The sequence below is a fragment of the Agelaius phoeniceus genome, chromosome 32 (genome assembly GCF_051311805.1).
Source record: "Agelaius phoeniceus isolate bAgePho1 chromosome 32, bAgePho1.hap1, whole genome shotgun sequence".
NCBI lineage: Eukaryota > Metazoa > Chordata > Aves > Passeriformes > Icteridae > Agelaius > Agelaius phoeniceus.
In genome coordinates, this window is record NC_135296.1 from 2,709,673 (window position 1) to 2,781,229 (window position 71,557).

A 71,557-nucleotide genomic window follows, 5' to 3' on the forward strand; every position below is an offset into this window, starting at 1 on the left:
TAGATTTGGAGAAATCCAGCAAAGATTGCAAATTTCTTGCTGGGAACCACCCTCTTGGTCAGGGCAAGAGGCCAGAAATGGAGGCCATTTTCCATGGGGAAAATGAAGTCATTGGCCCAGGGTCTGCGTACCACATGAATGGTGGCCTTTGGGGCCCTAAGGAGTTGCAGGGTCCTCGTTGCCAGCAGCTTTAGTTTTGGAGAAAATCAGCCACGGTTGCAAATTTCACACCGGGAACGATGCAGATGACCAGGGCAAGTGGCCTCAAACTGACCCCATTTTCCCTGGGGAAAATGAAGCCATGTCCCCAGGGTCTGGGTGTCAGATGAAAGGTGGCCTTTGGGGCTCTAAGGACTTGCAAGCTCCTAGTTGCCAGCAGCGTTAGTTGTGGAGGAATCCAGCAAAGTGTAAAAATTTCTCACTGGGCACTGCCCTGTTGGCCAGGGCAAATGGCTGCAAATGGAGGCCATTTTCCATGGGGAAAATTAAGTCCTTTCCCCAGGGTCTGGGTGTCAGATGAAAGGTGGCATCTGGGGCCCTAAGGAGTGTCAGGGTTTTCGTTGCCAGCAGCTTTAGTTTTGGAGAAAATCCGCCACGGTTGCAAATTTCTCACCGGGAACGATGCAGATGGCCAGGGCAAGTGGCCTCAAACTGACCCCATTTTCCATGGGGAAAAGAAGTCATGTCCCCAGGGTCTGGGTGTCAGATGAAAGGTGGCCTTTGGGGCTCTAAGGACTTGCAGGGTCCTCGCTGCCAGCAGCTTTAGTTTTGGAGAAAATCAGCCACGGTTGCAAATTTCACACCGGGAACGATACAGATGGCAAGAGCGAGTGGCCTCAAACTGACCCCAATTTCCATGGGGAAAAGAAGTCCTTTCACCAGGGTCTGGGTGTCAGATGAAAGCTGGCCTTTGGGGCTCTAAGGACATGCAAGCTCCTAGTTGCCGGCAGCTTTAGTTGTGGAGGAATCCAGCAAAGTGTAAAAATTTCTCAATGGGCACTGCCCTGTTGGCCAGGGCAAATGGCTGCAAACGGAGGCCATTTCCCATGGGAAAAAGAAGTCCTTTCACCAGGGTCTGGGTGTCAGATGAAAGGTGGCCTTTGGGGCTCTAAGGACTTGCAGGGTACTACTTATTGGCACCTTTAGATTTGGAGAAATCCAGCAAAGATTGCAAATTTCTTCCTGGGCACCACCCTATTGGTCACGGCGAGAGGCCAGAAATGGAGGCCATTTTCCATGGGGAAAATGAAGTCATTGGCCCAAGGTCTGCGTATCAGATGAAAGGTGGCATCTGGGGCCCTAAGGAGTTGCAGGTTCCTCCTTGCCAGCAGCTTTACTTTTGGAGAAAATCAGCCATGATTGCAAATCTCCCACCGGGAACGATGCAGATGGCCAGGGCGAGTGGCCTCAAACTGACCCCATTTTCCATGGGGAAAATGAAGTCCTTTCCCCAGCGTCTGGGTGTCAGATGAAAGGTGGCCTTGGGGCTGTAAAGACTTGTAGGCTCCAACTTGCTGCCAGCTTTAGTTGGAGGAATCCAGCAATGTTAAATATGTCTTGCTGGGCACTGCCCTCTTGGCAAGGGCAAATGGCTGCAAAGAGAGGCCATTTTGCATGGGAAAATGAAGTCCTTTCCCCATAGTCTGGGTGTAAGATGAAAGGTTGCCTTTGGGGCTCTAAGGACTTCCAGGGTCCTCGTTCCCAGCAGCTTTACGTTTGGAGAAAATCAGCCATGATTGCAATTTTCCTACCGGGAACGATGCAGATGGCCAGAGCGAGTGGCCTCAAACTGACCCCAATTTCCATGGGGAAAATGAAGTCATGTCCCCTGGGTCGGGGTGTCAGATGAAAAGTGGCCTTTGGGGCTCTCAGGACATGCAAGCTCCTAGTTGCCGGCAGCTTTAGTTGTGGAGGAATCCAGCAAAGTGTAAAAATTTCTCACTGGGCACTGCCCTGTTGGCCAGGGCAAATGGCTGCAAATGGAGGCCATTTTCCATGGGGAAAATTAAGTCCTTTCCCCAGGGTCTGGGTGTCAGATGAAAGGTGGCATCTGGGGGCCTAAGGAGTGTCAGGGTTTTCGTTGCCAGCAGCTTTAGTTTTGGAGAAAATCCGCCACGGTTCAAATGTCACACCGGGAACGATGCAGATGGCCAGGGCGAATGGCCTCAAACTGACCCCATTTTCCATGGGGAAAAGAAGTCATGTCCCCAGGGTCTGGGTGTCAGATGAAAGGTGGCCTTTGGGGCTCTAAGGACTTGCAAGCTCCTACTTGTTGGCAGCTTTAGTTGTGGAGGAATCTAGCAAAGTTTGCAAATTTCTCAATGGGCACTGCCCTGTTGGCCAGGGCAAATGGCTGCAAAGAGAGGCCATTTTGCATGGGAATATGAAATCCCTTCCCCAGGTTCTGGGTGTCAGATGAAAGGTGGCCTTTGGGGCTCCAAGGACTTCCAGGGTCCTCGATCCCAGCAGCTTTACTTTTGGAGAAAATCAGCCATGATTGCAAATTTCACACCGGGAACGATGCAGATTTTTCCATGGGAAAAATGTCCTTTCCTCAGTGTCTCAGTACTATGTTCAAGGTGGCCTTTGAGGCTCTAAGTGCTTACAGGATCCTAGTTGCTGCCAGCTGTACTTTTGGAAAACTCCAGCAAAGATTTCGTAATTCTAGCTTGGCTCCCCTCTTTCTGCCAGGGTGAGTGGCTGCAAACAGAGGCCATTTCCCATGGGAAAGAGAACTCCTTTCCCCAGGGTCTGGGTGTCAGATGAAAGGTGGCCTTTGGGGCTCTAAGGACTTGCAGGGTACTTCTTACTGGCAGCTTTAGATTTGGAGAAATCCAGCAAAGATTGCAAATTTCTTGCTGGGAACCACCCTCTTGGTCAGGGCAAGAGGCCAGAAATGGAGGCCATTTTCCATGGGGAAAATGATGTCATTGGCCCAGGGTCTGCGTACCAGATGAAAGGTGGCATCTGGGGCCCTAAGGAGTGTCAGGGTTTTCGTTGCCAGCAGCTTTAGTTTTGGAGAAAATCCGCCACGGTTGCAAATTTCTCACCGGGAACGATGCAGATGGCCAGGGCAAGTGGCCTCAAACTGACCCCATTTTCCATGGGGAAAAGAAGTCATGTCCCCAGGGTCTGGGTGTCAGATGAAAGGTGGCCTTTGGGGCTCTAAGGACTTGCAGGGTCCTCGCTGCCAGCAGCTTTAGTTTTGGAGAAAATCAGCCACGGTTGCAAATTTCACACCGGGAACGATACAGATGGCAAGAGCGAGTGGCCTCAAACTGACCCCAATTTCCATGGGGAAAAGAAGTCCTTTCACCAGGGTCTGGGTGTCAGATGAAAGGTGGCCTTTGGGGCTCTAAGGACATGCAAGCTCCTAGTTGCTGGCAGCTTTAGTTGTGGAGGAATCCAGCAAAGTGTAAAAATTTCTCAATGGGCACTGCCCTGTTGGCCAGGGCAAATGGCTGCAAACAGAGGCCATTTCCCATGGGAAAAAGAAGTCCTTTCACCAGGGTCTGGGTGTCAGATGAAAGGTGGCCTTTAGGGCTCTAAGGACTTGCAGGGTACTACTTATTGGCACCTTTAGATTTGGAGAAATCCAGCAAAGATTGCAAATTTCTTCCTGGGCACCACCCTATTGGTCACGGCGAGAGGCCAGAAATGGAGGCCATTTTCCATGGGGAAAATGAAGTCATTGGCCCAAGGTCTGCGTATCAGATGAAAGGTGGCATCTGGGGCCCTAAGGAGTTGCAGGTTCCTCCTTGCCAGCAGCTTTACTTTTGGAGAAAATCAGCCATGATTGCAAATTTCCCACCAGGAACGATGCAGATGGCCAGGGCGAGTGGCCTCAAACTGACCCCATTTTCCATGGGGAAAATGAAGTCCTTTCCCCAGCGTCTGGGTGTCAGATGAAAGGTGGCCTTGGGGCTGTAAGGACTTGTAGGCTCCAACTTGCTGCCAGCTTTAGTTGGAGGAATCCAGCAATGTTAAAAAATTTCTTGCTGGGCACTGCCCTCTTGGCAAGGGCAAATGGCTGCAAAGAGAGGCCATTTTGCATGGGAAAATGAAGTCCTTTCCCCATAGTCTGGGTGTAAGATGAAAGGTTGCCTTTGGGGCTCTAAGGACTTCCAGGGTCCTCGTTCCCAGCAGCTTTACGTTTGGAGAAAATCAGCCATGATTGCAATTTTCCTACCGGGAACGATGCAGATGGCCAGAGCGAGTGGCCTCAAACTGACCCCAATTTCCATGGGGAAAATGAAGTCATGTCCCCTGGGTCGGGGTGTCAGATGAAAAGTGGCCTTTGGGGCTCTCAGGACATGCAAGCTCCTAGTTGCCGGCAGCTTTAGTTGTGGAGGAATCCAGCAAAGTGTAAAAATTTCTCACTGGGCACTGCCCTGTTGGCCAGGGCAAATGGCTGCAAATGGAGGCCATTTTCCATGGGGAAAAATAAGTCCTTTCCCCAGGGTCTGGGTGTCAGATGAAAGGTGGCATCTGGGGCCCTAAGGAGTGTCAGGGTTTTCGTTGCCAGCAGCTTTAGTTTTGGAGAAAATCCGCCACGGTTGCAAATTTCTCACCGGGAACGATGCAGATGGCCAGGGCAAGTGGCCTCAAACTGACCCCATTTTCCATGGGGAAAAGAAGTCATGTCCCCAGGGTCTGGGTGTCAGATGAAAGGTGGCCTTTGGGGCTCTAAGGACTTGCAGGGTCCTCGCTGCCAGCAGCTTTAGTTTTGGAGAAAATCAGCCACGGTTGCAAATTTCACACCGGGAATGATACAGATGGCAAGAGCGAGTGGCCTCAAACTGACCCCAATTTCCATGGGGAAAAGAAGTCCTTTCACCAGGGTCTGGGTGTCAGATGAAAGCTGGCCTTTGGGGCTCTAAGGACATGCAAGCTCCTAGTTGCTGGCAGCTTTAGTTGTGGAGGAATCCAGCAAAGTGTAAAAATTTCTCAATGGGCACTGCCCTGTTGGCCAGGGCAAATGGCTGCAAACGGAGGCCATTTCCCATGGGAAAAAGAAGTCCTTTCACCAGGGTCTGGGTGTCAGATGAAAGGTGGCCTTTGGGGCTCTAAGGACTTGCAGGGTACTACTTATTGGCACCTTTAGATTTGGAGAAATCCAGCAAAGATTGCAAATTTCTTCCTGGGCACCACCCTATTGGTCACGGCGAGAGGCCAGAAATGGAGGCCATTTTCCATGGGGAAAATGAAGTCATTGGCCCAAGGTCTGCGTATCAGATGAAAGGTGGCATCTGGGGCCCTAAGGAATTGCAGGTTCCTCCTTGCCAGCAGCTTTACTTTTGGAGAAAATCAGCCATGATTGCAAATCTCCCACCGGGAACGATGCAGATGGCCAGGGCGAGTGGCCTCAAACTGACCCCATTTTCCATGGGGAAAATGAAGTCCTTTCCCCAGCGTCTGGGTGTCAGATGAAAGGTGGCCTTGGGGCTGTAAAGACTTGTAGGCTCCAACTTGCTGCCAGCTTTAGTTGGAGGAATCCAGCAATGTTAAATATGTCTTGCTGGGCACTGCCCTCTTGGCAAGGGCAAATGGCTGCAAAGAGAGGCCATTTTGCATGGGAAAATGAAGTCCTTTCCCCATAGTCTGGGTGTAAGATGAAAGGTTGCCTTTGGGGCTCTAAGGACTTCCAGGGTCCTCGTTCCCAGCAGCTTTACGTTTGGAGAAAATCAGCCATGATTGCAATTTTCCTACCGGGAACGATGCAGATGGCCAGAGCGAGTGGCCTCAAACTGACCCCAATTTCCATGGGGAAAATGAAGTCATGTCCCCTGGGTCGGGGTGTCAGATGAAAAGTGGCCTTTGGGGCTCTCAGGACATGCAAGCTCCTAGTTGCCGGCAGCTTTAGTTGTGGAGGAATCCAGCAAAGTGTAAAAATTTCTCACTGGGCACTGCCCTGTTGGCCAGGGCAAATGGCTGCAAATGGAGGCCATTTTCCATGGGGAAAATTAAGTCCTTTCCCCAGGGTCTGGGTGTCAGATGAAAGGTGGCATCTGGGGGCCTAAGGAGTGTCAGGGTTTTCGTTGCCAGCAGCTTTAGTTTTGGAGAAAATCCGCCACGGTTCAAATGTCACACCGGGAACGATGCAGATGGCCAGGGCGAATGGCCTCAAACTGACCCCATTTTCCATGGGGAAAAGAAGTCATGTCCCCAGGGTCTGGGTGTCAGATGAAAGGTGGCCTTTGGGGCTCTAAGGACTTGCAAGCTCCTACTTGTTGGCAGCTTTAGTTGTGGAGGAATCTAGCAAAGTTTGCAAATTTCTCAATGGGCACTGCCCTGTTGGCCAGGGCAAATGGCTGCAAAGAGAGGCCATTTTGCATGGGAATATGAAATCCCTTCCCCAGGTTCTGGGTGTCAGATGAAAGGTGGCCTTTGGGGCTCCAAGGACTTCCAGGGTCCTCATTCCCAGCAGCTTTACTTTTGGAGAAAATCAGCCATGATTGCAAATTTCACACCGGGAACGATGCAGATTTTTCCATGGGAAAAATGTCCTTTCCTCAGTGTCTCAGTACTATGTTCAAGGTGGCCTTTGAGGCTCTAAGTGCTTACAGGATCCTAGTTGCTGCCAGCTGTACTTTTGGAAAACTCCAGCAAAGATTTCGTAATTCTAGCTTGGCTCCCCTCTTTCTGCCAGGGTGAGTGGCTGCAAACAGAGGCCATTTCCCATGGGAAAGAGAACTCCTTTCCCCAGGGTCTGGGTGTCAGATGAAAGGTGGCCTTTGGGGCTCTAAGGACTTGCAGGGTACTTCTTACTGGCAGCTTTAGATTTGGAGAAATCCAGCAAAGATTGCAAATTTCTTGCTGGGAACCACCCTTTTGGTCAGGGCGAGAGGCCAGAAATGGAGGCCATTTTCCATGGGGAAAATGAAGTCATTGGCCCAGGGTCTGCGTACCAGATGAATGGTGGCCTTTGGGGCCCTAAGGAGTTGCAGGGTCCTCGTTGCCAGCAGCTTTAGTTTTGGAGAAAATCAGCCACGGTTGCAAATTTCACACCGGGAACGATGCAGATGACCAGGGCAAGTGGCCTCAAACTGACCCCATTTTCCCTGGGGAAAATGAAGTCATGTCCCCAGGGTCTGGGTGTCAGATGAAAGGTGGCCTTTGGGGCTCTAAGGACTTGCAAGCTCCTAGTTGCCGGCAGCTTTAGTTGTGGAGGAATCCAGCAAAGTGTAAAAATTTCTCAATGGGCACTGCCCTGTTGGCCAGGGCAAAAGGCTGCAAACAGAGGCCATTTCCCATGGGAAAAAGAAGTCCTTTCACCAGGGTCTGGGTGTCAGATGAAAGGTGGCCTTTAGGGCTCTAAGGACTTGCAGGGTACTACTTATTGGCACCTTTAGATTTGGAGAAATCCAGCAAAGATTGCAAATTTCTTCCTGGGCACCACCCTATTGGTCACGGCGAGAGGCCAGAAATGGAGGCCATTTTCCATGGGGAAAATGAAGTCATTGGCCCAAGGTCTGCGTATCAGATGAAAGGTGGCATCTGGGGCCCTAAGGAGTTGCAGGTTCCTCCTTGCCAGCAGCTTTACTTTTGGAGAAAATCAGCCATGATTGCAAATTTCCCACCAGGAACGATGCAGATGGCCAGGGCGAGTGGCCTCAAACTGACCCCATTTTCCATGGGGAAAATGAAGTCCTTTCCCCAGCGTCTGGGTGTCAGATGAAAGGTGGCCTTGGGGCTGTAAGGACTTGTAGGCTCCAACTTGCTGCCAGCTTTAGTTGGAGGAATCCAGCAATGTTAAAAAATTTCTTGCTGGGCACTGCCCTCTTGGCAAGGGCAAATGGCTGCAAAGAGAGGCCATTTTGCATGGGAAAATGAAGTCCTTTCCCCATAGTCTGGGTGTAAGATGAAAGGTTGCCTTTGGGGCTCTAAGGACTTCCAGGGTCCTCGTTCCCAGCAGCTTTACGTTTGGAGAAAATCAGCCATGATTGCAATTTTCCTACCGGGAACGATGCAGATGGCCAGAGCGAGTGGCCTCAAACTGACCCCAATTTCCATGGGGAAAATGAAGTCATGTCCCCTGGGTCGGGGTGTCAGATGAAAAGTGGCCTTTGGGGCTCTCAGGACATGCAAGCTCCTAGTTGCCAGCAGCTTTAGTTGTGGAGGAATCCAGCAAAGTGTAAAAATTTCTCACTGGGCACTGCCCTGTTGGCCAGGGCAAATGGCTGCAAATGGAGGCCATTTTCCATGGGGAAAAATAAGTCCTTTCCCCAGGGTCTGGGTGTCAGATGAAAGGTGGCATCTGGGGCCCTAAGGAGTGTCAGGGTTTTCGTTGCCAGCAGCTTTAGTTTTGGAGAAAATCCGCCACGGTTCAAATGTCACACCGGGAACGATGCAGATGGCCAGGGCGAATGGCCTCAAACTGACCCCAATTTCCATGGAGAAAAGAAGTCATGTCCCCAAGGTCTGGGTGTCAGATGAAAGGTGGCCTTTGGGGCTCTAAGGACTTGCAAGCTCCTACTTGTTGGCAGCTTTAGTTGTGGAGGAATCCAGCAAAGTTTGCAAATTTCTCAATGGGCACTGCCCTGTTGGCAAGGGCAAATGGCTGCAAAGAGAGGCCATTTTGCATGGGAATATGAAATCCCTTCCCCAGGTTCTGGGTGTCAGATGAAAGGTGGCCTTTGGGGCTCCAAGGACTTCCAGGGTCCTCATTCCCAGCAGCTTTACTTTTGGAGAAAATCAGCCATGATTGCAAATTTCACACCGGGAACGATGCAGATGGCCAGGGCAAGTGGCCTCAAACTGACCCCATTTTCCCTGGGGAAAATGAAGTCATGTCCCCAGGGTCGGTGCGTCAGATGAAAGGTGGCCTTTGGGGCTTTAAGGACTTGCAAGCTCCTAGTTGCTGGTAGCTTTATTTGTGGAGGAATCCCGCAAAGTTTTAATATTTCTCACTGGGCACTGCCCTGTTGGCCTGGGCAAATGGCTGCAAAGAGAGGCCATTTTGCATGGGAAAAAGAAGTCCTTTCCCCAGGGTCTAGGTGTCAGATGAAAGTTGGCCTTTGGGGCTCCAAGGACTTCCAGGGTCCTCATTCCCAGCAGCTTTACTTTTGGAGAAAATCAGCCATGATTGCAAATTTCACACTGGGAACGATGCAGATTTTTCCATGGGAAAAATGTCCTTTCCTCAGTGTCTCAGTACTATGTTCAAGGTTGCCTTTGAGGCTCTAAGTACTTACAGGATCCTAGTTGCTGCCAGCTGTACTTTTGGAAAACTCCAGCAAAGATTTCGTAATTCTAGCTTGGCTCCCCTCTTTCTGCCAGGGTGAGTGGCTGCAAACAGAGGCCATTTCCCATGGGAAAGAAAAGTCCTTTCCCCAGGGTCTGGGTGTCAGATGAAAGGTGGCCTTTGGGGCTCTAAGGACTTGCAGGGTACTACTTATTGGCACCTTTAGATTTGGAGAAATCCAGCAAAGATTGCAAATTTCTTGCTGGGAACCACCCTTTTGGTCAGGGCGAGAGGCCAGAAATGGAGGCCATTTTCCATGGGGAAAATGAAGTCATTGGCCCAGGGTCTGCGTACCACATGAATGGTGGCCTTTGGGGCCCTAAGGAGTTGCAGGGTCCTCGTTGCCAGCAGCTTTAGTTTTGGAGAAAATCAGCCATGATTGCAAATTTCACACCGGGAACGAGGCAGATGGCCAGGGCAAGTGGCCTCAAACTGACCCCATTTTCCCCTGGGAAAATGAAGTCATGTCCCCAGGGTCTGGGTGTCAGATGAAAGGTGGCCTTTGGGGCTCTAAGGACTTGCAAGCTCCTAGTTGCCGGCAGCTTTAGTTGTGGAGGAATCCAGCAAAGTGTAAAAATTTCTCACTGGGAACTGCCCTGTTGGCCAGGGCAAATGGCTGCAAATGGAGGCCATTTTCCATGGGGAAAATGAAGTCCTTTCCCCAGGGTCTGGGTGTCAGATGAAAGGTGGCATCTGGGGCCCTAAGGAGTGTCAGGGTTTTCGTTGCCAGCAGCTTTAGTTTTGGAGAAAATCAGCCACGGTTGCAAATTTCACACCGGGAACGATGCAGATGGCCAGGGCGAATGGCCTCAAACTGACCCCATTTTCCATGGGGAAAAGAAGTCATGTCCCCAGGGTCTGGGTGTCAGATGAAAGGTGGCCTTTGGGGCTCTAAGGACTTGCAAGCTCCTACTTGTTGGCAGCTTTAGTTGTGGAGGAATCCAGCAAAGTGTAAAAATTTCTCACTGGGCACTGCCCTGTTGGCCAGGGCAAATGGCTGTAAACGGAGGCCATTTCCCATGGGAAAAAGAAGTCCTTTCACCAGGGTCTGGGTGTCAGATGAAAGGTGGCCTTTGGGGCTCTAAGGACTTGCAGGGTACTACTTATTGGCACCTTTAGGTTTGGAGAAATCCAGCAAAGATTGCAAATTTCTTGCTGGGCACCACCCTATTGGTCACGGCGAGAGGCCAGAAATGGAGGCCATTTTCCATGGGGAAAATGAAGTCATTGGCCCAAGGTCTGCGTATCAGATGAAAGGTGGCATCTGGGGCCCTAAGGAGTTGCAGGTTCCTCCTTGCCAGCAGCTTTACTTTTGGAGAAAATCAGCCATGATTGCAAATTACAAACCGGGAACGATGCAGATGGCCAGGGCGAGTGGCCTCAAACTGACCTCAATATCCCTGGGGAAAATGAAGTCATGTCCCCAGGGTCTGGGTGTCAGATGAAAGGTGGCCTTTGGGACTTTAAGGACTTGCAAGCTCCTAGTTGCCAACAGCGTTAGTTGTGGAGGAATCCAGCAAAGTGTAAAAATTTCTCACAGGGCACTGCCCTGTTGGCCAGGGCAAATGGCTGCAAAGAGAGGCCATTTTGCATGGGGAAAAGAGGGTCTGCGTATCAGATGGAAGTTGGCATCTGGGGCTCTAAGGACTTGCAGCATCCTAGTTGCTGGCAGCTTTTGTTTTGGAAGAATCTAGCAGAGTTTGCAAATTGCTCGCTTGGCACTGCCATGCCTGCGAGGCCAAGTGGCCACAAATGAAGGCCATTTTCCATGGGAAAAATGTCCTTTTCCAAGGGTCTCAGTAATATGTTCAAGGTGGCCTTTGAGGTTCTAAGTACTTCCAGGATCCTAGTTGCTGCCAACTTTACTTTTGGAAAAATGAAGCAAACATTTGGTAATTCTACCTTGTCTCCCCTCTTTCTGCCAGGGTGAGTGCCTGCAAACGGAGGCCATTTCCCATGGGAAAAAGAAGTCCTTTCCGAAGAGTCTGCGTATCAGATGAAAGGTGGCATCTGGGGCTCTAAGGACTTCCAGTGTGCTCATTGCAAACAGCTTTAGTTTTATAGAAAATCATCCAAGTTTCCAAATTTCACACCGGGAACGATGCAGATGGCCAGGGCAAGTGGCCTCAAACTGACCCCATTTTCCCTGGGGAAAATGAAGTCATGTCCCCAGGGTCTGGGTGTCAGATGAAAGGTGGCCTTTGGGGCTCTAAGGACTTGCAAGCTCCTAGTTGCCATCAGCGTTAGTCCTGCCGGAATCCAGCAAAGTGTAAAAATTTCTCACTGGGCACTGCCCTTTTGGCCAGGGCAAATGGCTGCAAATGGAGGCCATTGTCCATGGAGAAAATGATGTCATAGGCCCAGGGTCTGCGTATCAGATGAAAGGTGGCCATGGGGCTCCATGGACTTCCAGGGTCCTCGTTGCCAGCAGCTTTAGTTTTGGAGAAAATCAGCCAAGTTTGCAAATTTCACACCGGGAACGATGCAGATGGCCAGAGCGAGTGGCCTCAAACTGACCCCATTTTCCATGGGGAAAAGAAGTCATGTCCCCAGGGTCTTGGTGTCAGATGAAAGGTGGACGTTAGGGCTCTAAGGACTTGCAAGCTCCTTGTTGCTGGCAGCTTTACTGTGGAGCAATCCAGCAAAGTGTAAAAATTTCTCACTGGGCCCTGCCCTGTTGGCCAGGGCAAATGGCTGCAAAGAGAGGTTATTATGCATGGGGAAAATGAAGTCCTTTCCCCAGGGTCTAGGTGTCAGATGAAAGGTGGCCATGGGGCTCCATGGACTTCCAGGGTCCTCGTTCCCAGCAGCTTTACTTTTGGAGAAAATCAGCCATGATTGCAAATTATCTACCGGGAACGATGCAGATGGCCAGAGCGAGTGGCCTCAAACTGAACCCAATTTCCATGGGGAAAATGAAGTCATGTCCCCTGGGTCTGGTTGTCAGATGAAAGGTGGACAATAGGGCTCTAAGGGCTTGCAAGCTCCTAGTTGCCGGCAGCTTTAGTTGTGGAGGAATCCAGCAAAGTGTAAAAATTTCTCACTGGGCACTGCCCTGTTGGCCAGGGCATATGGTTGCAAATGGAGGCCATTTTGCATGGGAAAATGAAGTCCTTTCCCCAGGTTCTGGGTGTCAGATGAAAGGTGGCCTTTGGGGCTCCAAGGACCTGCAGGGTACTACTTATTGGCAGCTTTATATTTGGAGAAAATCAGCCATGATTGCAAATTTCACACCAGGCACGATGCAGATGGCCAGGGTGAGTGGCCTCAAACTGACCCAAATTTCCCTGGGGAAAATGAAGTCATGTCCCCAGGGTCTGGGTGTCAGATGAAACCTGGCCTTTGGGGCTCTAAGGACTTGCAAGTTCCTAGTTGCCATCAGCGTTAGTCCTGCAGGAATCCAGCAAAGTTTTGAAATTTCTCACTGGGCACTGCCCTGTTGGCCAGGGCAAATGGTTTCAAATGGAGGCCATTTTCCATGGGGAAAATGATGTCATTGGCCCAGGGTCTGCGTATCAGATGAAAGGTGGCATCTGCGGTCCTAAGGAGTGTCAGGGTTTTCGTTGCCAGCAGCTTTACTTTTGGAGAAAATCAGCCAAGTTTGCAAATTTCCTACCGGGAACGATGCAGATGGCCAGAGCGAGTGGCCTCAAACTGACCCCAATTTCCATGGGGAAAATGAAGTCCTTTCCCCCGGTTCTGGTTGTCAGATGAAAGGTGGACTTTAGGGCTCTAAGGACTTGCAAGCTCCTAGTCCGGCAGCTTTAGTGTTGGAGAAATCCAATAAAGTGTAAAAATTTCTCACTGGGCACTGCCCTGTTGGCCAGGGCAAATGGCTGCAAATGGAGGCCATTGTCCATGGGGAAAATGAAGTCCTTTCACCAGGGTCTGGGTAACAGATGAAAGGTGGCCTTTGGGGCTCTAAGGACTTGCAAGCTCTTGGTTGCCAACAGCGTTAGTCCTGCAGGAATCCAGCAAAGTGTAAAAATTTCTCACTGGGCACTGCCCTGTTGGCCAGGGCAAATGGTTTCAAATGGAGGCCATTTTCCATGGGGAAAATGATGTCATTGGCCCAGGGTCTGCGTATCAGATGAAAGGTGGCATCTGGACCCCTAAGGAGTGTCAGGGTCCTTGTTGCCAGCAGCTTTAGTTTTGGAGAAAATCAGCCACGGTTGCAAATTTCTCACTGGGAACGATGCAGATGGCCAGAGTGAGTGGCCTCAAACTGACCGCATTTTCCCTGGGGAAAATGAAGTCATGTCCCCAGGCTTTTGGTGTCAGATGAAAGGTGTGTATCATGGTAAGAGATACTGTAAACAGGTTTTGGAAAACAATCTTATTTTGAAGATTCATTCTATTCAGAAATACTTCACATGAAAATTTTGATCCGCTCTCCATCCTGAAGACTCTTAAAGGAAAATGTCTTTCTTGCATTCTCTTCACACTAGTTCAGGAGCTCAGTCTTACCTGCATTCTAATGCTTTTTTATGTTCCTGATGGCATGGCTTAGACATCCTTGTCTCCATTACCATCATGATTTCCAGATCAAGTGATGAGAATTTTTCTTCAGGATTGGTGAAGTTAAGTGTCATAACATTTCTGTCAATTTGAAGGGGTTTTTTTGCCAAAGGAATCTCTTCCTTCCTAATGAAAACCATTGGCAATAGCAAACCTACTCAGTTTTTCAGGAAGTCAAATAATACATCTCCACTGTACAAGGTCCTCCCTTTGTTTTTTTTTCACCAGAAGAAAACTGCTGTTTTCTTCTTCTTCTATCACCTTAGACTTACTTTCTTCCAAAATCTTTTTAAACCTTTAGATTTCTCTTTATAGCTAATTACTTTCACAGTGGGCTATAGCATATGTATTTGAAAAGACCATTTGTACATATCCAAATGGCTTACTTCTATTCTATTAAGAAATGGCTGTACTTCTATTAAGGAAACATAAAGGTGCAGTAATATTTTTTCTTCTACAAAATTTAAAAAACCCCAACTATTAAAAATGATACCAGCAAATGATGTCTGTAAGACTGAGGCAGGAGGCTTTTTCCAGAACAAAGTGCAGTTCTTCCCAATTCTATTTTTCCCTCCGATTACTTTGTACAAAAATAGTTTTACACAGTCTTCTAATAGTGGCATGTTACTAGTGGGGTAGAGTATTGCCCTGCCAGCATTGGAATTGACTCGACTGTAGTTGTGTTCAAATCTGCTGATGAGACAAGGTTTTTTTGCTGAACGCACTTCAGCAAGCAAGAGAGCTTCTTAGTCTTCAGATGCTATGAGTCCCAGAAGAAGATGAATGAGGTGATGACATGCCTTGTGTTCTGAAGAGAGATCAAAACTTATTGCTGGGGTCACCCCCCCTCTTGGTACAGAAAGCGCACAGAGGGCTTTGAAGCAGCACTTTCACCCTCTTTGCATTCACTAGTAAATCGGAGACAGAGCTTGCCCCAAGGTTTGGGCAAAAATACTCTTTTGATGCAACTCTTCACCAGACAAAATCTCTGGGAAAATTTGCAGTGGCAGAAAGCAAGCCCTTCCTGGGAAATCTACTGAAACAGTTCAGAAGTTATTCCCATTCCCTGTTGCTAACCTCTGCTGTCTAGCTGTCCGATATGTTTGGGACCATGTTGAAATCATTCTAAACAATGGACTGACGCTGCACTGTTGAGTAAACATAGGTCTTTTCCATAGGTGTCAGGGAAAAATATTTCTGTTGGTAAAAATGATAGAAAACAATACCAGCATGGGAGAAAAACAAGTACATCAATAGAATGAAGATGCCCAGAATTCTCCTTTTGAAGTTACACACAGTCAATATTTTCTAAAGAAGGTTGTGAAACTTAATAAGGAGTACAGTCCACGTGACTGGTGCACAAGTTCATGTTTCCAACTTACAAAATACATATTATTAAAAGAAAAATGTTCTGCCTTGTAGAAAAGTAACCCATTAGGAATTTGATCAAAGATAGGAGTAGATCAAGTATTCCTACAAGACAGTAGTAGTACTAGGAAAAGCCTTTTGGCGTCTATTTAACTACAGGAAACTTGAGAAAGCAGAAGAGTGTCCTTCCCTGCTGCAAGCTGTACTTCCTAGTTGCTAGTGCTGCTTCAACATTGTCTAAAGAAAACTTGCCAAAATAAGACTATTGTATACACGCAACTGTAACTATCCATTCCGCTCCAGCTAATTTTAACTAGCAAGTATGAGTCACACACTCTAATGGAATATTCTAATGCATAGATAGAGTATACCTTCACTAATAAATGGGGACTCTGGAAAAAGGACCAAATGCAGATGAATTTCAGGGAAGGAAATTATTGGAGTGCTAACTGCAGTCCCTCGACTTCACAAGAAATGATGCCTGGTAATCCCAACCAGAAACATATAGAAATCCATTTTCAAATGGGTTGCATCTATGGTCCTCTGTTCTTCCTATACGAAGAAACTGTGGTTTGAATCAATCTTCAAAATAGTATGCCTAAAGACCTTAGAAGCCTCCAATTCTTTTTTTTTTTTTTTCCAGAAGCAACTGTCTCAAAACCTTTTTAAAGCTGACATTTTCCCTTAAGATGCCATATTTTAAAAGAGCACCTTGTCATTTAACAGGGTATTCCAAACATCATTTACAAGTTTAGACTGAAAGTAACACTTTTCCTAGTAATCTTTCCTTTTTTGCAGCTCAGTGCTAACATAGGCAGCAAAGAAGAGAACAGACCGCAGCTCTTTCTGGAGCATCTTGAACAAATGCCCTTGCTTATGTTCTAATCATTCACTTCACCAAAAGACCTAATGATGAAGAAAAGGTTGTGAAAGCATTACTAGTAGTGCTACATGGCAATGTACGGGTGTGATTTCTCAAGCAGAATTTGTATCACATAGAAGATACTTGGCAAACAGCAAATGAAGGGGTTTTCTTCAGCTCTCAGACGGATGTTACATGTCAGTAATTTAATAAAAAGATAACAAGAAGAAGGTTATTTTTTAACATGTGAATTTAATTACACCCCTGCCATGGACATCTGAATCTTATGAATAGACAGTGTCTGATTTAGAAAAAAATAAAGAATGATCACAGTTTAAAGAAACATAGGATCATAAACCCTTTGCTGATGGAACGTAGCCTATTCCTTGGTTGAAATGAAGCAGGTAGACAGGACATATGAAATATTGTTTTGTGGATCAAACATTTATTTTCAAAAGTGATGCTGACAGATAGTGAACTCACCAACTTAGATATTGCACGGTAGATAAGGGTACATAACTTGCTCCATCAAGTAATCCCTTGGAACCATCATCCAAGGGGATTTCCCCCTGCATCTGTGAAAATATGCCTACCTTTTTCACAATACTTCTGCAGCAGCACTGTTAGGCCTGATCAGCTGCTATGGAGAGTGAATTATCGGCAGCAAGGTGACTGGCCAGGGCAATTTGCTTCAATGGATTTTGATCTCCCGGATATTTCGCAGACCTGCTTCAGCCCTGCTTGTCAAAGACAGCCTTTAAAGGGTGCCAAACAATTGTTAGTCTGTACTGGGCCATATGCTCTTTATTCTCTCCCTCAACTTCTCCATCGCCTCTCATCTGTTTCACATGAGCTATGTTCAAGGTCCACAGGCTACTTTTCACAGAATCTTCAGGCCTGATGCAGTAAGAATGATGACTAGAACACAGCTGGGATCAATTTTCCAGTTTGCATAAAATGCATTCTGCACACAAATCCAAGGAGAAGGTGTTCCCCCTATGCCCAGAAAAACCTTCACTAGTACTAGTGTTCTACGTAAACTGCAACTTAGTCTGAAAGAAAAGCTTTTTTCTGAGAGTGTCTAAGAGCTTTGTATGAAGCACAGATATTTGATAGATGCAATTTTGAATACCAGAGGAAAAAGAAAACCGCACAAAGCTTTTAATGGTACTGGTTTTAATTTTAAATTCCATGCACCTTTTCAAAAAGTGTCAGCTCAAATGCCCATCCACATATTTTAGTCATCTGTAAGTCAGTATTCATAGAAAATGTGATTCAAATCAAAAGAATTTCAAACCTTTCCTCAAAGTTTATATGCCTAGATTTAATACTTCTGACACATATTAGATGAAAGGAAGACATTTTTTACTGTGGGGGTGCTGGAACACTGGAACAGGTTGCCCAGAGAAGTAGTGGGTGTCCCATCCCTGAAAGTATTCAAGGTCAGGTTGGATGGGGCTTTGAGCAGCAACACATCTCTTGATGGTAGAGAAACAAAGTTGGAATCTAGAAGAAACTCAGATTGAAGTATAGGAGCAAGTTTTCCCTCAGCTCTTGGGGTAAAATTACAAAATTACCTTGATCTGTGATTTTCACTACTGTAACAGGTTAATGAAAACTATGCAGAAGATAGCAAATTTTAAAAGAGAGAAGAATTACAGCATAAAATACATGGGATGGGTTTCTACACGGGACAAAATCTCTGTATTTCAACACTTCCTCATGTTAGGATTTCATGAAGTGCCAAAGAAGGCGGCAAAATATCATTCAGGACATTATTTACTGGAGTTCAGCCTGGCCTTTAGTAGGAATTGGGTTTGAACATAATGTAGATATACCACACACTTTCCCTTCACTGAAAAATTACTGTTTACAATGAATAAGCAATGAGGATATGAAATTGACTGAAAGCATCTTAAAAAGGTAAAGTATTTCATTGTAAATGATCTGTGATCCAAATAGTTCTTCCACCTTAGTGAGGGACAAAAGAATTCTTCCATATCATGATGGTTTAAAATTGTATAAACCAATGTTTTCTTCTGAAAAGATATTATCTATTTTTTTCTATTTTTAGAAGAAAATATTCCTAGACATAAAACACATGAGAACAAAGTAATTGTGAAGAAACAAATAATATGAAAATATTCCCTACATATAATTAAATGAAAAGCTGTGTTTTAAATAGGAGGTAGATATTAAACAGAATTTTTACACCAGATATTTGAATTGTTGCACCAGCTATTTTGCCCCCAAAGAGAGGTATTTAGCATTTCGGTCTTTTCCAAGGTGTTCATCATCTGCTATGCTGACCTCTGTGTGGGCCTAGGTGTGTGTGGAAGGGGGGCATGTGAAGGGGAGTGTGTATGTTTGCTTAACACTTGTTGTGGCAGATTCATGCCTCAGCTCCATCATTTGTTTTAGAAACTTCACAGAGAGTGGATATGAAGTTTATGATCAACAAGAGATCAATTCCCAAATCATCCATTTTACCCTACCTTATAAATCATATGCTTTGTTGCATATTTTATCAAATAGACTTTCAAGCCACATGGAGAAATGAGAATGTGGAGAATCCCTCCAATGTCTTGCAACTTTTATGCAAATAGAGTTTCAAGAAAGCATAATTTCTTTTAAAATACATCTGGGACAGGCATGATGGTGGTGTCAAGCTGTTGGGGTTTTTGTTGCTGGGAGAAGTTGTACAAAAGGATTGGTTTTTACATTGACTAGTTACTGAATCAAGTGCATGAATCCATTGGAAATTCAACTGGGGGTTCCTTTTTCTAGCAGATTACTTCTAGAACGAGCTTGCAGACTGAAGCTGACTCTTTTGCTCTCTTTTTGTTTCTTACCTATTTTCTTGGCTTCTTTACCACTATCTACACAATTCTGGAACTTTTTTCCCCAACTAAAATTGTTTCATAGTCTGATAATTAGGATACATTTTTTACAAGGAATTTTTAAAAATCTTTGCTTGAGTTAAGAAGGTTAAGGACTAAGGTCTTTTTCTTACCTCATCAATATTGCGATGGAATTGATAAATAAAGACTAACTCTTTCTTTTTATTTTCAACCCAAGTAGATAGTTCCCATACATTAATACATTTTGTGGACCAAAATTTGCCATTCTGATGTAAGTTGTCCCTTCTTAACAATATACATTCTGTGACTATGTTGACAACACTCTTGGTGAAGATCCTAATTGGTCTTAAACACACATAGGGAGAAATTTGCTCAGCCAGTGTCAGTCTTAAGCATGCCTATCAGAAGATCTTTCTATAGCTGGGGAATTTTCCCGTGAAAGGGATTCAGTTATGGAAGAGACACTTATCCCAGAGTTTTGCATTCTTCTTGAGCGCTACTTAAGGAACTTAGATCCCATGTCCATTTGGATCTCTCTCTGCACAGAACTTTGTCATGCCACTGCTTGAAATGCATCTCTAAGAGAATTCACTAGCACAGAATGAACGAGAGTGGAAGGCGTCAGTGGGGCTCACCAGGTCCAACCCCCCTGCTTAAACCAGGATACCTAGAGCCTCTTGCCCAGGATTATATCTGGGTGTACTTTTAATGTCTTCAAAGATCCAGGCTCCACCACCTTTCTGGGCAGTCTGCGCCGTGGTTCAGTCGCCCTCACAGTAAAAAATCATTTGCTGATGTGCAGAGGCAATCTCCTGTATTTCAGTGTGTGCCTACTGCCTCTTGTCTTTTCACTGAGCATCCTTGAAAAGACACTGGTTCCCTCCTCTTTGCACACTTCTGGGATGTCTGTGTGCTGCCACCTAGATAAATGTCAAAAACCTTCCTGAAGCCCAGGCAGACAATATGCCCTTCATCTACCGGGCAAGTTGATTCATCAGAGGAGTTTAAAAAGTTGTTCAGCATCAAGTTCCCCTGGTAAATCCATGCTGACTATGTTATTTTGTCCTCCTTCATGTGCCTGGCAATGCTTTCCAGCAATAGCTGCTCCATCAACTTCCTGGGGATAAAAATGACGCTGGCTAGCTGGCTTGTACTTTTCCAAGTCCTCCTAGTTGCCTTTTTCCAAGATGGGTGACATTTGCTTTCATCCAGTCTTTGGGCACTTTCCTCAGTCACTATGATCCATCAAACATCATTAGGAGTGGCCTCAGAATAACATCTGCTAACACCCTTGAGACCTGTGGCTGCATCTCAACAGGGCCCGTGGACTTCATGGAATACGTACCAATTCAGTGACTATGCCCATAAAAGTTTGCAAGGGATAACAGAACATATTAACAGCTACCTGAAGAGTGAGTGAAAAACTATGGAAGCAATCCAAAAGGACAAAGACTTGAGTTCCCTTTTCAGACAAAGCATCCTATCGTGGAGCTGAGCAGCTTTAGATCTAGGGAAGCTTCCCCTCTGAAAGGATGCAGAAGACATTCTTTTACCCGTATCCACTAATAAAATGTATTGACCATTCACTTGCAATACAAAAAAAACTAAATTCTTTCCAAAATTGTTGCCGCCTAACTAGACAATCATGTACTGGCTGGGTATTCCCCTAACAGATGACAGCACCTGCTTGATGCCTCTTATGCCTACAGACTATTTGAATTAGGTCATTTGAGTGGGGATTACTGGTCTGGGAACTTTCTTTCTGATGAATTTGGAAGATTTACTGAAGCAAGGACCTGAAGATGAAAACTTCATTTCCCATCAGTGCACTTTAACATCCACGGCTGTAATGCCATTGTTTCTCACCAACTGAGTCAAGAATTTATGACTACAAAGTGAATCAGCTCCAAAAGGAAAGATAAAGGCTGGAAAACATTCTCTCTTGGTAAAGCAAATGAAGTGACTAAATTCTAATCACTCGCTGGCCTAAAGCTTCAAGGAGGGGGAGGTGGACCAGGTTTCCTTCCACTGCCGTTCTCTTTGTCACCTCAGTGTTTTATAGGGGTATGCAGACATTCAAAAAGAGAGCTTTGCTGAATTCATAAAATTCAGTCTTAAAAAATAACTTGAGAGCAGCTGAAATGAAAAGAACAAATAAAATGCAATTAATTCCACGGAAGCTTGAAATGATTATTTCTTCATTTTGCATTTGAGGATGTATATTGTGTGAGTTTGTCTTGTATTGTTCTACAGGTTTTCTAACTGGCACACCTTTCTTTATGAATGGACTGTCCTTTCCTAAATACTCTCATATGGAGGAACATGCTTCTGATAAGAAGAGCACTAGGGTGTCTTTACTTGACCTTTTATTTTTACTGATGTTTGCTCCTTGGAAATGAGTGGAGTTTTTCAATTGAAATCTCTTACTATTGTTCCCACAGGATAAGCCACAGACTCTTCTGCTCAGAGCTGTCACTAGTCAGCTATTCTCCTATCTGCCTTGAAGTAGTTGAATGTTCTGGTCTCAAAGTAGCACCTTCTATGTAGCCATGCTCTTAGCTGCCAGTGTCATCTTGAATCCAAACACCCTCCCGCAAGGGACCGCTGGTTCTGTAGTCAACTAAGGGGAAAAAAACCGTCCATCCATGCTCTGAGTTTTGGGACACCACAAGCAGTCTTTCCCCTGGCTTCCTAGAGGAACGGCCACCCTCACCCACTGGGTCTTCAGAGGACAAGAGCTACCAGATGGTTTCTACAGGATCACCACTTCAACAAGACCATTTCATCCGGACTGCTGCCACCACCCTAACTAGCAGGGTGACAGGTTGTATTCTGTCCGTGGTTTTTCTTTTGTATTATTGCATGTATTTGGTTTTTCCCCTTTTCCTAATAAATTGTATTTCTGACTTGGAGTCTTGCTGCCATGCTGGATTTCTTCAGACCGACTAGCTCCTGACACCAACAGCCAGAGTGGGCTGCCCCCAGAAAGCTGTCAACTTCCAAGGACCTGGATTGTGGAGAAGGTCACTTGAGGAGATTTCCTCCCTGTTTCTTTGCAGAGGCAGACAATCATCTCACCATGAAACAGACCTTTTGCTTCCCATCAACTTGCATTCGCTTCCTTCCACGTACAGTCTCAGATTTTCTCATTTCTATAATGAACAGTGACATACAAGAGTATTTCCAGCACCTCCTGTCCGAGTGCCAGCGCTGGGGACACTTGTGACCGCTCAGAGGACAGAGTTCCTCCTGCTTCTGTCCCGTAGCTGGCACAAATGCAGTAACCAAAACCTTTCAGAATATTTTCCATTCTTTAGCGGGTTGAATCATACCCCAAAGCATCCCAAAGGCTCCCAAGGAAAGGCTGGCTGTTTATTTAAGTCCCAGGTCACAGTGGCCCTCTCCCTCCAGGGCAATGGATGATGTTTGTACAGCAGGGTGGGGCTGCAAACCAGGACCATCGCCCTGCTCCCCAAAGAGCTGCTTGCTCAGGAAAACAGGCAGCAGCCCTCTCAGATTGGCTCGGGGCAGGTGTGGAATTTCAGGTGGGTGAGGGAGGAGCACGTGTTTGGTGTCACTCTCACTGCACCTGATCTCACACCCTGATCTGAGCCTTTGTTTGTGCCACGGGACTTCTACCCCTGCGTGGTTACCTGGGATTTGTGTTTCAGGAGGGAGGTTCTGGTGACACAGGGCTACATCCAGAGCTGGTGTCAGCACTGCCATCGGCCTGATAGCAGCACCAGCAATGGCAGATTCAGTGAAGTGAACATCCCTACCCAGGTGTAGTGGTTTTGGTCTGTTAATTAAAGATTTTATTGTTTTATTTTCTAGTTAATGCACTAATTAGTGTGGTGAGTTTAATATTAGTGTACTCCTTGTTGTGAGATAGGATTAGGAGAAAGGTAAAGTAGGTTTAAAATTTTAAAAGGGTATAAAGAAAATTTTATTAATAGTAACTACAAGAAAGAAGTAATAGCAATTAAAACAAACTCTTTAGAACACTTTTTTTTCTCTATATAAGCTTTTCTATTTAACTGACAATGTAAAGAAACAAAACTTAAAATTTCTAGTCAGTTTGTTACTTTTAAAATAATTTGGTTTTTAGTTTACTTAGGGAGAGAGGGTTTTTTTGTTAATGTTATGGAGACTTTTCTGTAAGAAAAAACTAATAATGGACATCAAGCCATGGTGTCCTGTGCCTCGCTCTATTTTCACACTGATTTTAGGTCAGCAGTTCTGCATGGGTAGAGAATAAAACCAAAATTACATTGTGTATTCCCTCCTGGCCTGAGTGGGCAGCCAGGGTCACAGGCTGTGGCTTGGGGAGGAAAAGCAGAGTCAGCCAAGGTGGATATGGGGCAGGTAGAGCTCTGTGGGCAGACAAAACCCTGAGCAGAGGGTCTGTTTATCCACCACCTTCTGCTCAGGTCCTCAAGAGAATGGAGAGAAGATTTGACCTTTCACTGCCTCGTGCCTGAACCAGAGCCCAGTAAGGGTCACCCAGCACAAGGTTCTGCCCTTTCTGCTGCTTTTCTGTGTCCTGAACGTGCCTCAAAGTGAGAGGCACAACTTGTCTTGCTCAAGGAGAGCCCTTCCCCTCCTCATGGGCAGACCAAAGGGATGGTGTCACATTTTCTGAAAAAATCCCTTCACCCAGGAGTTTTCTCCTGAGAAGCTGAGGAGCCTTAGAGAAAAAGGAAAACAAATTCTTATCTCATTTGCTTCTCCTGTGTTGTGCTCACATGTGGAATATATTTGGAAATTGTTTACCCACAGGTGATTGTTTCATTGGTTTTCTGTGAATTGTTTTGACTCAATAGCCAATCAGGGTCAAGCTGGCTTGACCTGATTGGGACTCTGAAAAGAGTAATGAGTTTTCATTATGGTCTTTTTAGCAGTGTGTAAGTATCCTTTCTGTATTCTGTAGTATAGCATTCTTTAATATAATATAGTATCATAAAATAATAAATTAGCTTCTGAGAACATGGAGTCACATTCATCATTCCTTCCTTCATCTGGGGGCAATCCAAATACAATAGGATGGAGCACCTCTCCCACAGAGGAAATGCTGGGAGAGCTGGGGGTGCTCACCTGGACAGGAGAAGGCTCCAGGGAGAGCTCAGAGCCCCTGGCAGGGCCTGAAGGGGCTCCAGGAGAGCTGGAGAGGGACTGGGGGCAAAGGATGGAGGGACAGGAGCCAGGGAATGGCTCCCAGTGCCAGAGGGCAGGGATGGGTGGGAGATTGGGAATTGGGAATTCCTGGCTGGGAGGGTGGGCAGGCCCTGGCACAGGTGCCCAGAGCAGCTGTGGCTGCCCCTGGATCCCTGGCAGTGCCCAAGGCCAGGCTGGACAGGGATTAGAGCCACTTGGGACACTGGAAGGTGTCCCTGCCGTGGTTGGGGGGGTGGAACAAGACAGGCTTTAAGGTCTCCTCTAAGCCCCACCATTGTCAAATTCTGGGATTGCTACTAGTCTTGAGAATTTTTTTAAATTCTCCATCAATTCCATATGCTTCCCTTCTCTCCTTTCTGAAGGCCCAGGCAAAGCCAGCCAAGAAACCACATTTTGCAACTGTTGTAGCTCTTGTAACTGTTTTGGATGCTGGAAAAGCAAACCCCAGGAAAGAGGCCAAAGCTAGCAAAAATATGTCAGGTTTCAGGGCTGCTGATAAGATGGGGAAAGGATCTGTTTCCCCAGCAGCCAAATCATAAATGACAGTTGAAATCAAGAAGTGGTTTCTATTTTTATTCATCTTTACTCTTTACTTTACGTTGCTTTCACCAAATCTTTTTGTAGAAAGAAAGGAAGATTGTTCAGCCTGGAGAGGAGAAGGCTCCAGGGAGATCTTAGAGCCTCTTCCAGTGCCTAAAGGGGCTCCAGGAGAGCTGGAGAGGACCTGGGGCCAAGAGCCTGGAGCAACAGGACACAGGGAATGGCTTCCCACTGCCAGAGGGCAGGGATGGTTGGGAGATTGGGAAGGAATTCTTGGCCATTGCAAGGACTGTCTGGGGAAAGGCAGGGATCTGGGCTTTTTTCCATGGATCCTCTGTCAGTTACACAAGGAAACTGCAAACACATTATCCCTCCTCCTTTATTGGTCTTTTCATGGCAAACACGAGTGCAAAAGGCCTTTGACAATTAATTTTTTCTCATTTTCTTGGTCTGCTCAAGCTCATTTATTTCAACCAAACTAAACACTATGCTTAGGGGAAAAATCCCTCTGCCTTGTGACCTTCCCCAAGGGCCATGCTGCCTCCCTTTCCCTCACATCCAGCTTTTCCTCTCTATGTGGCCTGTGGATTTTTCACCTCACGGATGTCCTGGGGAACAAAAACCATCTCTGTGTCTGCTTGTCATCCACAAAATGCTCCCCACAGCTCTGCTGCTCCTGCTTTTGGGGGTGGCCTCATCCTCTGACAAGAAGCTCGTCCCCTCTGGGGTCACTCCATTGGCTCAGTTTGAAACATTTTGCTCACAGCAGACAGGAGAAGTTCCTTGGCACCACCTGTGCCTGTCATGAATCAGCTGATAGAGCTCGAGTGGAAAGATGCTTTGGCTTGAGGTGGATCCAACAGTGAGCTTCTCTGAGGGTTTGATTCAGTCAGGGCTCTCCAGGAGCTTCTGTGTGCTCTTGCTTTATTTTATTTTACTCAGCTGTTGGTACCTAAGGCACCCTGAAGAGACAATCACAGAATCCTGGAATTACAGAATCACAGAACCACAGAATGGTTTGGGCTGGAAGGGACCTTAAAAACCATCTCATTCCACCCCCTGCCATGGGCAGGGACACCTTCCACTATCCCAGGCTGCTCCAAGCCCCGTCCAACCTGGCCTGGAACACTCCCAAAGGTGAGAAGATGACATGGGGGGTCTTTTCTTTTGCCTTCATCCAAGCTTGCTGTGGGTTTCCCTCCACACCCACTGCAAAAGTCAGAGCTGGCCCTTTGCAGCCCTCCCCCACCCAGTGCCCCGGAGGCACGAAACTGGTGGAGGAAAGATTGATTGCCCCACGAGCACCCAGCCCTCTCCCCTGCTGGAGGAAGGAGTGGAAGGATTGCCCCACGAGCACCCAGCCCTCTCCCCTGATGGAGGAAGGATTGATTGCCCCACGAGCACCCAGCCCTCTCCCCTGATGGAGGGAGGATTGGAAGGATTGCCCCACAAGCACCCAGCCCTCTCCCACCCCCTCTCCTGGAGGAAGGAGGGCTCCCCTGGGAGCTGGCAGGGACCATCCTTGGAGTCAGGGACCAGAAGGACAGGGAAGTGCAAAGAGCAAGCACAGCCACCCTGAAAACAAGCAGAGCAGCACAGATCACCCAAACCATCTCCATAAAGCTCCCCCTCCTCCTTAACCCCACCAGCAACCCACCACAACCACAAGGATGGCTCAAGGCAGTAAATTTTGGAAATTCAGTTTCCTTCTGGCTTGATTTCAGCCTGGGTTAACTCTTCCTTAAGATCTGAAATAGCTTTTGTGTCAAATTTGATTTGTACAGGTGGTGTTTATTTATTTCACATCATTCTTTCCCTCCGTTTTTGGCAACAGCATAGCTGGTGATCCAGATATACCTGCTCAAATGATAACATATCTAGAATGTTCAGAATGTTTTAATAGCTCTGAATAAATATGCTTATGTATGATTTAAAGGCCTTAACCAAGACAGAGAATCTCTGGCCAAATAAAGAAGTGTAACCATGTTTGCCCCCCAAAATGTGCAAACTTCAAGGAGAAACTGAAAAAAATCAAGAAAAAGGAAATGTATATTGGCAGAGAGTAAAGTGAAACACTGAATGATCAAATGGTCTGTGGGAGGGCACATGGGGACAGAGTCTGGATGTAAACCCAGATCAGAAAGTATCCCCAAGCCAAATAACAGCTGCTCTCTCTCTCACATCTGTCTTCAGGACCCCTCTTAGAGAAGGATTAGGGAAAAATCACCGTGGTGGAAACACCACTGCAAGAAAGGGCTGAGGGAAAGGCAGGAGGAGAACATTAATGCTGGGGAGGCAGGAGATGCATGCACAGACCTTCCAAGCAGCTCAGGCTGGAGCTTTGGTTGGTTTTGCTTGGAACTGTGTCCTTGCCCCATGAAAAGCAAGCTCAGACCTGTGTCAGTACAGCTGAGCTGGCTGCTCTTCCATGGTAGATAAATAATGATTGATAAAAAGCTGCCAACTGTTTAAATGACTGCCATAGGAGTAATTTTATTTTTGTTTGATTCAATTTCTTTTTTTTGTCTTTTTTTGTTACTGGAGTTTGCTAGTTTTTCTGCAGCAAGACCATCCCAAGCATTTGGAACCCATCTGCAGCCACTGCACATCCAACATTGTCCAAAGGGATGTGATGGAGGGATCAGAGATTTAAACTTCCTATCCCCTGTGGCTCTTTACAAGAGTCATTAAAAGCAGGCTTTTCAAACTTATTCTCTGATGATGAGACACTGCTTTTTTTCCCATCCAATCTCCACATTTTCATTTCCACATCTGCCCTTTGGCAGAAAGAAGTGCTCATGGAAAGACAGTCCTGCATCACTGTTGGTAAAATGCTGATTTTTTTCATGCCATGAAGCTTAAATGAAACAGGAAATATTACAGCCTTTAGAAATCCATACAGAAATTGTAGTAGTAGGGCTAATGAGAAAAAATGGTCACTTTTCTGGGCCTCACATACAAATCTGAGCTTTTTAGATGTGCCTTTTGTCTCTGCAGGAGTCTGAGTCCTTAGTGAAAGAAAATAAATATACAAGCAATTAGAACTCTTCTTTTTGTGGAGGTTTTTTCCTAAAGTAATCCATCCTAAAGACATCATGTACAGCATAAAATACATTGAAAATGTAAAATAAAATACATTGAAAATTTAAATACATCATAGTGCTGAGGAATTGGAATTGCACCTGAATCCTTGCTCTGCAAAGGGCACGTAGACATATTTCAGTGCAAAAATTGGAATTTCTGGAAGGTCAATGACCACAGATAGAAATTATTTTATTAGGCAACACTAATCAGACTGAGACTGCTCTAATCAAAGGTGTGAGGAGTCGGCTTTGGCAGCACAGAGCCTGTTAATCCGAGTGCCAGAGATGCTGAAACATTCCTTCATCCAGCATGAGCCAAGCCCTGCAGGCTGCCAAGAGCTGCCTCTGAAATTCATGGGAACTGGGAGTGTGGCACCTGGCAAGATGAAGCTTGCTGTAAAAACCTCTTTGGAAAGGAAGGGAATTGCATACCAGGGGCTGGTGCAGTAAATTGGCTGTGGCCTTGGCCAGCAGGAGCCAGCACTGGGATCATGGTGCGGGGCACTCATAAAGCAGCATGGGGAGTGTGCAGCCTGAGCTTTTCCAGGCTGGAATTTCATTCATGCAGCCCCCATCACATGGGTTTACCGTAAAATGGTAAAACCCATGGTTTTACAATAAAACCTTGGGTTGTGTCTTGTGGGATTCACATTCTCTGAACCTGAGAGAAGCAGAGAAAAGAATGATCAAAACAATTCTTATCTCATTTGCTGCCCCTGTGTTGTTCACAAGTGGAATGCATCGTGGAAGGTTGTTTACCTGAAGGGAATTGGTAATTGGATTCTGCTGGGAGTGTTTGGATTCAGTGACCAATTGAATCCAGGTGTGTGTGTGTGTGTCAGGACTGTCAGCTGACAGTCACGAGATTCTGGGCAGTTGAGTGAGTTGGGTGCTTGTGCAGATTCAGTTTAGATGTAATGTAATATAGAATAATATAATATCATAAAGTAATTAATTAGCCTTCTGATATCAATGGAGTCCTCCTCATCATTTCTCCCTGCCACAGGGCTCGTGCTGAATACTACAGTGTGGGAACCCAGGACATCCCTCTGGCAGTCCAGGACGGCCAAGACCCCTGCCAGGGGGCTCAGAGACCCTGGCACAGAGCCCAAAACACCTGTGGGTTTGATTATGACCTGTGGACCAAATTACCAACCTTGGATGAAGACCAGCAAGCCATAACAGTTTAGGCAGAATAATCGTGAAGTTATCACAGGGTGGAAAAGTAGATTTTAGGGTTTTTGGTATGGGGGTTCAGGAGGCAAGATGGAGGGAATTGGGTGTGTCCAGCCTTTCTCCTTCTTCTTCTTGGCCTCCATCTTCTGCTGTGATGTTGGCACTCCCAGATTGGTTTAGAGTAGAAGCTCACTGTCTAACATAGGTGATAGGTATTGGGAAGTAATTGTAAACATTGAACAGGTAGTTTTTAGTATAAAGTTTTTAGTATAAAGACATAACACCACCCTGGGGGCAGGCAGAGTGCCTGGAACTGTCCTGCTGGATGGACCTCGGCAGGGCAGGAGAAAATTTTTTACAGATAAGATACAATAAACAACCTTGAGGCTGAGAAATTAAGAGCCCTGACTCATTCTTCAGACACCAGGCTGGGAAAAGAGACTTTCTAACTTTTCTTGGGGTCACTGTGACAAGCCAAAGATCCTGACACTACAGTGTCTCAGGAAAGTCTATTTTGCCCAGAGAAAGGAGGAGATTCCCCACCAGTGGTGCTGGAAAACATCAGTGTCTTTGCACAACCCTGCTGGGAAATGGGCAAAGGTCCCCAGCAATGTCCAGCCTTGGCATTGACCTGGAGACCTCTGCAAGAGAGTTGAGCTTGGTTAAACCTTCACACCAAGTCCAGACAGAGAATGGAAAAAGGCAGATTTTCCCTCTGCCACCTGTTTAAGTTCCAAAGTCAAGATGCACAAAGCCAAACATGCTGATGGGATGTGCACCCACATATTCCCACTGTGCTGGCACTGCTGAGGCACCTCCAGCCCTGGGGGCAGTTTTGGGTCCCTCATGATGAGACATTGAGGGGCTGGAGCCTGTCCAAGGAAGGGAATGGAGCTGGGGAAGGGTCTGGAGCCCCAGGAGAGGCTGAGGGAGCTGGGCAGGGGCTCAGCCTGGAGCAAAGGAGGCTCAGGGGGGACCTTGTGGCTCTGCACAGCTCCTGACAGGAGGGGACAGCCAGGGGGAGCTTCAGCCTCTTCTCCCAGGGAACAGGGACAGGACAGGGGAAATGACCCCAGATTGCACCAGGGGAGGTTTAGATTGGGTATTAAGGAAAATTTCCTCATGGAAAGAGTGGTCAGGCATTGGAAGGGGATGTGCAGGGCAGGGGTGGAGTTCCCATCCCTGGAGGGATTTAAAAGCTGTGTGGATGTGGCACCTGGGGACATGAGTCAATGGTGGCCTGGGCAGTGCTGGGGGAATGGTTGGACTCCATGATGTTAGAGGGCTTTTCCAACCCTAATGAGTCCATGATTCTGTTTTCCAAGAGATTCCTCACAGCTCACCGGCCCCTCAGCTCTGCAGGAGGGTATCTCAGGAATTCTTGGAGCTGTTTTAGTGGCTGGAAATCACCAGGAGAGGATGAGGTCTCATGGCCAAGACCAATGGCAGAACAAAAAACCCAAAGGGCAAAAGTGCCCTGCAAAATCTTTTTGCTGATATTTTATGTTTTGGAGCTCATCCCTGCAGGTATTTTCCTGAATTCAAATTCACTGGTGTTGTATGAGAGTTTTTTCAGCCATTTCTGCAGCAAACCTTGCTTACCTGGCATCTGACCTCCTTTCTTACTGGTGATTCTTATCTCTGAGTTGAGCAAAGCACATGGAATATGATTTCATCTGCTTGGGAAGCAGGTAAGAAGGATAAGAAGAGATAAGAAGGAACTGGTTGGCCAGTGAGATGCAAAGGAGATTACAGGAACTTTGCATCACTCCTGCACAAGCAAGGTGGCTGATGAAGCCTGTGAGAAGCAATCAATGATCAGGGCTCACCCCAGAATATCTATCTGGTATCTGGTGCACCTGATGTGAATTTTGATGGGACCAAGTCCCTGGCTTGTCCTTTTTTTTTTTTTTTTTTTTTTTTTTTTGGTGTATGTTTTGATTACACACAAAATACCAAAATAAAATGAATAAAAAATGCCCCATTATTTGCCCTGTTCCAGTCCCCATGAGCTGGACAATGAAGTTTCTGAGAATCACAGAATGACAGAATGTTCTGACTTGGAAGGGACACTCAAGGATCATCAAGTCCAACTCCTGGCCCTGCACAGGGCACTCAAGTGCCACATCATGTGCCTGAGAGTGTTGTCCAAATGTTTCTGGAGCTCTGGCAGCTTTGGGGCTGTGACCACTTCCCTGGGGAGCCTGGTCAGTGCCCAGTCACCCTCTGAGTGAAGAAATTTGACCCAATTCTGATGACATCTCACCCAGTCCAGCTCTCTGGGGCATTAGAAGTCAGTTTAAGTGACCTCTTCTCTCCTTACACATTTACTTCCTTATTTCAACCAGTAGGTCCCATTAATTTTATTGTTTTCAGATCCCAGTTTTACAGGGGAAAATGTTTGGATTTTATTGTTATCATATGCTGTGAAGGTTTGACCTAAAATCTACTCTGAACAAGAACACTGTATAAAAAGAAAGTGGCCTTTTCTGATCTGAGGACCTTGCACAACAAGCCATGAACATTTTGTAACAACAGCTGCTCCAGGGGTCCTGCCAGGACATGATCCTGGCTTGGCTTTTGAGAAGGAATTCTTGGCTCTGAGGGTGGTGAGGCCTTGGCACAGATTGCCCAGAGAAGCTGTGGCTGCCCCTGGATCCCTGGAAGTGCTCCAGGCCAGGTTGGATGGGGTTTGGAGCACCCTGGGGTAGTGGAAGGTGTCCCTGCCATGGCAAGGGGTGGAATGGGATGGATTTTAAAGGTTCCTTGCAATCCAAGCCTTTCTGTGATTCCATGACATGAGAGCAGGGTACCACGTGGTGTTTACTCACACTAGGTAATTTCTGGAGCAGAGCAGCTTTTGGAACGTGCCCTGCTTTATGCCCAGAGCAGCTGTAGGTCCTGCTGACACTCTGAGTCACACTGAATAAGGCTGGAAAAAAAAAAAATCTTGGTCCTGCTGCAAACACAGCCAAGCTCCCATCATCTTCCTCAGAGCCAGGATGCCACCCTGGGACTCTCCACACTGCAAGCTGTTCCATGCAGATGCACCTCTGATCTTCCTCAAAGCTCCTCTGGTTTTCCTGGGGCTGCAGATGGCTCTGGGATCTGCTGCTGGAGCAAGGCTGGAGCAAGTGCTCAGAGGAAGGAGCCACCAAACAGGGAGTCCAGCTCAGAGGGGCTGCTGTGGCTGCCCACTGGCTTTGCAGATCCTAAATCCCTCCAGATCCACCCTGCCTGGGAGGTGGGCAAGAGGGGATCCATCAGGAAGCAGGGGAAGACAGCAGCAAAATTCAAACCCAAGAGTGTTGCTGAGCACTGCTTGAAATTCCCTGGAGATTTCAAGGATGAGGAGGGATGTCAAACATCCTAAAGTCCCCCTTTTCCAAACATCACTATTTTCCACAGAATGGAAAATAAAGAATCCTCTCTAATGTGTGGTGAAAAGGTCAAACCCACTGCAATTTGGGAATATAATACTTCCGACCAGGGCTTTCCTGGGGAAAACATTTCCCAGAAATTTTTGATGTTACCAATCTTGGAAAAGTACTTCTTGAGCCCTGAATGGTGGTAATCAGGGGGAAAAAATTAGGCAGATGTCTTGTATGACCACGAGATGGCAGCTGGAGCCTGGGAAGTCCTTTGCAGACACAGTAGCTCCTCTGGAAAACCAAGTCATTTGCCAACCCAGCCCACATTTGGGAATATGCACCTGCACCGTGTTGGCTTTGAACATTTTGCATGTGTGCTCTGGAATATCTGATTACCCCTTTCATTTCCCTGCTCCTCTGAGCCTTCCTCCATTAGTCAGTATCAAATAAATGGTTTTAAGCAAAGTAATCCCTGCTGATACGAAAACAGCAGCACATCTGGTCTGACACTGCTGTTAGGCTCCAGTCTGCTCTGACACCTAATTCAACAGAGACCTGGAGCCTGATGCTCTGCCCACCTCATGCCACCACCACTCCTGCCTGCAATTTCTTCTGGAGCTGGACTTTCAATGGCTGATTATGTGTGGCCACATTTCAGCAGCAGTTTAAGCAGGCCCTTGGATGCCCTTCATCCCTGCAGTGCAATTTGCTTGGGCTCAGGCTCTGCAAAGCTCTGGGGGAGATGCCCCACCAAGATTTGAGAGAGGATTCACAAGCAGTTGAACAACACCTGGATGAAGGCAGTGTGAGGCCTGAGGTTTCTCAGCCTTGTTAAAATCCTCACAGAGACCAGAGAAATGTGAACTGGAAAGTGGTGCTTTAGGGCAGAAATTAATTATCCTGGAAGAAGGAAGGAATGATCCCTTCCATAGGTGGATTTTAAGACTGTGGAAGAAGCACGTGGAGTGGTCAAGGTAGTAATTTGGAAATCCTGCTGTGCAGCCATTTGGTTTGGAGTCAGCCTATGTGAGAAATGTCAATGCACTTGGCTGCTTTCCCCAGAAGTGACAGCTTGGTACACTCCATCCCCACCTTCCCCAGCTGTTCTGCATATGCCAATGCTGCACAGGAATTCTGCCCTTTGCATAATGGAAAACATGATAAAATTTCCATATTTCTGCCTGTGGGAAATCTTCATGTGGTGTTCAGCCATCACTGCCCATCTTTACTCCCTTCCAGCTCTGTAAATCCCTGCTGAGCTGTTGTTCTCCCAGCTGGGGAGTAGATAATCATGATAAAAGCTGAGCAATTTCTCAGCTGAGCCAGGTAACAGCACCTGCCACTTCAGAACCACCTTAAAGAACAAAGGAAAATGGTATTCAGTCTGTAATTCCTGTTTATTGTGCTGGTTGGCACTCCTGGAGCTAGAGGAAGATGGAATGATTTACCCACATCCCAAGCTAGGACAGACCCAACCCCTAAAGCCTGGTACCCCCCAAGATGACCATGCTGCCCATGATATCTCCTGCTAGAAGAAAACATCCCTGCTCCTCTCCCCCTTTGCTTTCACATGCCACAAGGAGATATTTCCTAGGATCTCTCATGTTTCTCACAAGAGCAGGAGGGATTTCTTGGCAATTGGGAGGCAGTGGGAAGGAGTTGCAGGGGGAATGCTGAGCAGAACAAGGAGGAAATTGTTATGGGCCCTGGAAAAAGGTGGAGAAACATCACAATGACTTCTGCACTTCTTGAACAGTTTGGTTTGTGGGATGGGAGCTGCCACTGCTGTGGGTGAATTTTAGTGAGTTTTCCTCCTTCCAAAGGGTGTAAGCTGATTTTATGGGATAGGGGAACACAGCCAGATCAGAGCTGTTCAATTCTCTCTCCCCTGACCCATTGTGAGTCATTGACAAAGATTTAGACCAAATTAAAGCAAAGATGAATTTAGGAGCCTGCAGGTTAATATTTTGCAGCTGCTTTTCTGAGGCCTGATCCAAGGACCAGCTATGTTACCAGGCACCTTCCCTCTGACATCAGAGGGCATTAGGATGGGATTTATGCATTTGGGAGAGGTTTTCTAAAAATTTATTTAAACACTGGAGAGAGCAGCAGTGATTCAAGTCAGGCTGAGGGCTCAAAATTAGCACTCAAGAGGAATGCCAAGACCTGTGGATTTGCATGTACTTTGGAAATGGGGCAGTAACCTTGGGAATGGTACAGTCCTCAGGAGGAAGGGACAATTCCCACCCAATTCTCCCCTCATCTTCAAAGTTTTTGTATCCCAGTGACATCCCCTTGCTGTCCCTGGGGCTCTGTGGGCTCTCAGGAGCCAGATCATAGAATCATGGAATGGTTTGAGTTGGAAGGGGCTTTAAAGACCATCTCATTCCAACCCTCTGCCATAGGCAGGGACACCTCCCACTATCCCAGGTGGCTCCAGCCTGGCATTGAACATTTCCAGGGATGGGGCAGCCACAGCTTCCCTGGGCACCCTGTGGCAGGGCCTCACCACCCTCACAGGGAAGAATTTCTTCCTAATCAGGTCTCACACTGATGGGTTCATACTGTTCCTGTCCTGCTGCTTTCAGAGCATTGTCCATAACCATCAGCTGCAGATAAACCTCAGCTTCTGGAGATGGTTCACCTGTGCAATGGAATGCATTGGGTCTGTGTGTCTTGATGTGAAAGTGCTTTTGCAGCCAGGAGCTGGGATACCACTTGATGTCCCATGCAGGAGAAGGAGGGAATTAAAAAACAGGAAAGTGACCTTATAGATCATATCAGGGATTGTGAACTACAGAATCTGAAAGCCAGGAAAGCTTTGAAAATTTGAAAGTAAGGAATCATAGAATAATTTAAGTTTGAAAATCCCTCTAAGATTGTTGAGTCCCATGGTTCCCCCAGCACTGCCAAGGCCACTACTAACCCATGTCCCCAAGTGCCACATCTACAAGAAATTGAAAGTATGCAGTGAGAAAAGTTAACCAACATCATGCCTTGGTCATTGCAGAGGGCAGTGTCTCCCTGCAGCAGAGCTGTTTGCAGGCTCCAGTGATGTCACTGGGAATGGCTGGCTTGCTGTGGGATGGGACACTGGAAAGGGAATGAGCCTTTGCTGTGCTAAAGCAAACAGATCAAGTGACACTTTGGGGTGTCCCTCAGCAGCTCCTAAGCCCTCCTCCCCTGCTCAGTATGAGGCAGACCTGTTCCATCACAGCAGTGCCTGTAGGTGAGAGCTCACAGGTGCACAGGGAGCTCTAAGAACAGCAAAACTGCTCCAGTTCTGCTCGCCCAAAGCAGATGCAGTGCGAGGATCAGTGGGAAGAGCTGTGGGCTGTAACATCACAATTATACCCTCTGCTAGAGATGATCCAGTGTGAGACTGAGGGAGTGCTTCATGGAAGTGGGGTCAGAACTAAATGATCTTTAACATCTCTTCTGACCCAAACCATTCTGATTATTTTTGCTTTCCTGTTTGGGTAGTGTAGACAAAAACTTGGAAGATGTCCTGGCTTAAGACCAGGAGCATGCAGAGAGTAGCTCCATCCTGCAACCTGCTCTCCTGAAGCTGCTGAGGCAGCTGAGATCTCTTCAGACACAAGCATCTGTCTCTTGTTGGGATGTTGCTTCTGCAGCCTGGCTCAGGGAAGCACTTGCACAACTTGCCAGCCCATCCCTTGGCCCAGCTCACAGAACTTGGGCTGCCATGGATCCTGTCTGACCAGGGGCAGGCTCACAGCTGTGCCCCAGTTGTGTGGAGAACTCAGGATCATAAAAAGAGCTGGAAACTGGGACATCCCTGAGGGTTTGTTTCCACAGTCATCCCCAGACATAAATATGAGGTCTGTGATTTCTATATCCCATCCTCCAGATTTCTTTCTGGCAGATGTCTGGGTCCTTTTCTCATTGCACTCTTTCAGTGCACTTTTTGCAGTGCCTGGTCACAAATTCCTGTGCACAGCATGGGATGAGTTTTTAGACCCAGGGCCTGCAGTGAGCAGGGTTCTGTCAACCAAAGCAAGAGGCTGCTGAAAACAAGAGGAGTGAAAGGCCAGGCTGGATGGGGCTTGGAGCAACCTGGGCTAGTGGAAGATGTCCCTTCAACTTGGAACGAGATAAACTTTAAGGTCCCTCCCAATAGTCAAATCTTTCTGTGAAACAGAGTCATTCTCACCCACGGGAAATCGGGCCAGTCAATTGTTTCTCTGAAGATGTGCCCATTGATGCCACTTCCTTATCTCTTTCCATGAGCAATAAATAGACAGATAAATCAGTGTTTTGTCTGCAGTGCCCTCGGGCAGAGTAAAATTCTTGGTGTGGAAATGTCACCATTGTGATGTTCCTTCGACCTCCAGAGGATAGTGCACTCCTGCCATCTCATGGACATTTCATGAACAGGGAGGAATTCCTCAAAAGGAAGAGGGGATTATGATGAATTTTTCTTCAAATCTGTTTCAACAGTTGAGAATTTAGCTAAGTATTAAATAGATTAATTTTTTTTTGCCTTTTTGCAGGCTTTTGATTATGCAGTTTTCATAATGAACTCAGTGTGGTTGTTTCCGATTTGGCCCCGTAGCATCTGGCAGGGAGCCTCTGTCTGAATGTGAGACTTGCTGCATCCAGATTTGATTCCTTTTCCTTGGCACGGCTTTGCCTCCTGCTGATGGAAGCTTTAAAGAAAAAAAAAATACCATGACATCTGAAACACTGCCAAAAAACATCAACATGCTTTCTGGCTGCCATCTATTGTGCAATGCAAACCTCTTAAGATTTAATATTTGTAAAACTGTGATGCACCTGTTTGCAAGAGAAACTACCTTGTCACATGGTGACGTGTTTTGCCAAATCACTTAAAAAAAATTATTTATTAGCTTTGGAGTGTGAGTTCCCTCCCTTCCCTCCCTCTTTTTCCTTCTCCACCCCAAATTTCTCCATGCAAAAATCCTTCTTCCAAAAATTGCTATCTGTAATTATATGATGCATTTTGCACCCTCTGCTTTTGACTGATCCTTGTCTTTTACCTTCAGTGAGAGCAGCCTGACTGGGTGTATTTGTCTGGTGCCTGCTGTACCCATTTTATAGCAGATAAACTCCAGTTTGGCCCAGCTGGGAGCTTGCCAGTGCCTGCAAGGTCACGTTGGTTCAAACAGCTCTTCACTACCCATCACCAGACTGAAGAGGGCTCTGCTGTCTGGCCAAACCTCTCTGTCTGCCACAAAAGAAAGTTTCTTCTTCAGCTTGAGTTTATTTCAGCTGTTTTTCAAGGTAGATTTCAGCTCCACAGCTGTTTGGCTGGGAAAGGAATCTGAGACAGAGCTGGATGTCGCAGGTGGGCTCGGGTGGGCCAGGAGAGCTGGGAGTGAAGAAGGCTCTTGAAAAACAAGTGGCATCACTTCATTTTGCTCCCACCTGGTAGATCAGAGTATTGCTCAGTGATAACGTCTCGAAAGTCGCCTTCCAGGTGTCACAGAGATAAGGTGCTTTGCTCAGGTTACACTTGCCTGTTGCTTGTTTGCTGTCACTAGAGCAAGCACAGACAGAGTGTGCTCACCTCAGGGATTGCTCTTGAAAAACCTTCTCTTAGTTTTCAGAAGAGTGGCAGCATGGTCCCACTTCCACCTCCCTTTGCCCAATTGCTTTTCTGCTCTTCAGGGAGCAGAAGGGCTGAGTGCAAATTGGCTTAACTTTGGATCAGAACCAATTCAGAACTGTAGGTGTGGTTGAGTCCAGGAAGAACTTGCACAATCTAGATTCTGGAAGAGCACATGTTGGAGAAAGACAAGGAAAAATGGTTTTCTTCTTTTTTGTGGTCTTTTTCATGATAATTTGCCTAAAGTTTGCTTTAGAAATTAGGCCTTCTGCTTAATTTCTGGCCTATACCTAAACATTTACACCCAGTGGAGTTAGTTATTATTTAGTAAAATTCCTCTTGCTTCTCCTTCATACTTCTTCCTGTAAGCCTCTGCTTGAGGCCTTGTGTCTTCTGCACCAACTCTCCTGGACTCTGCTCTCTGCCTCATTGCATCTGTTGTGTAGAGACTCCACAGCGCTGAGAGCAGGAGCAGCACTTCAGCAGCAGTTCAGAAAGGACACCTCTGCGCAGGAATCCCTTCCCTCAGAAGCGATCTGCTGTGGCAAGGACCCCTCTGCTTTTATTCTCCATGGAGCTGTTTGTGTGCAGATTAGGGCCAGATGTAACCTTGGCAATGTCCTCTTCCTCCTCCTCCTTGGGTTCCCCTTGCAGTGCCACAGCCCCTGTGTTCTGTCAGGGGCCCGTGGGCAGGTGGGATATTCCCAGAGGAGAGGGGCCTGCTGTGTCCCCATTCCCCCTGTCCCTTATGTGCCTGTGTTCAGGAGGGCACAGAGAGGATGGGGACTCCTGCCCGCCCCGTGTCCTGTCTGCCTGCCGGGCCTGTCCCAGGGCAGCGGGGCTGTGATTCCTGTGCTGTGTCCCCCTGTCTCTGCTGTCCCTGCTGTCCCTGCTGTCATGGCCTACTGCAGCGTTCCACAGCCTACACAGGAGCCATGGTGTCTCCTGAGCTCTGCAGGGACCTAAGTGACAGTCTGAGTGGTGGCACTCCTGGTTCTCTTGCATTTGGCATCCCGCAGAGCAGAGGCTGGATCACAGCACCCCAGGAACAGCTGCCGGAGGGGAGGAAAGGAGCCTCTGCATGGCCCAGGGGTGCTGTGGTGCCCCTCTGTCAGGAATTCCCCACAGCTGACACCTGAGTCCAACATGAACACCCACAGACACAGCGTTTGTTTAGGCATTGCCTTTATTGCATTTTAGCACTGACTGCATCTCCCAGATGGAAGTCACTCTCCCAAGACAGGAGAGCAGTCAGTGTCATTTTCAAATCACAATAACATATTTTAAACTTTAGAATATTCAAATTCTGATTATAGTCAATCTTATCTTAAAAGCAGTTCATACACTGTTATATATTAATATTAATAATACCACAAAAATTTTATGGAGAAGATTATGTAACCTAAGTGTTTAGATAAAGATTTAAGATACTTGAATTATGTTAAATTAGTATAATTCCTATTAATTTTGATGAATAATAGTTTATCTTTAAAGTAAACACTAACTTCTGTTTCTTAACTATTAGTAATTAATATGATTATAATGATATATTGAGTATTATTCTCCATTAAAATTATTAAAATCAGGAAAATATTGCAAAATATAGTTATTTGAAAGGAAAATATATCAAATACTGAAAATATTTCTAAACTATTTAAGAAATTGTAAAATCTCCAGTCATTTGGCCTGATGTTCCTTCAAATGGCTCGGTCCTTGAGCAAATGCAAGACCTCTGCAGGGAAAAGGGTTAAAATAGATACAGTTACTATAGATACAGAGAAGAGATAGAGGGAAGAGGGGCAGGGAGTGTCAGGAGGCCTGAGCCTGTGCCCCGGTGCAGGGCTGTGCTGGGCAGCAAGCGCAGCTCTGTGCACTGGTTGCTCACAAAGATGTGCGGCTCGTCTTGGCCAGCCCAAAGAGCATCTCCAGCAGGAAGCTTTCCTTCACACAGGGCCACTGCCTGTGGTCTTCCAAAAGCCTGCCCTGCCTACCTTCAGCATCATGTTTGTATCCATATTGATTTGAATCAGCCTGGCCATTTGCTTTTCCAATCCTTTGAGGGTCCGGCGCATTTGCTCCATTTCTTTGTTTCTGTTTTTAAGGAGCCGCCTTCTCTGCTCGATTTTGACCTTCCTCCTTCTGGCCTGTTCTTCAGCTCTCTGGGCCGCTGCTCTCTGCCTGGCGGCTGCCCTTCTGCGCCGGAGCCACCACCCCAAAGGCAGGAGCAGTGCCTGAGCAATTTGCCAGATCTGGGGAAGGTATCGGAAGGCAGCCAGGAGCCGGGATCCCCAGCCAGGCTCAGGCGGTTCTGGGGGGGCCGGTTTCTCTTCCTCCACATGGTGCTGCACATCCCCATGAAATCTGTTCACCACGGATTGTGGGAACGGGAAGATGCACAGCACAACCAGGGCCAGGATGAGTCTGTTCGCCATGGTCTGCAGGAGGAGAGAGACAAGGGTTTCAGTGGGGTTACCAAGGGAGCTTGTGGGGGCTGAAGTGAGGCCCGGAGGCGCAGGGATGGGAGGGCGGGAAGCAGAGGGCCCCAGGCAGCTGGCAGGCAGCAGGGCCTGTGCCAGTGGGCCAGCAGCAGCCCCGTGCCCTGGCCAAGGCGCCGGGCCCAGGGGCTGGCCCTGGATGCATGGGGACAATGCAGGCCCGGGTTTGGTGCTTGTGGCCCGGCCCCGGCCCAGCCCAGCCCCACCACGTGCGCACTCACCGATTGCCGAGGCATTGCTGGGCCAGCGTTACCTGCGGGGGCCTTTTCCAGCTGCCCCCATTGTGACACGCTGCCCCTGATGTCACAGGGGCCAGAGGCATCACAGCCGGGCCAGCCCTGACATGGGTCCCCAGCCCAGCTCAGGGGCTCCCAGTGGGCCCAACAATGAAAGCTCCAGCACCCAGCAAGTGCAGCGCCTCTGGAGGGAATGGGCCCCAGGGGCTCCCTTCACAAAGCAGACAGAAGTGCCCGGACATTTTGTCCTAGGGAAAAGAATATAACCGATAATGTTGAATAGGATACATAATATCAAGTATGGAAGCACCAGAGGTGCTTTTGTGATGGCACTGGTTTCTCTGAGTGGAGTAGGCGAGGGTGGCTCAGTTTTTCCTGCTAGAGTCTTCCCAGATCCAGGCCATCCAACACCGCTGTGAAATGTTCTCATTATTGGACATCATTGAAATGGAACAATAGCCAGACCACCTCCAGGCCACTCTAGATCCAGAAGAGGCACATGCCTGCTTCTGGCAGCGAATTTCAGCTGTTCTGTACAAGAGTGGCCCAAATTGACCCCTCGTGCTGTACTGGAACAGCTGAGCCAGGTGCAGGAATCTCAGGTCAGAGCCCATTCACGTGCTCCAGCTGGCAGGGCCTCAGGGGCCGGCCTGAGCCCTCGCGCGCGGACGGAGAGGCCAGGCCCTGCTCGCTGCCCTCACGGTGGCACTCCTGGCCCCAGCGCTCTCCAAGGGCTTCTCCAGGGGCACCTTCCTGTGGCCTTTCCGTGCCTGCACCAGGCCCAGCAGTGACCTGCAGAGGGGCTGTTGGCACGGGCCTGCAGGGCCGGCGCCAGGGCCAATGGCTTCCCCCTGCCACAGGGCAGGCTGAGCAGGGCTGTGGGCAAGGAAGCCTTGGCTGTGAGGCCTGTGAGGCCCTGGCACAGGGTGCTCAGAGCAGCTGTGGCTGCCCCGTCCCTGCAAGTGTTCCAGTCCAGGCTGGCTGGGCCTTGGAGCAACCTGGCCCAGGCAGAGGTGTCCCAGCCCATGGCACAGGGGTCGAACAGGATGGCCTTGGAGGTGACTCTGGATACTCACAGACGCAGCGTTTGTTCAGGCACCACCTTTATTGGAACTCTGCACTGACTGCAGCTCCCAGAGGGGACAGAGTTTCCCAATAAGGGCCGTAGGCCGTTTCCTTTTGAAAATCTATCACTTATTTAAAGCATGTTTACTAACAAATCACAATAACAATCATTCTCTGTTAAGAATTCTTTTCTATAGTGTTATAAATGATATAGGAATCAATACAATGAGAATGGTTTTTGTACATTGAAGAGTATCGAAAATTTGATAGTAGGACAAATATTCAAAATATATCAATTGTGGTTCATTCACATAATTTGCAGTGATTATTACAATGAATGATCATTACTATGTAATAGAATGAATAATTGTTTGAAAAGAATTAGTATTTGTTCCTATTATGATTCCCTCTAAATTGACAATTGTATTACTACGGAATGAATTGATTTGTAGATAAGAAAACGAAATACCTAAATTATTTCCTAATGAAGCATGAAGGTAAATCAATGTCCATTTAATGCGCGCCTCGGCCGGGTTTCGGGGTTTCCCCTTTTGGCTGTTGCTGCTCCTGATAGCACAGTCCTGTCCAGCAGAGCCTGCCTGGACTCCCAGGCAGCTTCCAGCTGCAGGCTACCTTAGCAAGCTCAGCTCTTAGGTGATATCAGCTCCTTAGTGATTGTCAGCTCACTTGTGATTTCAGCTCTTTGGCTTGCTAAGAGCCCTTGGCATATGCAGGGAGAGAGAGGAGAAGGCTGTGTGAGGCTCCACAGGGATGTCTTTATTGCTCAGTCAGGGCCCGTGGGCAGGTGGGATATTCCCAGAGGAGAGGGGCCTGCTGTGTCCCCATTCCCCCTGTCCCTTATGTGCCTGTGTTCAGGAGGGCACAGAGAGGATGGGGACTCCTGCCCGCCCCGTGTCCTGTCTGCCTGCCGGGCCTGTCCCAGGGCAGCGGGGCTGTGATTCCTGTGCTGTGTCCCCCTGTCTCTGCTGTCCCTGCTGTCCCTGCTGTCATGGCCTACTGCAGCGTTCCACAGCCTACACAGGAGCCATGGTGTCTCCTGAGCTCTGCAGGGACCTAAGTGACAGTCTGAGTGGTGGCACTCCTGGTTCTCTTGCATTTGGCATCCCGCAGAGCAGAGGCTGGATCACAGCACCCCAGGAACAGCTGCCGGAGGGGAGGAAAGGAGCCTCTGCATGGCCCAGGGGTGCTGTGGTGCCCCTCTGTCAGGAATTCCCCACAGCTGACACCTGAGTCCAACATGAACACCCGCAGACACAGCGTTTGTTTAGGCATTGCCTTTATTGCATTTTAGCACTGACTGCATCTCCCAGATGGAAGTCACTCTCCCAAGACAGGAGAGCAGTCAGAGTCATTTTCAAATCACAAAAACATATTTTAAATATTGAAAATAACAAATTCTGATTATAGTCAATCTTGTCTAAGCAACTAGTTCATATACTGTTATATATGATAATTAATAAAAGAGTTAAGTATTTTAATTGTGAAGGTTATGTAAATTTCACTGCTTAAGATAAAAATATAGCATACCTAAATTTTGTTAATTAATATAATTCATACTAGTTTTGATGAATGATAGGAATTATATTATGTAAAGGATAAGGGCCATTACTTAATTATTACTTATTCTTACAATATTAATCTAGAATTATACTGCATTAAAGTTATTAAAACTTTGATAAAATATTTTAAATAACATATTTTAAAGTTTTTAAATATTCCTAAACTATTTAACAATTTGAATCAATTTTGAGGCATTTGGCCGGATCTTCCTTCAAATGCCTCCCTCCTTGAGCCAATGCAAAGCTCCTGCATGGAAAAGTGGAAAGAGAGACACTAATATAGATACTATAGATACAATGAAGAGATAGAGGGAAGAGGGGCAGGGAGTGTCATGAGCCCTGAGCCTGTGCCCCAGTGCAGGGCTGTGCTGGGCAGCCAGCGCAGCTCTGTGCGCTGGCTGCTCACAAAGATGTGCGGCTCGCCTTGGCCGGCCCAAAGGAAGCTTTTCTTCACACAGGCCACTGCCTCTGGTCCTCCAAAAGCCTGCCCTGCCTACCTTCAGCATCATATTTGTATCCATATTGATTTGAATCAGCCTGGCCATTTGCTTTTCCAATCCTTTGAGGGTCCGGCGCATTTGCTCCATTTCTTTGTTTCTCTTTTTAAGGAGCCGCCTTCTCTTCTCCATTTTAACCTTCCTCCTTCTGGCCTGTTCTTCAGCTCTCTGGGCCGCTGCTCTCTGCCTGGCGGCTGCCCTTCTGCGCCGGAGCCACCACCCCAAAGGCAGGAGCAGTGCCTGAGCAATTTGCCAGATCTGGGGAAGGTACCGGAAGGCAGCCAGGAGCCGGGATCCCCAGCCAGGCTCAGGCGGTTCTGGGGGGGCCGGTTTCTCTTCCTCCACATGGTGCTGCACATCCCCATGAAATCTGTTCACCACGGATTGTGGGAACGGGAAGATGCACAGCACAACCAGGGCCAGGATGAGTCTGTTCGCCATGGTCTGCAGGAGGAGAGAGACAAGGGTTTCAGTGGGGTTACCAAGGGAGCTTGTGGGGGCTGAAGTGAGGCCCGGAGGCGCAGGGATGGGAGGGCGGGAAGCAGAGGGCCCCAGGCAGCTGGCAAGCAGCAGGGCCTGTGCCAGTGGGCCAGCAGCAGCCCCGTGCCCTGGCCAAGGCGCCGGCCCCAGGGGCTGGCCCTGGATGCACGGGGACAATGCAGGCCCGGGTTTGGTGCTTGTGCCCTGGCCCCGGCCCAGCCCAGCCCCACCACGTGCGCACTCACCGATTGCCGAGGCATTGCTGGGCCAGCGTTACCTGCGGGGGCCTTTTCCAGCTGTCCCCATTGTGACACGCTGCCCCTGATGTCACAGGGGCCAGAGGCATCACAGCCGGGCCAGCCCTGACATGGGTCCCCAGCCCAGCTCAGGGGCTCCCAGTGGGCCCAACAATGAAAGCTCCAGCACCCAGCAAGTGCAGCGCCTCTGGGAGGGAATGGGCCCCAGGGGCTCCCTTCACAAAGCAGACAGAAGTGCCCGGACATTTTGTCCTAGGGAAAAGAATATAACCGATAATGTTGAATAGGATACATAATATCAAGTATGGAAGCACCAGAGGTGATTTTGTGATGGCACTGGTTTCTCTGAGTGGAGTAGGCGAGGGTGGCTCAGTTTTTCCTGCTAGAGTCTTCCCAGATCCAGGCCATCCAACACCGCTGTGAAATGTTCTCATTATTGGACATCATTGAAATGGAACAATAGCCAGACCACCTCCAGGCCACTCTAGATCCAGAAGAGGCACATGCCTGCTTCTGGCAGCGAATTTCAGCTGTTCTGTACAAGAGTGGCCCAAATTGACCCCTCGTGCTGTACTGGAACAGCTGAGCCAGGTGCAGGAATCTCAGGTCAGAGCCCATTCACGTGCTCCAGCTGGCAGGGCCTCAGGGGCCGGCCTGAGCCCTCGCGCGCGGACGGAGAGGCCAGGCCCTGCTCGCTGCCCTCACGGTGGCACTCCTGGCCCCAGCGCTCTCCAAGGGCTTCTCCAGGGGCACCTTCCTGTGGCCTTTCCGTGCCTGCACCAGGCCCAGCAGAGACCTGCAGAGGGGCTGTTGGCAAGGGCCTGCAGGGCCGGCGCCAGGGCCAATGGCTTCCCCCTGCCACAGGGCAGGCTGAGCAGGGCTGTGGGCAAGGAAGCCTTGGCTGTGAGGCCTGTGAGGCCCTGGCACAGGGTGCTCAGAGCAGCTGTGGCTGCCCCGTCCCTGCAAGTGTTCCAGTCCAGGCTGGCTGGGCCTTGGAGCAACCTGGCCCAGGCAGAGGTGTCCCAGCCCATGGCACAGGGGTCGAACTGGATGGCCTTGGAGGTGACTCTGGACACTCACAGACGCAGCGTTTGTTCAGGCACCACCTTTATTGGAACTCTGCACTGACTGCAGCTCCCAGAGGGGACAGAGTTTCCCAATAAGGGCCGTAGGCCGTTTCCTTTTGAAAATCTATCACTTATTTAAAGCATGTTTAATAACAAATCACAATAACAATCATTCTCTGTTAAGAATTCTTTTCTATAGTGTTATAAATGATATAGGAATCAATACAATGAGAATGGTTTTTGTACATTGAAGAGTATCGAAAATTTGATAGTAGGACAAATATTCAAAATATATCAATTGTGGTTCATTCACATAATTTGCAGTGATTATTACAATGAATGATCATTACTATGTAATAGAATGAATAATTGTTTGAAAAGAATTAGTATTTGTTCCTATTATGATTCCCTCTAAATTGACAATTGTATTACTACGGAATGAATTGATTTGTAGATAAGAAAACGAAATACCTAAATTATTTCCTAATGAAGCATGAAGGTAAATCAATGTCCATTTAATGCGCGCCTCGGCCGGGTTTCGGGGTTTCCCCTTTTGGCTGTTGCTGCTCCTGATAGCACAGTCCTGTCCAGCAGAGCCTGCCTGGACTCCCAGGCAGCTTCCAGCTGCAGGCTACCTTAGCAAGCTCAGCTCTTAGGTGATATCAGCTCCTTAGTGATTGTCAGCTCACTTGTGATTTCAGCTCTTTGGCTTGCTAAGAGCCCTTGGCATATGCAGGGAGAGAGAGGAGAAGGCTGTGTGAGGCTCCACAGCGATGTCTTTATTGCTCAGTCAGGGCCCGTGGGCAGGTGGGATATTCCCAGAGGAGAGGGGCCTGCTGTGTCCCCATTCCCCCTGTCCCTTATGTGCCTGTGTTCAGGAGGGCACAGAGAGGATGGGGACTCCTGCCCGCCCCGTGTCCTGTCTGCCTGCCGGGCCTGTCCCAGGGCAGCGGGGCTGTGATTCCTGCCCTGTGTCCCCCTGTCTCTGCTGTCCCTGCTGTCCCTGCTGTCATGGCCTACTGCAGCGTTCCACAGCCTACACAGGAGCCATGGTGTCTCCTGAGCTCTGCAGGGACCTAAGTGACAGTCTGAGTGGTGGCACTCCTGGTTCTCTTGCATTTGGCATCCCGCAGAGCAGAGGCTGGATCACAGCACCCCAGGAACAGCTGCCGGAGGGGAGGAAAGGAGCCTCTGCATGGCCCAGGGGTGCTGTGGTGCCCCTCTGTCAGGAATTCCCCAAAGCTGACACCTGAGTCCAACATGAACACCCACAGACACAGCGTTTGTTTAGGCATTGCCTTTATTGCATTTTAGCACTGACTGCATCTCCCAGATGGAAGTCACTCTCCCAAGACAGGAGAGCAGTCAGAGTCATTTTCAAATCACAAAAACATATTTTAAATATTGAAAATAACAAATTCTGATTATAGTCAATCTTGTCTAAGCAACTAGTTCATATACTGTTATATATGATAATTAATAAAAGAGTTAAGTATTTTAATTGTGAAGGTTATGTAAATTTCACTGCTTAAGATAAAAATATAGCATACCTAAATTTTGTTAATTAATATAATTCATACTAGTTTTGATGAATGATAGGAATTATATTATGTAAAGGATAAGGGCCATTACTTAATTATTACTTATTCTTACAATATTAATCTAGAATTATACTGCATTAAAGTTATTAAAACTTTGATAAAATATTTTAAATAACATATTTTAAAGTTTTTAAATATTCCTAAACTATTTAACAATTTGAATCAATTTTGAGGCATTTGGCCGGATCTTCCTTCAAATGCCTCCCTCCTTGAGCCAATGCAAAGCTCCTGCATGGAAAAGTGGAGACACTAATATAGATACTATAGATACAATGAAGAGATAGAGGGAAGAGGGGCAGGGAGTGTCATGAGCCCTGAGCCTGTGCCCCAGTGCAGGGCTGTGCTGGGCAGCCAGCGCAGCTCTGTGCGCTGGCTGCTCACAAAGATGTGCGGCTCGCCTTGGCCGGCCCAAAGGAAGCTTTTCTTCACACAGGCCACTGCCTCTGGTCCTCCAAAAGCCTGCCCTGCCTACCTTCAGCATCATATTTGTATCCATATTGATTTGAATCAGCCTGGCCATTTGCTTTTCCAATCCTTTGAGGGTCCGGCGCATTTGCTCCATTTCTTTGTTTCTCTTTTTAAGGAGCCGCCTTCTCTTCTCCATTTTAACCTTCCTCCTTCTGGCCTGTTCTTCAGCTCTCTGGGCCGCTGCTCTCTGCCTGGCGGCTGCCCTTCTGCGCCGGAGCCACCACCCCAAAGGCAGGAGCAGTGCCTGAGCAATTTGCCAGATCTGGGGAAGGTACCGGAAGGCAGCCAGGAGCCGGGATCCCCAGCCAGGCTCAGGCGGTTCTGGGGGGGCCGGTTTCTCTTCCTCCACATGGTGCTGCACATCCCCATGAAATCTGTTCACCACGGATTGTGGGAACGGGAAGATGCACAGCACAACCAGGGCCAGGATGAGTCTGTTCGCCATGGTCTGCAGGAGGAGAGAGACAAGGGTTTCAGTGGGGCTACCAAGGGAGCTTGTGGGGGCTGAAGTGAGGCCCGGAGGCGCAGGGATGGGAGGGCGGGAAGCAGAGGGCCCCAGGCAGCTGGCAGGCAGCAGGGCCTGTGCCAGTGGGCCAGCAGCAGCCCCGTGCCCTGGCCAAGGCGCCGGGCCCAGGGGCTGGCCCTGGATGCACGGGGACAACGCAGGCCCGGGTTTGGTGCTTGTGCCCTGGCCCTGGCCCAGCCCAGCCCCACCACGTGCGCACTCACCGATTGCCGAGGCATTGCTGGGCCAGCATTACCTGCGGGGGCCTTTTCCAGCTGTCCCCATTGTGACACGCTGCCCCTGATGTCACAGGGGCCAGAGGCATCACAGCCGGGCCAGCCCTGACATGGGTCCCCAGCCCAGCTCAGGGGCTCCCAGTGGGCCCAACAATGAAAGCTCCAGCACCCAGCAAGTGCAGCGCCTCTGGGAGGGAATGGGCCCCAGGGGCTCCCTTCACAAAGCAGACAGAAGTGCCCGGACATTTTGTCCTAGGGAAAAGAATATAACCGATAATGTTGAATAGGATACATAATATCAAGTATGGAAGCACCAGAGGTGCTTTTGTGATGGCACTGGTTTCTCTGAGTGGAGTAGGCGAGGGTGGCTCAGTTTTTCCTGCTAGAGTCTTCCCAGATCCAGGCCATCCAACACCGCTGTGAAATGTTCTCATTATTGGACATCATTGAAATGGAACAATAGCCAGACCACCTCCAGGCTACTCTAGATCCAGAAGAGGCACATGCCTGCTTCTGGCAGCGAATTTCAGCTGTTCTGTACAAGAGTGGCCCAAATTGACCCCTCGTGCTGTACTGGAACAGCTGAGCCAGGTGCAGGAATCTCAGGTCAGAGCCCATTCACGTGCTCCAGCTGGCAGGGCCTCAGGGGCCGCCCTGAGCCCTCGCGCGCGGACGGAGAGGCCAGGCCCTGCTCGCTGCCCTCACGGTGGCACTCCTGGCCCCAGCGCTCTCCAAGGGCTTCTCCAGGGGCACCTTCCTGTGGCCTTTCCGTGCCTGCACCAGGCCCAGCAGTGACCTGCAGAGGGGCTGTTGGCAAGGGCCTGCAGGGCCGGCGCCAGGGCCAATGGCTTCCCCCTGCCACAGGGCAGGCTGAGCAGGGCTGTGGGCAAGGAAGCCTTGGCTGTGAGGCCTGTGAGGCCCTGGCACAGGGTGCTCAGAGCAGCTGTGGCTGCCCCGTCCCTGCAAGTGTTCCAGTCCAGGCTGGCTGGGCCTTGGAGCAACCTGGCCCAGGCAGAGGTGTCCCAGCCCATGGCACAGGGGTCGAACTGGATGGCCTTGGAGGTGACTCTGGACACTCACAGACGCAGCGTTTGTTCAGGCACCACCTTTATTGGAACTCTGCACTGACTGCAGCTCCCAGAGGGGACAGAGTTTCCCAATAAGGGCCGTAGGCCGTTTCCTTTTGAAAATCTATCACTTATTTAAAGCATGTTTACTAACAAATCACAATAACAATCATTCTCTGTTAAGAATTCTTTTCTATAGTGTTATAAATGATATAGGAATCAATACAATGAGAATGGTTTTTGTACATTGAAGAGTATCGAAAATTTGATAGTAGGACAAATATTCAAAATATATCAATTGTGGTTCATTCACATAATTTGCAGTGATTATTACAATGAATGATCATTACTATGTAATAGAATGAATAATTGTTTGAAAAGAATTAGTATTTGTTCCTATTATGATTCCCTCTAAATTGACAATTGTATTACTACGGAATGAATTGATTTGTAGATAAGAAAACGAAATACCTAAATTATTTCTAAATGAAGCATGAAGGTAAATCAATGTCCATTTAATGCGCGCCTCGGCCGGGTTTCGGGGTTTCCCCTTTTGGCTGTTGCTGCTCCTGATAGCACAGTCCTGTCCAGCAGAGCCTGCCTGGACTCCCAGGCAGCTTCCAGCTGCAGGCTACCTTAGCAAGCTCAGCTCTTAGGTGATATCAGCTCCTTAGTGATTGTCAGCTCACTTGTGATTTCAGCTCTTTGGCTTGCTAAGAGCCCTTGGCATATGCAGGGAGAGAGAGGAGAAGGCTGTGTGAGGCTCCACAGCGATGTCTTTATTGCTCAGTCAGGGCCCGTGGGCAGGTGGGATATTCCCAGAGGAGAGGGGCCTGCTGTGTCCCCATTCCCCCTGTCCCTTATGTGCCTGTGTTCAGGAGGGCACAGAGAGGATGGGGACTCCTGCCCGCCCCGTGTCCTGTCTGCCTGCCGGGCCTGTCCCAGGGCAGCGGGGCTGTGATTCCTGTGCTGTGTCCCCCTGTCTCTGCTGTCCCTGCTGTCCCTGCTGTCATGGCCTACTGCAGCGTTCCACAGCCTACACAGGAGCCATGGTGTCTCCTGAGCTCTGCAGGGACCTAAGTGACAGTCTGAGTGGTGGCACTCCTGGTTCTCTTGCATTTGGCATCCCGCAGAGCAGAGGCTGGATCACAGCACCCCAGGAACAGCTGCCGGAGGGGAGGAAAGGAGCCTCTGCATGGCCCAGGGGTGCTGTGGTGCCCCTCTGTCAGGAATTCCCCACAGCTGACACCTGAGTCCAACATGAACACCCACAGACACAGCGTTTGTTTAGGCATTGCCTTTATTGCATTTTAGCACTGACTGCATCTCCCAGATGGAAGTCACTCTCCCAAGACAGGAGAGCAGTCAGAGTCATTTTCAAATCACAAAAACATATTTTAAATATTGAAAATAACAAATTCTGATTATAGTCAATCTTGTCTAAGCAACTAGTTCATATACTGTTATATATGATAATTAATAAAAGAGTTAAGTATTTTAATTGTGAAGGTTATGTAAATTTCACTGCTTAAGATAAAAATATAGCATACCTAAATTTTGTTAATTAATATAATTCATACTAGTTTTGATGAATGATAGGAATTATATTATGTAAAGGATAAGGGCCATTACTTAATTATTACTTATTCTTACAATATTAATCTAGAATTATACTACATTAAAGTTATTAAAACTTTGATAAAATATTTTAAATAACATATTTTAAAGTTTTTAAATATTCCTAAACTATTTAACAATTTGAATCAATTTTGAGGCATTTGGCCGGATCTTCCTTCAAATGCCTCCCTCCTTGAGCCAATGCAAAGCTCCTGCATGGAAAAGTGGAGACACTAATATAGATACTATAGATACAATGAAGAGATAGAGGGAAGAGGGGCAGGGAGTGTCATGAGCCCTGAGCCTGTGCCCCAGTGCAGGGCTGTGCTGGGCAGCCAGCGCAGCTCTGTGCGCTGGCTGCTCACAAAGATGTGCGGCTCGCCTTGGCCGGCCCAAAGGAAGCTTTTCTTCACACAGGCCACTGCCTCTGGTCCTCCAAAAGCCTGCCCTGCCTACCTTCAGCATCATATTTGTATCCATATTGATTTGAATCAGCCTGGCCATTTGCTTTTCCAATCCTTTGAGGGTCCGGCGCATTTGCTCCATTTCTTTGTTTCTCTTTTTAAGGAGCCGCCTTCTCTTCTCCATTTTAACCTTCCTCCTTCTGGCCTGTTCTTCAGCTCTCTGGGCCGCTGCTCTCTGCCTGGCGGCTGCCCTTCTGCGCCGGAGCCACCACCCCAAAGGCAGGAGCAGTGCCTGAGCAATTTGCCAGATCTGGGGAAGGTACCGGAAGGCAGCCAGGAGCCGGGATCCCCAGCCAGGCTCAGGCGGTTCTGGGGGGGCCGGTTTCTCTTCCTCCACATGGTGCTGCACATCCCCATGAAATCTGTTCACCACGGATTGTGGGAACGGGAAGATGCACAGCACAACCAGGGCCAGGATGAGTCTGTTCGCCATGGTCTGCAGGAGGAGAGAGACAAGGGTTTCAGTGGGGCTACCAAGGGAGCTTGTGGGGGCTGAAGTGAGGCCCGGAGGCGCAGGGATGGGAGGGCGGGAAGCAGAGGGCCCCAGGCAGCTGGCAGGCAGCAGGGCCTGTGCCAGTGGGCCAGCAGCAGCCCCGTGCCCTGGCCAAGGCGCCGGGCCCAGGGGCTGGCCCTGGATGCACGGGGACAACGCAGGCCCGGGTTTGGTGCTTGTGCCCTGGCCCTGGCCCAGCCCAGCCCCACCACGTGCGCACTCACCGCTTGCCGAGGCATTGCTGGGCCAGCGTTACCTGCGGGGGCCTTTTCCAGCTGCCCCCATTGTGACACGCTGCCCCTGATGTCACAGGGGCCAGAGGCATCACAGCCGGGCCAGCCCTGACATGGGTCCCCAGCCCAGCTCAGGGGCTCCCAGTGGGCCCAACAATGAAAGCTCCAGCACCCAGCAAGTGCAGCGCCTCTGGGAGGGAATGGGCCCCAGGGGCTCCCTTCACAAAGCAGACAGAAGTGCCCGGACATTTTGTCCTAGGGAAAAGAATATAACCGATAATGTTGAATAGGATACATAATATCAAGTATGGAAGCACCAGAGGTGCTTTTGTGATGGCACTGGTTTCTCTGAGTGGAGTAGGCGAGGGTGGCTCAGTTTTTCCTGCTAGAGTCTTCCCAGATCCAGGCCATCCAACACCGCTGTGAAATGTTCTCATTATTGGACATCATTGAAATGGAACAATAGCCAGACCACCTCCAGGCTACTCTAGATCCAGAAGAGGCACATGCCTGCTTCTGGCAGCGAATTTCAGCTGTTCTGTACAAGAGTGGCCCAAATTGACCCCTCGTGCTGTACTGGAACAGCTGAGCCAGGTGCAGGAATCTCAGGTCAGAGCCCATTCACGTGCTCCAGCTGGCAGGGCCTCAGGGGCCGCCCTGAGCCCTCGCGCGCGGACGGAGAGGCCAGGCCCTGCTCGCTGCCCTCACGGTGGCACTCCTGGCCCCAGCGCTCTCCAAGGGCTTCTCCAGGGGCACCTTCCTGTGGCCTTTCCGTGCCTGCACCAGGCCCAGCAGTGACCTGCAGAGGGGCTGTTGGCAAGGGCCTGCAGGGCCGGCGCCAGGGCCAATGGCTTCCCCCTGCCACAGGGCAGGCTGAGCAGGGCTGTGGGCAAGGAAGCCTTGGCTGTGAGGCCTGTGAGGCCCTGGCACAGGGTGCTCAGAGCAGCTGTGGCTGCCCCGTCCCTGCAAGTGTTCCAGTCCAGGCTGGCTGGGCCTTGGAGCAACCTGGCCCAGGCAGAGGTGTCCCAGCCCATGGCACAGGGGTCGAACTGGATGGCCTTGGAGGTGACTCTGGACACTCACAGACGCAGCGTTTGTTCAGGCACCACCTTTATTGGAACTCTGCACTGACTGCAGCTCCCAGAGGGGACAGAGTTTCCCAATAAGGGCCGTAGGCCGTTTCCTTTTGAAAATCTATCACTTATTTAAAGCATGTTTACTAACAAATCACAATAACAATCATTCTCTGTTAAGAATTCTTTTCTATAGTGTTATAAATGATATATGAATCAATACAATGAGAATGGTTTTTGTACATTGAAGAGTATCGAAAATTTGATAGTAGGACAAATATTCAAAATATATCAATTGTGGTTCATTCACATAATTTGCAGTGATTATTACAATGAATGATCATTACTATGTAATAGAATGAATAATTGTTTGAAAAGAATTAGTATTTGTTCCTATTATGATTCCCTCTAAATTGACAATTGTATTACTACGGAATGAATTGATTTGTAGATAAGAAAACGAAATACCTAAATTATTTCCTAATGAAGCATGAAGGTAAATCAATGTCCATTTAATGCGCGCCTCGGCCGGGTTTCGGGGTTTCCCCTTTTGGCTGTTGCTGCTCCTGATAGCACAGTCCTGTCCAGCAGAGCCTGCCTGGACTCCCAGGCAGCTTCCAGCTGCAGGCTACCTTAGCAAGCTCAGCTCTTAGGTGATATCAGCTCCTTAGTGATTGTCAGCTCACTTGTGATTTCAGCTCTTTGGCTTGCTAAGAGCCCTTGGCATATGCAGGGAGAGAGAGGAGAAGGCTGTGTGAGGCTCCACAGCGATGTCTTTATTGCTCAGTCAGGGCCCGTGGGCAGGTGGGATATTCCCAGAGGAGAGGGGCCTGCTGTGTCCCCATTCCCCCTGTCCCTTATGTGCCTGTGTTCAGGAGGGCACAGAGAGGATGGGGACTCCTGCCCGCCCCGTGTCCTGTCTGCCTGCCGGGCCTGTCCCAGGGCAGCGGGGCTGTGATTCCTGCCCTGTGTCCCCCTGTCTCTGCTGTCCCTGCTGTCCCTGCTGTCATGGCCTACTGCAGCGTTCCACAGCCTACACAGGAGCCATGGTGTCTCCTGAGCTCTGCAGGGACCTAAGTGACAGTCTGAGTGGTGGCACTCCTGGTTCTCTTGCATTTGGCATCCCGCAGAGCAGAGGCTGGATCACAGCACCCCAGGAACAGCTGCCGGAGGGGAGGAAAGGAGCCTCTGCATGGCCCAGGGGTGCTGTGGTGCCCCTCTGTCAGGAATTCCCCAAAGCTGACACCTGAGTCCAACATGAACACCCACAGACACAGCGTTTGTTTAGGCATTGCCTTTATTGCATTTTAGCACTGACTGCATCTCCCAGATGGAAGTCACTCTCCCAAGACAGGAGAGCAGTCAGAGTCATTTTCAAATCACAAAAACATATTTTAAATATTGAAAATAACAAATTCTGATTATAGTCAATCTTGTCTAAGCAACTAGTTCATATACTGTTATATATGATAATTAATAAAAGAGTTAAGTATTTTAATTGTGAAGGTTATGTAAATTTCACTGCTTAAGATAAAAATATAGCATACCTAAATTTTGTTAATTAATATAATTCATACTAGTTTTGATGAATGATAGGAATTATATTATGTAAAGGATAAGGGCCATTACTTAATTATTACTTATTCTTACAATATTAATCTAGAATTATACTGCATTAAAGTTATTAAAACTTTGATAAAATATTTTAAATAACATATTTTAAAGTTTTTAAATATTCCTAAACTATTTAACAATTTGAATCAATTTTGAGGCATTTGGCCGGATCTTCCTTCAAATGCCTCCCTCCTTGAGCCAATGCAAAGCTCCTGCATGGAAAAGTGGAGACACTAATATAGATACTATAGATACAATGAAGAGATAGAGGGAAGAGGGGCAGGGAGTGTCATGAGCCCTGAGCCTGTGCCCCAGTGCAGGGCTGTGCTGGGCAGCCAGCGCAGCTCTGTGCGCTGGCTGCTCACAAAGATGTGCGGCTCGCCTTGGCCGGCCCAAAGGAAGCTTTTCTTCACACAGGCCACTGCCTCTGGTCCTCCAAAAGCCTGCCCTGCCTACCTTCAGCATCATATTTGTATCCATATTGATTTGAATCAGCCTGGCCATTTGCTTTTCCAATCCTTTGAGGGTCCGGCGCATTTGCTCCATTTCTTTGTTTCTCTTTTTAAGGAGCCGCCTTCTCTTCTCCATTTTAACCTTCCTCCTTCTGGCCTGTTCTTCAGCTCTCTGGGCCGCTGCTCTCTGCCTGGCGGCTGCCCTTCTGCGCCGGAGCCACCACCCCAAAGGCAGGAGCAGTGCCTGAGCAATTTGCCAGATCTGGGGAAGGTACCGGAAGGCAGCCAGGAGCCGGGATCCCCAGCCAGGCTCAGGCGGCTCTGGGGGGGCCGGTTTCTCTTCCTCCACATGGTGCTGCACATCCCCATGAAATCTGTTCACCACGGATTGTGGGAACGGGAAGATGCACAGCACAACCAGGGCCAGGATGAGTCTGTTCGCCATGGTCTGCAGGAGGAGAGAGACAAGGGTTTCAGTGGGGCTACCAAGGGAGCTTGTGGGGGCTGAAGTGAGGCCCGGAGGCGCAGGGATGGGAGGGCGGGAAGCAGAGGGCCCCAGGCAGCTGGCAGGCAGCAGGGCCTGTGCCAGTGGGCCAGCAGCAGCCCCGTGCCCTGGCCAAGGCGCCGGGCCCAGGGGCTGGCCCTGGATGCACGGGGACAACGCAGGCCCGGGTTTGGTGCTTGTGCCCTGGCCCTGGCCCAGCCCAGCCCCACCACGTGCGCACTCACCGCTTGCCGAGGCATTGCTGGGCCAGCGTTACCTGCGGGGGCCTTTTCCAGCTGCCCCCATTGTGACACGCTGCCCCTGATGTCACAGGGGCCAGAGGCATCACAGCCGGGCCAGCCCTGACATGGGTCCCCAGCCCAGCTCAGGGGCTCCCAGTGGGCCCAACAATGAAAGCTCCAGCACCCAGCAAGTGCAGCGCCTCTGGGAGGGAATGGGCCCCAGGGGCTCCCTTCACAAAGCAGACAGAAGTGCCCGGACATTTTGTCCTAGGGAAAAGAATATAACCGATAATGTTGAATAGGATACATAATATCAAGTATGGAAGCACCAGAGGTGCTTTTGTGATGGCACTGGTTTCTCTGAGTGGAGTAGGCGAGGGTGGCTCAGTTTTTCCTGCTAGAGTCTTCCCAGATCCAGGCCATCCAACACCGCTGTGAAACGTTCTCATTATTGGACATCATTGAAATGGAACAATAGCCAGACCACCTCCAGGCCACTCTAGATCCAGAAGAGGCACATGCCTGCTTCTGGCAGCGAATTTCAGCTGTTCTGTACAAGAGTGGCCCAAATTGACCCCTCGTGCTGTACTGGAACAGCTGAGCAAGGTGCAGGAATCTCAGGTCAGAGCCCATTCACGTGCTCCAGCTGGCAGGGCCTCAGGGGCCGGCCTGAGCCCTCGCGCGCGGACGGAGAGGCCAGGCCCTGCTCGCTGCCCTCACGGTGGCACTCCTGGCCCCAGCGCTCTCCAAGGGCTTCTCCAGGGGCACCTTCCTGTGGCCTTTCCGTGCCTGCACCAGGCCCAGCAGAGACCTGCAGAGGGGCTGTTGGCAAGGGCCTGCAGGGCCGGCGCCAGGGCCAATGGCTTCCCCCTGCCACAGGGCAGGCTGAGCAGGGCTGTGGGCAAGGAAGCCTTGGCTGTGAGGCCTGTGAGGCCCTGGCACAGGGTGCTCAGAGCAGCTGTGGCTGCCCCGTCCCTGCAAGTGTTCCAGTCCAGGCTGGCTGGGCCTTGGAGCAACCTGGCCCAGGCAGAGGTGTCCCAGCCCATGGCACAGGGGTCGAACTGGATGGCCTTGGAGGTGACTCTGGACACTCACAGACGCAGCGTTTGTTCAGGCACCACCTTTATTGGAACTCTGCACTGACTGCAGCTCCCAGAGGGGACAGAGTTTCCCAATAAGGGCCGTAGGCCGTTTCCTTTTGAAAATCTATCACTTATTTAAAGCATGTTTAATAACAAATCACAATAACAATCATTCTCTGTTAAGAATTCTTTTCTATAGTGTTATAAATGATATAGGAATCAATACAATGAGAATGGTTTTTGTACATTGAAGAGTATCGAAAATTTGATAGTAGGACAAATATTCAAAATATATCAATTGTGGTTCATTCACATAATTTGCAGTGATTATTACAATGAATGATCATTACTATGTAATAGAATGAATAATTGTTTGAAAAGAATTAGTATTTGTTCCTATTATGATTCCCTCTAAATTGACAATTGTATTACTACGGAATGAATTGATTTGTAGATAAGAAAACGAAATACCTAAATTATTTCTAAATGAAGCATGAAGGTAAATCAATGTCCATTTAATGCGCGCCTCGGCCGGGTTTCGGGGTTTCCCCTTTTGGCTGTTGCTGCTCCTGATAGCACAGTCCTGTCCAGCAGAGCCTGCCTGGACTCCCAGGCAGCTTCCAGCTGCAGGCTACCTTAGCAAGCTCAGCTCTTAGGTGATATCAGCTCCTTAGTGATTGTCAGCTCACTTGTGATTTCAGCTCTTTGGCTTGCTAAGAGCCCTTGGCATATGCAGGGAGAGAGAGGAGAAGGCTGTGTGAGGCTCCACAGCGATGTCTTTATTGCTCAGTCAGGGCCCGTGGGCAGGTGGGATATTCCCAGAGGAGAGGGGCCTGCTGTGTCCCCATTCCCCCTGTCCCTTATGTGCCTGTGTTCAGGAGGGCACAGAGAGGATGGGGACTCCTGCCCGCCCCGTGTCCTGTCTGCCTGCCGGGCCTGTCCCAGGGCAGCGGGGCTGTGATTCCTGCCCTGTGTCCCCCTGTCTCTGCTGTCCCTGCTGTCCCTGCTGTCATGGCCTACTGCAGCGTTCCACAGCCTACACAGGAGCCATGGTGTCTCCTGAGCTCTGCAGGGACCTAAGTGACAGTCTGAGTGGTGGCACTCCTGGTTCTCTTGCATTTGGCATCCCGCAGAGCAGAGGCTGGATCACAGCACCCCAGGAACAGCTGCCGGAGGGGAGGAAAGGAGCCTCTGCATGGCCCAGGGGTGCTGCGGTGCCCCTCTGTCAGGAATTCCCCACAGCTGACACCTGAGTCCAACATGAACACCCACAGACACAGCGTTTGTTTAGGCATTGCCTTTATTGCATTTTAGCACTGACTGCATCTCCCAGATGGAAGTCACTCTCCCAAGACAGGAGAGCAGTCAGAGTCATTTTCAAATCACAAAAACATATTTTAAATATTGAAAATAACAAATTCTGATTATAGTCAATCTTGTCTAAGCAACTAGTTCATATACTGTTATATATGATAATTAATAAAAGAGTTAAGTATTTTAATTGTGAAGGTTATGTAAATTTCACTGCTTAAGATAAAAATATAGCATACCTAAATTTTGTTAATTAATATAATTCATACTAGTTTTGATGAATGATAGGAATTATATTATGTAAAGGATAAGGGCCATTACTTAATTATTACTTATTCTTACAATATTAATCTAGAATTATACTACATTAAAGTTATTAAAACTTTGATAAAATATTTTAAATAACATATTTTAAAGTTTTTAAATATTCCTAAACTATTTAACAATTTGAATCAATTTTGAGGCATTTGGCCGGATCTTCCTTCAAATGCCTCCCTCCTTGAGCCAATGCAAAGCTCCTGCATGGAAAAGTGGAGACACTAATATAGATACTATAGATACAATGAAGAGATAGAGGGAAGAGGGGCAGGGAGTGTCATGAGCCCTGAGCCTGTGCCCCAGTGCAGGGCTGTGCTGGGCAGCCAGCGCAGCTCTGTGCGCTGGCTGCTCACAAAGATGTGCGGCTCGCCTTGGCCGGCCCAAAGGAAGCTTTTCTTCACACAGGCCACTGCCTCTGGTCCTCCAAAAGCCTGCCCTGCCTACCTTCAGCATCATATTTGTATCCATATTGATTTGAATCAGCCTGGCCATTTGCTTTTCCAATCCTTTGAGGGTCCGGCGCATTTGCTCCATTTCTTTGTTTCTCTTTTTAAGGAGCCGCCTTCTCTTCTCCATTTTAACCTTCCTCCTTCTGGCCTGTTCTTCAGCTCTCTGGGCCGCTGCTCTCTGCCTGGCGGCTGCCCTTCTGCGCCGGAGCCACCACCCCAAAGGCAGGAGCAGTGCCTGACCAATTTGCCAGATCTGGGGAAGGTACCGGAAGGCAGCCAGGAGCCGGGATCCCCAGCCAGGCTCAGGCGGCTCTGGGGGGGCCGGTTTCTCTTCCTCCACATGGTGCTGCACATCCCCATGAAATCTGTTCACCACGGATTGTGGGAACGGGAAGATGCACAGCACAGCCAGGGCCAGGATGAGTCTGTTCGCCATGGTCTGCAGGAGGAGAGAGACAAGGGTTTCAGTGGGGCTACCAAGGGAGCTTGTGGGGGCTGAAGTGAGGCCCGGAGGCGCAGGGATGGGAGGGCGGGAAGCAGAGGGCCCCAGGCAGCTGGCAGGCAGCAGGGCCTGTGCCAGTGGGCCAGCAGCAGCCCCGTGCCCTGGCCAAGGCGCCGGGCCCAGGGGCTGGCCCTGGATGCACGGGGACAATGCAGGCCCGGGTTTGGTGCTTGTGCCCTGGCCCTGGCCCAGCCCAGCCCCACCACGTGCGCACTCACCGCTTGCCGAGGCATTGCTGGGCCAGCGTTACCTGCGGGGGCCTTTTCCAGCTGCCCCCATTGTGACACGCTGCCCCTGATGTCACAGGGGCCAGAGGCATCACAGCCGGGCCAGCCCTGACATGGGTCCCCAGCCCAGCTCAGGGGCTCCCAGTGGGCCCAACAATGAAAGCTCCAGCACCCAGCAAGTGCAGCGCCTCTGGGAGGGAATGGGCCCCAGGGGCTCCCTTCACAAAGCAGACAGAAGTGCCCGGACATTTTGTCCTAGGGAAAAGAATATAACCGATAATGTTGAATAGGATACATAATATCAAGTATGGAAGCACCAGAGGTGCTTTTGTGATGGCACTGGTTTCTCTGAGTGGAGTAGGCGAGGGTGGCTCAGTTTTTCCTGCTAGAGTCTTCCCAGATCCAGGCCATCCAACACCGCTGTGAAACGTTCTCATTATTGGACATCATTGAAATGGAACAATAGCCAGACCACCTCCAGGCCACTCTAGATCCAGAAGAGGCACATGCCTGCTTCTGGCAGCGAATTTCAGCTGTTCTGTACAAGAGTGGCCCAAATTGACCCCTCGTGCTGTACTGGAACAGCTGAGCCAGGTGCAGGAATCTCAGGTCAGAGCCCATTCACGTGCTCCAGCTGGCAGGGCCTCAGGGGCCGCCCTGAGCCCTCGCGCGCGGACGGAGAGGCCAGGCCCTGCTCGCTGCCCTCACGGTGGCACTCCTGGCCCCAGCGCTCTCCAAGGGCTTCTCCAGGGGCACCTTCCTGTGGCCTTTCCGTGCCTGCACCAGGCCCAGCAGTGACCTGCAGAGGGGCTGTTGGCACGGGCCTGCAGGGCCGGCGCCAGGGCCAATGGCTTCCCCCTGCCACAGGGCAGGCTGAGCAGGGCTGTGGGCAAGGAAGCCTTGGCTGTGAGGCCTGTGAGGCCCTGGCACAGGGTGCTCAGAGCAGCTGTGGCTGCCCCGTCCCTGCAAGTGTTCCAGTCCAGGCTGGCTGGGCCTTGGAGCAACCTGGCCCAGGCAGAGGTGTCCCAGCCCATGGCACAGGGGTCGAACTGGATGGCCTTGGAGGTGACTCTGGACACTCACAGACGCAGCGTTTGTTCAGGCACCACCTTTATTGGAACTCTGCACTGACTGCAGCTCCCAGAGGGGACAGAGTTTCCCAATAAGGGCCGTAGGCCGTTTCCTTTTGAAAATCTATCACTTATTTAAAGCATGTTTACTAACAAATCACAATAACAATCATTCTCTGTTAAGAATTCTTTTCTATAGTGTTATAAATGATATAGGAATCAATACAATGAGAATGGTTTTTGTACATTGAAGAGTATCGAAAATTTGATAGTAGGACAAATATTCAAAATATATCAATTGTGGTTCATTCACATAATTTGCAGTGATTATTACAATGAATGATCATTACTATGTAATAGAATGAATAATTGTTTGAAAAGAATTAGTATTTGTTCCTATTATGATTCCCTCTAAATTGACAATTGTATTACTACGGAATGAATTGATTTGTAGATAAGAAAACGAAATACCTAAATTATTTCCTAATGAAGCATGAAGGTAAATCAATGTCCATTTAATGCGCGCCTCGGCCGGGTTTCGGGGTTTCCCCTTTTGGCTGTTGCTGCTCCTGATAGCACAGTCCTGTCCAGCAGAGCCTGCCTGGACTCCCAGGCAGCTTCCAGCTGCAGGCTACCTTAGCAAGCTCAGCTCTTAGGTGATATCAGCTCCTTAGTGATTGTCAGCTCACTTGTGATTTCAGCTCTTTGGCTTGCTAAGAGCCCTTGGCATATGCAGGGAGAGAGAGGAGAAGGCTGTGTGAGGCTCCACAGCGATGTCTTTATTGCTCAGTCAGGGCCCGTGGGCAGGTGGGATATTCCCAGAGGAGAGGGGCCTGCTGTGTCCCCATTCCCCCTGTCCCTTATGTGCCTGTGTTCAGGAGGGCACAGAGAGGATGGGGACTCCTGCCCGCCCCGTGTCCTGTCTGCCTGCCGGGCCTGTCCCAGGGCAGCGGGGCTGTGATTCCTGCCCTGTGTCCCCCTGTCTCTGCTGTCCCTGCTGTCCCTGCTGTCATGGCCTACTGCAGCGTTCCACAGCCTACACAGGAGCCATGGTGTCTCCTGAGCTCTGCAGGGACCTAAGTGACAGTCTGAGTGGTGGCACTCCTGGTTCTCTTGCATTTGGCATCCCGCAGAGCAGAGGCTGGATCACAGCACCCCAGGAACAGCTGCCGGAGGGGAGGAAAGGAGCCTCTGCATGGCCCAGGGGTGCTGCGGTGCCCCTCTGTCAGGAATTCCCCACAGCTGACACCTGAGTCCAACATGAACACCCACAGACACAGCGTTTGTTTAGGCATTGCCTTTATTGCATTTTAGCACTGACTGCATCTCCCAGATGGAAGTCACTCTCCCAAGACAGGAGAGCAGTCAGAGTCATTTTCAAATCACAAAAACATATTTTAAATATTGAAAATAACAAATTCTGATTATAGTCAATCTTGTCTAAGCAACTAGTTCATATACTGTTATATATGATAATTAATAAAAGAGTTAAGTATTTTAATTGTGAAGGTTATGTAAATTTCACTGCTTAAGATAAAAATATAGCATACCTAAATTTTGTTAATTAATATAATTCATACTAGTTTTGATGAATGATAGGAATTATATTATGTAAAGGATAAGGGCCATTACTTAATTATTACTTATTCTTACAATATTAATCTAGAATTATACTGCATTAAAGTTATTAAAACTTTGATAAAATATTTTAAATAACATATTTTAAAGTTTTTAAATATTCCTAAACTATTTAACAATTTGAATCAATTTTGAGGCATTTGGCCGGATCTTCCTTCAAATGCCTCCCTCCTTGAGCCAATGCAAAGCTCCTGCATGGAAAAGTGGAAAGAGAGACACTAATATAGATACTATAGATACAATGAAGAGATAGAGGGAAGAGGGGCAGGGAGTGTCATGAGCCCTGAGCCTGTGCCCCAGTGCAGGGCTGTGCTGGGCAGCCAGCGCAGCTCTGTGCGCTGGCTGCTCACAAAGATGTGCGGCTCGCCTTGGCCGGCCCAAAGGAAGCTTTTCTTCACACAGGCCACTGCCTCTGGTCCTCCAAAAGCCTGCCCTGCCTACCTTCAGCATCATATTTGTATCCATATTGATTTGAATCAGCCTGGCCATTTGCTTTTCCAATCCTTTGAGGGTCCGGCGCATTTGCTCCATTTCTTTGTTTCTGTTTTTAAGGAGCCGCCTTCTCTTCTCCATTTTAACCTTCCTCCTTCTGGCCTGTTCTTCAGCTCTCTGGGCCGCTGCTCTCTGCCTGGCGGCTGCCCTTCTGCACCGGAGCCACCACCCCAAAGGCAGGAGCAGTGCCTGAGCAATTTGCCAGATCTGGGGAAGGTACCGGAAGGCAGCCAGGAGCCGGGATCCCCAGCCAGGCTCAGGCGGCTCTGGGGGGGCCGGTTTCTCTTCCTCCACATGGTGCTGCACATCCCCATGAAATCTGTTCACCACGGATTGTGGGAACGGGAAGATGCACAGCACAACCAGGGCCAGGATGAGTCTGTTCGCCATGGTCTGCAGGAGGAGAGAGACAAGGGTTTCAGTGGGGCTACCAAGGGAGCTTGTGGGGGCTGAAGTGAGGCCCGGAGGCGCAGGGATGGGAGGGCGGGAAGCAGAGGGCCCCAGGCAGCTGGCAGGCAGCAGGGCCTGTGCCAGTGGGCCAGCAGCAGCCCCGTGCCCTGGCCAAGGCGCCGGCCCCAGGGGCTGGCCCTGGATGCACGGGGACAACGCAGGCCCGGGTTTGGTGCTTGTGCCCTGGCCCTGGCCCAGCCCAGCCCTACCACGTGCGCACTCACCGCTTGCCGAGGCATTGCTGGGCCAGCGTTACCTGCGGGGGCCTTTTCCAGCTGCCCCCATTGTGACACGCTGCCCCTGATGTCACAGGGGCCAGAGGCATCACAGCCGGGCCAGCCCTGACATGGGTCCCCAGCCCAGCTCAGGGGCTCCCAGTGGGCCCAACAATGAAAGCTCCAGCACCCAGCAAGTGCAGCGCCTCTGGGAGGGAATGGGCCCCAGGGGCTCCCTTCACAAAGCAGACAGAAGTGCCCGGACATTTTGTCCTAGGGAAAAGAATATAACCGATAATGTTGAATAGGATACATAATATCAAGTATGGAAGCACCAGAGGTGCTTTTGTGATGGCACTGGTTTCTCTGAGTGGAGTAGGCGAGGGTGGCTCAGTTTTTCCTGCTAGAGTCTTCCCAGATCCAGGCCATCCAACACCGCTGTGAAATGTTCTCATTATTGGACATCATTGAAATGGAACAATAGCCAGACCACCTCCAGGCCACTCTAGATCCAGAAGAGGCACATGCCTGCTTCTGGCAGCGAATTTCAGCTGTTCTGTACAAGAGTGGCCCAAATTGACCCCTCGTGCTGTACTGGAACAGCTGAGCAAGGTGCAGGAATCTCAGGTCAGAGCCCATTCACGTGCTCCAGCTGGCAGGGCCTCAGGGGCCGCCCTGAGCCCTCGCGCGCGGACGGAGAGGCCAGGCCCTGCTCGCTGCCCTCACGGTGGCACTCCTGGCCCCAGCGCTCTCCAAGGGCTTCTCCAGGGGCACCTTCCTGTGGCCTTTCCGTGCCTGCACCAGGCCCAGCAGTGACCTGCAGAGGGGCTGTTGGTAAGGGCCTGCAGGGCCGGCGCCAGGGCCAATGGCTTCCCCCTGCCACAGGGCAGGCTGAGCAGGGCTGTGGGCAAGGAAGCCTTGGCTGTGAGGCCTGTGAGGCCCTGGCACAGGGTGCTCAGAGCAGCTGTGGCTGCCCCGTCCCTGCAAGTGTTCCAGTCCAGGCTGGCTGGGCCTTGGAGCAACCTGGCCCAGGCAGAGGTGTCCCAGCCCATGGCACAGGGGTCGAACTGGATGGCCTTGGAGGTGACTCTGGACACTCACAGACGCAGCGTTTGTTCAGGCACCACCTTTATTGGAACTCTGCACTGACTGCAGCTCCCAGAGGGGACAGAGTTTCCCAATAAGGGCCGTAGGCCGTTTCCTTTTGAAAATCTATCACTTATTTAAAGCATGTTTAATAACAAATCACAATAACAATCATTCTCTGTTAAGAATTCTTTTCTATAGTGTTATAAATGATATAGGAATCAATACAATGAGAATGGTTTTTGTACATTGAAGAGTATCGAAAATTTGATAGTAGGACAAATATTCAAAATATATCAATTGTGGTTCATTCACATAATTTGCAGTGATTATTACAATGAATGATCATTACTATGTAATAGAATGAATAATTGTTTGAAAAGAATTAGTATTTGTTCCTATTATGATTCCCTCTAAATTGACAATTGTATTACTACGGAATGAATTGATTTGTAGATAAGAAAACGAAATACCTAAATTATTTCCTAATGAAGCATGAAGGTAAATCAATGTCCATTTAATGCGCGCCTCGGCCGGGTTTCGGGGTTTCCCCTTTTGGCTGTTGCTGCTCCTGATAGCACAGTCCTGTCCAGCAGAGCCTGCCTGGACTCCCAGGCAGCTTCCAGCTGCAGGCTACCTTAGCAAGCTCAGCTCTTAGGTGATATCAGCTCCTTAGTGATTGTCAGCTCACTTGTGATTTCAGCTCTTTGGCTTGCTAAGAGCCCTTGGCATATGCAGGGAGAGAGAGGAGAAGGCTGTGTGAGGCTCCACAGCGATGTCTTTATTGCTCAGTCAGGGCCCGTGGGCAGGTGGGATATTCCCAGAGGAGAGGGGCCTGCTGTGTCCCCATTCCCCCTGTCCCTTATGTGCCTGTGTTCAGGAGGGCACAGAGAGGATGGGGACTCCTGCCCGCCCCGTGTCCTGTCTGCCTGCCGGGCCTGTCCCAGGGCAGCGGGGCTGTGATTCCTGTGCTGTGTCCCCCTGTCTCTGCTGTCCCTGCTGTCCCTGCTGTCATGGCCTACTGCAGCGTTCCACAGCCTACACAGGAGCCATGGTGTCTCCTGAGCTCTGCAGGGACCTAAGTGACAGTCTGAGTGGTGGCACTCCTGGTTCTCTTGCATTTGGCATCCCGCAGAGCAGAGGCTGGATCACAGCACCCCAGGAACAGCTGCCGGAGGGGAGGAAAGGAGCCTCTGCATGGCCCAGGGGTGCTGCGGTGCCCCTCTGTCAGGAATTCCCCACAGCTGACACCTGAGTCCAACATGAACACCCACAGACACAGCGTTTGTTTAGGCATTGCCTTTATTGCATTTTAGCACTGACTGCATCTCCCAGATGGAAGTCACTCTCCCAAGACAGGAGAGCAGTCAGAGTCATTTTCAAATCACAAAAACATATTTTAAATATTGAAAATAACAAATTCTGATTATAGTCAATCTTGTCTAAGCAACTAGTTCATATACTGTTATATATGATAATTAATAAAAGAGTTAAGTATTTTAATTGTGAAGGTTATGTAAATTTCACTGCTTAAGATAAAAATATAGCATACCTAAATTTTGTTAATTAATATAATTCATACTAGTTTTGATGAATGATAGGAATTATATTATGTAAAGGATAAGGGCCATTACTTAATTATTACTTATTCTTACAATATTAATCTAGAATTATACTGCATTAAAGTTATTAAAACTTTGATAAAATATTTTAAATAACATATTTTAAAGTTTTTAAATATTCCTAAACTATTTAACAATTTGAATCAATTTTGAGGCATTTGGCCGGATCTTCCTTCAAATGCCTCCCTCCTTGAGCCAATGCAAAGCTCCTGCATGGAAAAGTGGAAAGAGAGACACTAATATAGATACTATAGATACAATGAAGAGATAGAGGGAAGAGGGGCAGGGAGTGTCATGAGCCCTGAGCCTGTGCCCCAGTGCAGGGCTGTGCTGGGCAGCCAGCGCAGCTCTGTGCGCTGGCTGCTCACAAAGATGTGCGGCTCGCCTTGGCCGGCCCAAAGGAAGCTTTTCTTCACACAGGCCACTGCCTCTGGTCCTCCAAAAGCCTGCCCTGCCTACCTTCAGCATCATATTTGTATCCATATTGATTTGAATCAGCCTGGCCATTTGCTTTTCCAATCCTTTGAGGGTCCGGCGCATTTGCTCCATTTCTTTGTTTCTGTTTTTAAGGAGCCGCCTTCTCTTCTCCATTTTAACCTTCCTCCTTCTGGCCTGTTCTTCAGCTCTCTGGGCCGCTGCTCTCTGCCTGGCGGCTGCCCTTCTGCGCCGGAGCCACCACCCCAAAGGCAGGAGCAGTGCCTGAGCAATTTGCCAGATCTGGGGAAGGTACCGGAAGGCAGCCAGGAGCCGGGATCCCCAGCCAGGCTCAGGCGGCTCTGGGGGGGCCGGTTTCTCTTCCTCCACATGGTGCTGCACATCCCCATGAAATCTGTTCACCACGGATTGTGGGAACGGGAAGATGCACAGCACAACCAGGGCCAGGATGAGTCTGTTCGCCATGGTCTGCAGGAGGAGAGAGACAAGGGTTTCAGTGGGGCTACCAAGGGAGCTTGTGGGGGCTGAAGTGAGGCCCGGAGGCGCAGGGATGGGAGGGCGGGAAGCAGAGGGCCCCAGGCAGCTGGCAGGCAGCAGGGCCTGTGCCAGTGGGCCAGCAGCAGCCCCGTGCCCTGGCCAAGGCGCCGGGCCCAGGGGCTGGCCCTGGATGCACGGGGACAATGCAGGCCCGGGTTTGGTGCTTGTGCCCTGGCCCTGGCCCAGCCCAGCCCCACCACGTGCGCACTCACCGCTTGCCGAGGCATTGCTGGGCCAGCGTTACCTGCGGGGGCCTTTTCCAGCTGCCCCCATTGTGACACGCTGCCCCTGATGTCACAGGGGCCAGAGGCATCACAGCCGGGCCAGCCCTGACATGGGTCCCCAGCCCAGCTCAGGGGCTCCCAGTGGGCCCAACAATGAAAGCTCCAGCACCCAGCAAGTGCAGCGCCTCTGGGAGGGAATGGGCCCCAGGGGCTCCCTTCACAAAGCAGACAGAAGTGCCCGGACATTTTGTCCTAGGGAAAAGAATATAACCGATAATGTTGAATAGGATACATAATATCAAGTATGGAAGCACCAGAGGTGCTTTTGTGATGGCACTGGTTTCTCTGAGTGGAGTAGGCGAGGGTGGCTCAGTTTTTCCTGCTAGAGTCTTCCCAGATCCAGGCCATCCAACACCGCTGTGAAACGTTCTCATTATTGGACATCATTGAAATGGAACAATAGCCAGACCACCTCCAGGCCACTCTAGATCCAGAAGAGGCACATGCCTGCTTCTGGCAGCGAATTTCAGCTGTTCTGTACAAGAGTGGCCCAAATTGACCCCTCGTGCTGTACTGGAACAGCTGAGCCAGGTGCAGGAATCTCAGGTCAGAGCCCATTCACGTGCTCCAGCTGGCAGGGCCTCAGGGGCCGCCCTGAGCCCTCGCGCGCGGACGGAGAGGCCAGGCCCTGCTCGCTGCCCTCACGGTGGCACTCCTGGCCCCAGCGCTCTCCAAGGGCTTCTCCAGGGGCACCTTCCTGTGGCCTTTCCGTGCCTGCACCAGGCCCAGCAGTGACCTGCAGAGGGGCTGTTGGCAAGGGCCTGCAGGGCCGGCGCCAGGGCCAATGGCTTCCCCCTGCCACAGGGCAGGCTGAGCAGGGCTGTGGGCAAGGAAGCCTTGGCTGTGAGGCCTGTGAGGCCCTGGCACAGGGTGCTCAGAGCAGCTGTGGCTGCCCCGTCCCTGCAAGTGTTCCAGTCCAGGCTGGCTGGGCCTTGGAGCAACCTGGCCCAGGCAGAGGTGTCCCAGCCCATGGCACAGGGGTCGAACTGGATGGCCTTGGAGGTGACTCTGGACACTCACAGACGCAGCGTTTGTTCAGGCACCACCTTTATTGGAACTCTGCACTGACTGCAGCTCCCAGAGGGGACAGAGTTTCCCAATAAGGGCCGTAGGCCGTTTCCTTTTGAAAATCTATCACTTATTTAAAGCATGTTTACTAACAAATCACAATAACAATCATTCTCTGTTAAGAATTCTTTTCTATAGTGTTATAAATGATATATGAATCAATACAATGAGAATGGTTTTTGTACATTGAAGAGTATCGAAAATTTGATAGTAGGACAAATATTCAAAATATATCAATTGTGGTTCATTCACATAATTTGCAGTGATTATTACAATGAATGATCATTACTATGTAATAGAATGAATAATTGTTTGAAAAGAATTAGTATTTGTTCCTATTATGATTCCCTCTAAATTGACAATTGTATTACTACGGAATGAATTGATTTGTAGATAAGAAAACGAAATACCTAAATTATTTCCTAATGAAGCATGAAGGTAAATCAATGTCCATTTAATGCGCGCCTCGGCCGGGTTTCGGGGTTTCCCCTTTTGGCTGTTGCTGCTCCTGATAGCACAGTCCTGTCCAGCAGAGCCTGCCTGGACTCCCAGGCAGCTTCCAGCTGCAGGCTACCTTAGCAAGCTCAGCTCTTAGGTGATATCAGCTCCTTAGTGATTGTCAGCTCACTTGTGATTTCAGCTCTTTGGCTTGCTAAGAGCCCTTGGCATATGCAGGGAGAGAGAGGAGAAGGCTGTGTGAGGCTCCACAGCGATGTCTTTATTGCTCAGTCAGGGCCCGTGGGCAGGTGGGATATTCCCAGAGGAGAGGGGCCTGCTGTGTCCCCATTCCCCCTGTCCCTTATGTGCCTGTGTTCAGGAGGGCACAGAGAGGATGGGGACTCCTGCCCGCCCCGTGTCCTGTCTGCCTGCCGGGCCTGTCCCAGGGCAGCGGGGCTGTGATTCCTGCCCTGTGTCCCCCTGTCTCTGCTGTCCCTGCTGTCCCTGCTGTCATGGCCTACTGCAGCGTTCCACAGCCTACACAGGAGCCATGGTGTCTCCTGAGCTCTGCAGGGACCTAAGTGACAGTCTGAGTGGTGGCACTCCTGGTTCTCTTGCATTTGGCATCCCGCAGAGCAGAGGCTGGATCACAGCACCCCAGGAACAGCTGCCGGAGGGGAGGAAAGGAGCCTCTGCATGGCCCAGGGGTGCTGTGGTGCCCCTCTGTCAGGAATTCCCCACAGCTGACACCTGAGTCCAACATGAACACCCACAGACACAGCGTTTGTTTAGGCATTGCCTTTATTGCATTTTAGCACTGACTGCATCTCCCAGATGGAAGTCACTCTCCCAAGACAGGAGAGCAGTCAGAGTCATTTTCAAATCACAAAAACATATTTTAAATATTGAAAATAACAAATTCTGATTATAGTCAATCTTGTCTAAGCAACTAGTTCATATACTGTTATATATGATAATTAATAAAAGAGTTAAGTATTTTAATTGTGAAGGTTATGTAAATTTCACTGCTTAAGATAAAAATATAGCATACCTAAATTTTGTTAATTAATATAATTCATACTAGTTTTGATGAATGATAGGAATTATATTATGTAAAGGATAAGGGCCATTACTTAATTATTACTTATTCTTACAATATTAATCTAGAATTATACTGCATTAAAGTTATTAAAACTTTGATAAAATATTTTAAATAACATATTTTAAAGTTTTTAAATATTCCTAAACTATTTAACAATTTGAATCAATTTTGAGGCATTTGGCCGGATCTTCCTTCAAATGCCTCCCTCCTTGAGCCAATGCAAAGCTCCTGCATGGAAAAGTGGAGACACTAATATAGATACTATAGATACAATGAAGAGATAGAGGGAAGAGGGGCAGGGAGTGTCATGAGCCCTGAGCCTGTGCCCCAGTGCAGGGCTGTGCTGGGCAGCCAGCGCAGCTCTGTGCGCTGGCTGCTCACAAAGATGTGCGGCTCGCCTTGGCCGGCCCAAAGGAAGCTTTTCTTCACACAGGCCACTGCCTCTGGTCCTCCAAAAGCCTGCCCTGCCTACCTTCAGCATCATATTTGTATCCATATTGATTTGAATCAGCCTGGCCATTTGCTTTTCCAATCCTTTGAGGGTCCGGCGCATTTGCTCCATTTCTTTGTTTCTCTTTTTAAGGAGCCGCCTTCTCTTCTCCATTTTAACCTTCCTCCTTCTGGCCTGTTCTTCAGCTCTCTGGGCCGCTGCTCTCTGCCTGGCGGCTGCCCTTCTGCGCCGGAGCCACCACCCCAAAGGCAGGAGCAGTGCCTGAGCAATTTGCCAGATCTGGGGAAGGTACCGGAAGGCAGCCAGGAGCCGGGATCCCCAGCCAGGCTCAGGCGGCTCTGGGGGGGCCGGTTTCTCTTCCTCCACATGGTGCTGCACATCCCCATGAAATCTGTTCACCACGGATTGTGGGAACGGGAAGATGCACAGCACAACCAGGGCCAGGATGAGTCTGTTCGCCATGGTCTGCAGGAGGAGAGAGACAAGGGTTTCAGTGGGGCTACCAAGGGAGCTTGTGGGGGCTGAAGTGAGGCCCGGAGGCGCAGGGATGGGAGGGCGGGAAGCAGAGGGCCCCAGGCAGCTGGCAGGCAGCAGGGCCTGTGCCAGTGGGCCAGCAGCAGCCCCGTGCCCTGGCCAAGGCGCCGGGCCCAGGGGCTGGCCCTGGATGCACGGGGACAACGCAGGCCCGGGTTTGGTGCTTGTGCCCTGGCCCTGGCCCAGCCCAGCCCCACCACGTGCGCACTCACCGCTTGCCGAGGCATTGCTG